The 55,627-nt window shown below is 39.4% G+C and overlaps 6 protein-coding genes, 1 long non-coding RNA gene and 1 other non-coding gene across 14 annotated transcripts; 2 read left to right on the top strand and 6 right to left on the bottom strand.

The window, feature by feature from the left end:
* Positions 1–2,703: 2,703 nt before the first annotated feature.
* Positions 2,704–5,018, bottom strand: LOC116249051 (pentatricopeptide repeat-containing protein At1g06143). Its single transcript, XM_031622166.2, has one exon. It carries the CDS (start codon positions 4,975–4,977, stop codon positions 3,214–3,216), a length of 1,764 nt encoding a protein of 587 aa, XP_031478026.1. The 5' UTR covers positions 4,978–5,018; the 3' UTR covers positions 2,704–3,213.
* A 1,296-nt stretch (positions 5,019–6,314) lies between these two features.
* Positions 6,315–6,468, bottom strand: LOC116246507 (U4 spliceosomal RNA). The gene has a single exon (XR_004170695.1). It is a non-coding gene; the product is annotated as a U4 spliceosomal RNA (small nuclear RNA).
* Positions 6,469–9,331: 2,863 nt separating this feature from the next.
* LOC116250254 (monooxygenase 3-like) lies at positions 9,332–14,586 on the bottom strand. Its single transcript, XM_031623851.2, has 5 exons — positions 14,305–14,586; positions 13,380–13,445; positions 11,663–11,834; positions 11,119–11,347; positions 9,332–10,120 (listed from the first exon to the last, which is right to left on the bottom strand). The coding sequence occupies exons 1-5, from the start codon at positions 14,529–14,531 to the stop codon at positions 9,579–9,581; spliced, it is 1,236 nt and encodes a 411-aa protein (XP_031479711.1). The 5' UTR covers positions 14,532–14,586; the 3' UTR covers positions 9,332–9,578.
* Positions 14,587–21,929: 7,343 nt separating this feature from the next.
* Positions 21,930–30,553, top strand: LOC116256070 (uncharacterized). The gene is made up of 5 exons (XM_031632228.2): positions 21,930–23,189; positions 24,043–24,114; positions 25,548–25,577; positions 29,515–30,054; positions 30,180–30,553. Exons 1-5 carry the CDS (start codon positions 22,623–22,625, stop codon positions 30,246–30,248), a joined length of 1,278 nt encoding a protein of 425 aa, XP_031488088.1. The 5' UTR covers positions 21,930–22,622; the 3' UTR covers positions 30,249–30,553.
* A 1,355-nt stretch (positions 30,554–31,908) lies between these two features.
* Positions 31,909–37,347, top strand: LOC116246085 (pentatricopeptide repeat-containing protein At4g33990). 7 transcript variants are annotated; one of them, XM_031617781.2, is made up of 4 exons: positions 31,909–34,566; positions 34,815–35,057; positions 36,087–36,274; positions 37,054–37,347. In XM_031617781.2, exon 1 carries the CDS (start codon positions 32,089–32,091, stop codon positions 34,519–34,521), a length of 2,433 nt encoding a protein of 810 aa, XP_031473641.1. In that variant the 5' UTR covers positions 31,909–32,088; the 3' UTR covers positions 34,522–34,566; positions 34,815–35,057; positions 36,087–36,274; positions 37,054–37,347. The 7 variants fall into 7 exon arrangements, with proteins under 7 accessions (XP_031473641.1, XP_031473637.1, XP_031473642.1 ...); XM_031617777.2 differs by having other exon boundaries at positions 31,909–34,711; XM_031617782.2 differs by having other exon boundaries at positions 31,909–34,711; positions 34,810–34,912.
* Positions 37,348–39,054: 1,707 nt separating this feature from the next.
* LOC126410568 (uncharacterized) lies at positions 39,055–40,612 on the bottom strand. Its single transcript, XR_007574799.1, has 2 exons — positions 40,186–40,612; positions 39,055–39,452 (listed from the first exon to the last, which is right to left on the bottom strand). It is a non-coding gene; the product is annotated as an uncharacterized LOC126410568 (long non-coding RNA).
* A 3,887-nt stretch (positions 40,613–44,499) lies between these two features.
* Positions 44,500–45,456, bottom strand: LOC116258135 (AP2/ERF and B3 domain-containing transcription repressor RAV2-like). The gene has a single exon (XM_031635308.1). It carries the CDS (start codon positions 45,454–45,456, stop codon positions 44,500–44,502), a length of 957 nt encoding a protein of 318 aa, XP_031491168.1.
* Positions 45,457–54,065: 8,609 nt separating this feature from the next.
* On the bottom strand, positions 54,066–55,315 carry LOC116267135 (AP2/ERF and B3 domain-containing transcription factor RAV1-like). Its single transcript, XM_031648723.2, has one exon. It carries the CDS (start codon positions 55,238–55,240, stop codon positions 54,077–54,079), a length of 1,164 nt encoding a protein of 387 aa, XP_031504583.1. The 5' UTR covers positions 55,241–55,315; the 3' UTR covers positions 54,066–54,076.
* Positions 55,316–55,627: the final 312 nt, after the last annotated feature.

Genomic DNA, 55,627 nt, shown 5'->3' with positions numbered 1-55,627 from the left:
CGCCTCACCATAGACAGGAGTACAATTGTCAAACCCTTTTATATTTTGCTAAAAAGTTATCTTAAATAAAAGATAAACATCCTAATATATTTATGAAAATTATTTTGATATAAAGCATGTTTTGAATCTAGTTGTTTTTACGAAATTTTTTTTTGCCAAAATTTTGATGCTTTGAGAGCCATTCATTTTTTCTTATTATAAAACACTATTAAAACCAAAAAAATAATCGATGTACTATATGTTGTACATCAACCTATCTTTAAGATCACATTGCTTAGGTTATATTTCAAAAAACACTTTAAATATAATATTTAAAGGGAGAATGGAGTAGATCTATGAATGAATGCCCAAAGAAGCTTGGGATTCTTTAACATCCCCACAAATAGTGGTGGCGCCTGAGGTGGATTTTCCATTTTATATATGTATTACCAGCTTCTTGAATTTCAATTGTCAATAAGATTTCTTTCCTAAATGAAATATTAATAAATTATTTTTTAATCCTATATTTTTTATTTCCGAGTTGTAATAAGTTTTTTTTCCTAAATGAAAAGATTCATAAATTATATTCTATTCTTACCCTTTCATTTCTAATTTTAAAAAGATTTCATTCCTAAATGAAAAATATTCATAAATTATCTTTTAGTTTTACATTGTCCTAAAGGGCTTAACTTAGTTGTTTAAGCTTTTGGTGAAGGAGGTCTTTCATTATTAGCCAGCATAATATCTCTTTGGTGTATGAGTAGGAATGTCAATTGATCGGATTCAACTCTAATTTACCCTTAACCGTATTCGCTTTTGTGGATATTCACAAACGTGCATTCTAATAAGAACTAAGAAAAGTCGCATCTGAATTCGATGCCAAAATCCAATTTCATACTTCGAGTCCGAAATATACACTTATATCTAAATCTGAATTTTGAATCGAATTTGACCAACTTTAAAAATGTAAGAGTATAGAATATGGGATACATGTTTAAAAATAAATAATTTGATATGAATCCATATCTATAGGATATTTATTTATATTTGAATCCAATCAGATGTCATTTTTTAAATCCAAATATGATACATTTTTTAATCAGATATTAAATTTTCCTTCATATCTAATTTTTTCGGAATAGTTCTATTGGACATTTAATCCAAATCAAATACAATACATTGACAGCCCTACTTATGAGGTGAAGTGAGGTACCTAATTAAGAGTGTTGTCGCTACGTCAAACACAGATGCAACTTTGTGCCTTATTGGCGAGGGAAAAGAGAGGGGTTTTAGTTCTTATTCAATTAGATTTGTGAATAGTAGCACAAGTTGTGCTGTGGACGGCCTACCTAGGTAAGATAAAAGTGAATCTCATTAAAGTTTAATTATACACACACACAAAAGGAAGTAGTCTCTAAGTTAGCCTCCAAAGTTTTATGGTAAGAAAAAGATTATATATATATATATATATGTGTGTGTGTGTGTGTGTACGCTCTCAAGGTGGTGACAAACAATTTAACTGATTTTATGCTAAATAAATTTCTCATAATTTTTTTATTGGAAATCATGTCCACCTTGATCATGCCTTTTGAAAATAATTACTATCCCAATTTCTCTGTGCAATATTATTTGTTGATCTTTGATGTCCTTAATCTAGAGATGTCAACAGATCGGATTCGAATGCGATATATAGCCTTGATAGTATCCATTTTATTGGATGTTAACATACTCAGATTCAAATTCAGATCCAAATACGAACAAAGAAAAATCATATCCGAATTCAAAATCCGATTTGACAATCCTAATCCAATTTTTTATGTAAACACCCCAATCCAAATTTGTAGCCGAATTTGGCCTACATTCAAGAATTAGATATATGATATTGGTTTAAAAATAAATCTAATCCAAATCCATATCTAAATCCCATCATATAATCATGTATGTCTGAATTCAATCAGATGTCACTGCTCAAATCCGAATCCGATCCGACTCTTTAATCAGATATTAAATTTTTTAATCCGTAATTAGCATTGCCAAAATGTCACGTCATTGTATAATGTGCACTAGCTCCTATTAGTTCTTATTGTTTCGGCCAATAAGAAACGTGAGGGAGACAAATTCTTCCATTCGTATGGTTCAACACTTATCAGCGTTTTGTCACGTGTAAACTAAACTTTTTAAATCGACCCAAGCAACAAATTTTATAAATTATAATATGTAGACAAGTTTTATAGTCTTCATATTTTCAGGCAAGCGTATTCGACGAACCTCAATTATTGAAGAAAACAATCTTTTCTTTTTGAGGTATACTTTTTTTACTTATAATTAAAACTATTTAAAATTTTTCCTAATGAAAGATACCTTTCGAGAACGGGCACCATTCAATTGTGATACTACCGCTTTACAATGACGACTTTAATATTTTAATTTGTTAATTTTTTGATTTATTGATCATGAAAAATAATTTGACGAGTTCTAGCGTTGTGTATCTAACTATAAGCTTAACCGATACATGTTAAGTTACACCTTTTTCAACATTGTACAGTATCTTTCATCACCTTTCCACTTGTGGTATGAGATTGCTGATGTAGTATTCAAAATAACTGAAGAGTTAAAATTGATCCTCTCAATGATGCTCTGTGTATGGATAATTTACTTTAGGACACCAAGGTCATATGAAGTTTCCATCCAGACAAAGAAAAATATTGCAGAGCTCGCAACTGATTAGTAATGAAATAAATAATTTCACATATATCCAACAGAACCACCTCGTCAAGAATGTAAATTTTGGCATGTTATCATGCCGCAGCGAGTAAGATGTAAGCAGCAAGCCACCTTCCCAGTACCCCAAAGCAATACGTTACTCCGGTTATAGAACAATCTCTCCTGACTTGCCAAAACCCTATATGCCCGCGGCACTTCCATATGGAGGCCGAGTACTTGGAATCTCTAATCATGCTTAAAACCATCTTCTTCCAAAAAATACAGTACACTTCATGTCGCTACATCTCCATTGTTAAACAAATGAATTCCTGCCATCTCTTTCTTCACGTCCATAGTTTCCATGTCACTATTATCAGCAAACTTCCAGCATAAGGTTGGTCAGCGTCAGGTATGTGCATTGCATGTCACCTTCCTGGAAAAGCTTTGAGATTCTACAATGCCATCTCTCCGGAAAGCAGTTCTTCCCCTGCCATAGAAATAAAAACGAACAGGTACTGTTCTCCTCAAATGTCACGTGAGACCAAGATCAGGTACATATCCAGCAAGCCGCAATTGCAGTCCCAATTCTTCCAGTAACTCATAGATCTCCTCACACTTTGGGTGCACATCATCAAAGGAAAGAAACTCATGAGCCACCCCATTCACCATAATTGAACTGTATCCAGGACTCTTCTGAACTCCTTTCCCTTTCATCATCCCCCTCACTTTTGCTACATCAGTCCACCTGTTGGTTTTGGCATACATATTAGCCAACAAGACATGGTAGCCGCTGTTAAGAGGTTCCAATATGATCAGGTTCTTCACAGCAACTTCACCAAGTTCAACATTTCCATGAGTCCTGCATCCACCCAGCAAAGCTCCCCAGATCACTGCATTTGGCTTCATATTCATGTCATTTATCAAAGCCATTGCATCTTCTAGGTAACCAGCACGACTAAGAAGATCAACCATGCAACCGTGGTGCTCAATCTCTGGTTTGATGGCATAGATGCGAGTCATCCTTGAGAAAACTTCACGACCAACGTCCACTAATCCAGCATGAGCACAAGCACTAAGGACGCTAACAAAGGTAACTCCATTTGGTATCACCTTCTTCTCCATCTCCATCCTTCTAAACAAAGCTATTGCTTCAACAGCATACCCATGCATGGCAAGGCCCTCAACCAAAGAGTTCCAACAAAAGAGATTCTTCTCGTGTAATTTGAAGAAAACCAACAAAGCTCTCTCAATGCTCCCACACTTTGCATACATGTCGATCAATGCAGACCCTATATAAACATCTAAAAAAATTTGTTCATGCTGCGATATGAAAAAATGTATTTTCTTCCCTATTTCAAGAGCTCCCAGGTGAGCGCAAGCTGATATCACAGTCGACAGTGTGACTTCATCAGGATCGACACCAGCCATCTGCATCCTCTCAAATTCCATTACAGCCTTCTTAAAACACCTGTTCTGAGCATAGCAGTAAATCATGGAGGTCCAAGAAACCAAATCCTTGTTAGTCATTGAATCGAACAAGGATGCAGCAGCATCTACATCACCCGACCTAGCATATGCAGCAATCATGGTGTTCCATGAAACCGTGCTCTTCTCCGACATCAGTTCAAAGAGCTTCCTTGCCGATTCCACGTCTCCGGCCTTCGCGTGACCTGCAATCATGGCAGTCCAAGCAACCGCATCTCTCAGAGTCATTTCATCAAACACCTTACGTGCACGGTTAATCTCCCCCAAATTCGAGTAGAAATCAACCAAAGAGGTCTGGACAAATACCTCCGAACCAAAACCTCCTTTGAAAACATGCCCATGAATCTCCTCTCCCAATCTCAACGACGACGACCGGCTACACGCCTTGATCACCGAAGAGAACGTGAAACTCGTCGGCCGAACGCCGGACTTCAACATATCACCGTAGAAGCGAACGGCATCCCCCGGCAAAGCGCAACGATCGAACCCTCTGATCATCACATTCCAGGCATAGACTTCAGGTTTCCTGATATGGGCAAAGATCAAAACCGCATAATCCATCATCCCAACTGAAGAACAAGCACCAAGAAGCTGGGTTGCAACACGTCCATCGTTGCAGAGATCGCCTTTGACGACGGTTGCATGAACCGCTTTCAATTCTGATAACCTCGAACATCTTTGCAAATGGGAAACTACACGATGATGAATGATCATCGAATCCTGAATACATCTCTGGCTTGCAGATAGAAAATTAGCAAGACTCATCCACAAGAGCCCGATCAAAAAAAAAAACTCTTTGACTTTATACATTTTCTGCAATTGGTATCCGACGAAAAACTATAAAAAGAATGAGATGAAAACAAACATCTAATAACGAAAAGAAGGTTGTGAATTGAATTTAACATTAACCATGATTCGTAAAACATGTACTCGGTCCAAACTATTTTTTGAACAATACTCCAAAATTGGATTGGAACCATATCCAACTCAGAAGAATTTGGATCTAATGGAAGTTTTCAAAAGAAATATTTAAGCGGGGGCCATAGTGTCCGATGATTACAATGTGGCACTGAGAATAGCTAAATAAATTTTCACGTCCTGCTAAAGATGCAAAATTTCAGCATAAGAAAAGCAGAAAAGGAATTTCTTTCGTTCGATATGAAGCGTGACCGGGTCAATATATCTTGTTGGTTGGATCCAATCCAGGACATCTGAACGGTTGCTATATCTGAATTCAACCGAATCATGCAAATCTAATCTATTGGTACTAATATATTCATGTCCTGAAAAGGTTCATATAATTGGCATAATAATAATAATTGATTTTCAATCGGAAAGATTAAAAGTTTAAGTTAGCCAAAAGTTTAGAATATAGAAATAAGAAAAATTAAATAGTTGAGATTATTTATGGAAGTGAAGTGACTGGTAAATACAAAGACGCAATCGTATTTCTTCTGATCAGTGTGGTGTACCTCTTAATTGCCATGTAATTGGATTCATATTTCTGATCAGTGTGGTGTACCTCTTAATTGCCATGTTATTGGATTACATTATTTCATACTTCTGATCAGTGTGATGTACCTCAGATACAGATCTGAAGTAGAAACGACACTGAGTCCGATGGATGATTCCCTTAGGAGTCAGGGTCGATTCAAAACAATATCCCCAAGACATAACCTTTATTTGGTACAGTAAGCTAAAGTTTGAACATGAAGCCATTATAGAGTTAATCCTTACAAAGGAACCTTTTAAGACATTCTGCGGCGCTTCGGTTTAACCTCCCAAGCAGAGTCATTGAACAAGCGCAATGATGCTTATCCTCAACTCCTTGGTTCTCCATTTTATAGAGGGCCCGACTCTCCAAGTTCCACGCGCTGATCGATACAGGACTAAAATGCCGACATACCGAAAGTATTTAAGCCTCGTGTGTACCTTTGATCTGAGAAATTGAAATACACCAGATCCAGATCCAAAAATTTAAATTACACATGGACTAAATGTTATTTTCCCTTCGAGTTTGGACAGGACATGAAAGTATCTTTAACCTTCCCCAGAAATTGAAGGGTCTCACGGAGCTTCCTACAAATTTCACAAAAGCAACCAACCCTGACTTCGTACAGTAACTTATGTTTGAGTTTGAGATTGTAGGGCTTACCCTTAGAGAAGGGGACCCTTCCAGAAATTCTCCAAGGCCAGGGTCTGGCCCAGGCCTTGGAGGGGGTTTGGAAATAGTTTTCAACCAGCAATTGACGCGCCTCGGTAAAACCTCATGAGCTGCGTCATTGCCCCAAGCGCAAAGATAAATTCACACAGTACCCTTAGTCTCTATTTTATAGCGGGCAGTGGCACTCCGAATTGCACGCGCTGATCGATACAGGACTAAAATACTGAAACTACGGTCACTACTCTCGCTTATTGCCTTCCCGTCTTCGAATATACTTTTGCTCTCCAAACTTTGCTGTGATGATAACGAAAATGTCTTTGGATATTATCTGATGGAACGACTCGAATCTGAACCCCCGATTCACTTGGGTTTGAAGTCATTTTCAAAACAAGTTTTCGTCTTAACTTTTTGAAAATGACATCAATTCAGTATAATTGGCCAAATTATTTCGTCTCGTGGGTCGTATTGATTGAGACGCATATGGCCGGGCTCGGCTAGCATACTTGTTTAATCCGTGTTGATAGGTCCTGTTCAACTGCAAGCCATGAATGCTGTGACCCTCATGAAGATTAACATGATTGTGGAAATCAATCATTGTGAAGTAACATCACTTAGTACAAAAAGTTTACCGGAAGGACTTGTATTGCAATGAGAAGTCAAGTAATGGAGATTTTTAAACGAGTCTATTTACTTGCGTCTCATGTTCTCATTTATCCAAAAATTTGCAACATTTTATGAATTCAATTATAAGATTGATTAGGATTCATCAAGAAGTTGCTACCATTATATCTGCATGCATGGATGCATGTGGCCAAAGAGAGATGATAAATTGATAATGTTCATGGATGTCATTCTTGCACCTGTATTGTAAACTGTTGTAATCCATGATAAGTAAAAAAAACGTTAAGTGGAAAGAGCTAGACAATTTCAAACGAAGAAAACGATGGGCGTGAGAAGGACGGACCAAGTTGGCTGGCCAGGGAAGGAGTCCATGACCCACCGTGGGCTAATCCATCGTGTGTTGATTTCTCTCATACCGGCTACCGGCAATAATTGGTCCGAGCCAGTTGATGGCCGGCTGCATGTGGTGGCTGTGCTTCCAAGTAATTGCAGTTGGTGAACAGCCAGCTTCACTTGAATGAATGGTGCACGCGTTATAAATACTGAGTTGAGCTGCACGGTGCCCGGAGCGCCGGAAGTCAGCCATGGCAACTCCTCCTCACGGCTAACAATTAAGTACTGGTCGTATCCAACTGTACACAGATCTCTATGATTGTTTTTAAACTAATATATTTTCATTTTTTACTCTAAATGAGTGAAACATGAAGACCATTTTAAATTAATTGTTTTAGGAAATTTGAATCGAAGCATGGATTAATCAAAATCTTTAATATGCTTCAAATTCATGGAATTCAAGTAGGGGGAAGGAGGGTCTGACTTGAAAATCTTTCAAGCAAAATATTGGATACGAAATCTTAGGACCCGAGATTTTAAGACCTCAAATTTAATGTATGTGAGGAGAAGCCCAGATTGCAGAATGACAGAATTTCATCCCAACCTTTTTTTTTCTTATTTTTTTTTAAATTTGCTAGTGTGGAAAATATCAAAGTCCGGCGGCATTTATTATAAAAGCAGCAGGATCCGCACACGCCCATTTTCCTCATCAGGAATTTAATATTTGGGACGGGTTAATTATTTTTAAAAAATTAAAAAATATTTTTAAATAATTAAAAAATATTTTCCCTCTGTCACAGTCTTAAATAATGCATGTTGCAATGTTCTGATCGCTTGGTCAGGTGGGTCACTTTAGGCCGACGATTTTAAGTGACAACGTGCATTGCCGGAAGACTGATAAAATGTGAGCAGAAGTGAAGTCGTTATATATGCATTAATTCATGAAGAACTGGTTGTCGTTTCCTTTTCCCTTTCAAAATAAATTCCCAACCAAAACAGATATATATATATATATATATATATATATATATATTAAATATTGAATTTGACATGCCATAAAAGTGGGCATGCACGACCTAACTTCTGCGCCTAACTTTTTCATTTCATAAATGTTCAATAATAAATATTCAATAATGAGAAATAAACTGAACCGTTAGAATCTCAACAATCTATTTGTATATAATAAAGAGCAAGATTCACAAAAATCGCATTCGATGCTTATTCTAATTTGAAATGCTTGTAATTTGGCGATTCTGAGATATAGACTAATGACTAGCTGCGTATTATTCGCTGGCCCAACCTATTGATATATTAATACATCTACAAGTTGAACCTTACTCGACAACTCGTTAATCCGATCGAGTCACGAATTCAAATAGGACCGTTCATTTATATATTAAAGTTCGTTATTTTTTGAATTGTGAAACATCACAAACTTTATATATATAATTCAATTTTAGTTGAGAAAAAAATCAAACATCAAGTCTTCTGGCATCTATTTATTGAAAAAATGCACTACAAAAACTATGTCCTAGCTCAAGAGTCACCAAGTCAAATCCCTGACCCAATGACCCAGTCTTCAATCAATCCGAGTCCAAGTCATGGTTTGCCAACCATTAATGGATCTAAGTGCGGCAGACGGGGCAGCCACAGAAAACATACTTGTGCATATTTGAACACCTTTGCTAGAAAAAATTAACCTCTCACTTTTCCGCCTTTGCCATGAAAAACTCGAAATCTCTTTCACCTTTGCTGCAAAAACTTAAACTCTCTCTTCTTCAAATGCAGAAGAACACTTTGAGGCACTTTCTTTCTACGTGTTGTATGAAACTATCTCAAATATTAAAGCAATACTAATACTAAGACTAGGTATCTATGAAATTCATGTAACACTAACAAAGTATTCTATTATTTGCTTAAGTAGACTCAAAGGCACATAGTTGGAACCCCTTCATGATAGGAAAGGAAGTGCCATTGGCGGTAGGCTCATGTCATGCTGGGAGAGGGCCAAACATCGCCCTCGAGCATCCATATCACCCCAACACATGCATGCTAAAATTGAGTAGTTTATCAAGTAATATTGAAAACAAGACCACAACTCAAGAAAGCACTACTTTACATATTTAACACTTGAAACCGGAAAGAAAATGGAAACCGAGAAAAGAAGCAACTCAAACCGATCAAACGTTCCTAACTTCTTTTGAAGCAACGAAGAAGTCCGGACTTAATTTAGTGGTGCAAACCAAGCCGGACCGGCGTAGCTTAACACTAGTGTTCCACATCTCCGTCGGCTTCAGGCCAGCTTAAAACTCGGCAACTCACCAGAGTTATAGTCCACGAGATCCACGAACCTATTGAACATGAGGCCGTAGCAGATCTTGTCCCTGAACATCTTGACCAACCTCCACGGCTGGCTCTGCACCCAGCCGGACAGGTAGGCGTAGGCGATCAGCGCCGCCGATCTCCATCTCCTCTCGTTCCCGTACTTCCTCAGCCCTTCCTCGATGGCCTTATGGTCGAACTCGATCTTGCCGTTCTTCCGCAGAGCTAGGCTGAGGTTCCTGGCCAGCACCACCGCGTCCTCAAGGGCCGTGCACCCGCCCTGGCCGATGTCGGAGGTCATCGGGTGCAACGCGTCGCCGGCAACCGTGACGCTTCCCCTCGACAGATTCCCAAACAGCAGACTCAGTGGACTCCTGAAGAAGAGTGGAGCTTGCGTCAACGTGTCGAGATCAGAATGCTCCACCACCTCACGATACTCCTTTGGCCAGTCCTTTGCTACTCTATCGGTTACATCTTGCTTGATCAGCTTTGGGCTCTTCCATATTTCCTCATCTGAATAGAAACCAGTGCAAGTTTAGATGTGATGTTCATTTTTCCCATTATATTTTTGAGAGAACTCCAAAGTTTTGCTTGCATATACAGCCCATGTGCATGATGAATATCCTTATAAAATAGGTTAAAAGGACACATGTATTATACTGGGAACTCTGCATGGTACACTTGGGTACATATAACCATTTCTCTCCAAACTTAAACTTGGTTATATATACAAACCTTTGCACAATTACATTGTGTACAGGATCCTGTTACTGTGCATGCCAAGTACCTCTAAAAAGTGGTACAAGTGGGTTAGGAGTACACTTAGCCATTTCTTAAAGGTTGTGCACCGTGCACAGCGCCTAACCCATTCTCCTCCAAAGTCATTCCTATTTTGGTGTTGCCACTGAGATTTGAGCCAATGACCGAAACCTACTGCGCAACCAGAGTGGTGCGCCTTATAGTTTAAGTAGATGGCAAAAAGTAAAAAGTGTTCAGGTGCTTGATTTAAAATTGGATGTGGAGATCTAAAAAAAATTTTAAAAGAGAGAAATCTGATAAAATCCTCAAACCATATCCTAATAATTGGTATTCTCAGCAGATCAGATTAAAAAATTGTAAAGAAGTAGAGTTTCTCAAAATAGGTGAACTCAATTAATAAGTGTGAGCATGGGGTGACCAATTTTCTGTTTATGGTTGCACACCTTTCGTTCTTATCTATGCTACGATTTCTAAATCTTTTTTTTTTCCCATCTTTCCTTTTCATCATATTAAATGGTCCTCTCGTGACGGAGAGAGAGAGAGAGAAGAAAGCAGAAATATATAAATCTAAATCTTCGGGTGCATGTGGACGGGGGCCAGTCCAATATTAATTATAAGGAATCCTGATCAAGATTTTTTTTATTTTTTTTGAGCACAAATGAATAAATATCTGATCAATATTAGCTATCACCCGAAGACTGGCAGATGTATTACTTTTTCGTTAGAATAAGGATGATTCAATATATAATTACCAACGGGATGTGCCGTTCTGATGACAAACCAATAAACATGCTTCTTATTGATAGGAATATAGCCTGCCCGAACCCCATCACCAAGAAACTGAACCATTTCATGGTCAATGTCGTGGCCGTCCGGGTAAACCGATAGGCCCCGAATCGCCGACCGGCCGGAGTTGATCGGTTCCGACATCCCCATCCATTGAGCCACCAAAGACCTGTTCCCGTCGCATCCGATCAAAACCTGTTACGGGAGCATAGCATATCGTCAATCTAGTTGCTAATCTAGGCTGAACATATAGTTATTTATCAATTTGGGACACATCAATCGCTTTTATGATAAGATCATGAAAATTGTGAACATATCTCCCAATCCATCTTAAACTCTTTAACAGCATGTCAATTTCAATACAAAAAACAGCTGATTACTTGACTTGTGTATATAGCAGAGCCACAAATATTGTTCTTGTGCATATGGGTTTACATCAGAGATGGTTTTTTCTTTGTTGTTAAAACAAAGAAAGTCCTAGAATTTGAGGGCAATTAAGCATGGTACTACCTTTGTCTTAACTCTGGTTCCATCCTCCAAATGAAGAGTGATCAGGGACTCGCCGGGAGACTGTTCTATGGACGACAGCCGGGAGCCCAGCCGGATAGTGGAGGGCGGAAGTTCCTCTGCTAGGGCCTCAAGCAGTGCCTTCCTATGAACAGACCTCAGTCCAAGTTTCTCACTGCAATAGACAGTAGATACCCAAAACCAAATTGTTATCATCCATGAAGAATGAGCATATGTAATGTACCTTCATCATATGATAGCCAATTCTAACACCCATCCATCTCGCCTTAATTCTAGCTACTGCTTTAAACAGCTTCAGTATGGCAATGGGTGATAGGTTTGCATCAAATTCAAAAGGACACAACTTATTTATTACGATGTGCAGTGATATAATGGCAGAGTAGGCGTCAACAAATTTTTATAGATGATGGGTATGGAATTTACTGGCGCCAGCTGCTTCACTAAATGAATATGCCAGTATCAATTAATTTTTAAAACACTTATGGCATATCTTTGAAATAACGACGCTGTCATTTCATCAGAAGGTGCAAGTGAAAGTGTTGCGTTGCTTCAGTGGCGACAACAAGTTGCGTTGGTGCAAGTGAATGTTCTAAGTCTAATGTTTTTGTTTTTAAACTTTTTAACTTCCTGCGATTCAATTGTAAGTTGAAGCATAAAGGAATGTTCAAAGGAATGTTATCTTGAATTCCGACACTCAAAGTAGGTCTGCACTTCTGGGGTATAAGGGAAAAGGTGAAAGCTCTTGCTTTTTACTGGGCGGTAAAATGAAATACTCATCTTTTTCACCCAAAAGGTTTTTAAGTCCAACTTACAAGGAATTCAGATTAAGTCGTATGACTATGATCAATCACAATCCTCTCCTTTCTCTTTTTAAACTTGGATAATTAGGCTCATCTAGGGATGAACAATGAGTCGAGCTACTCGAGCTCAACTCGTTAAAGCTCGACTTGTGAACGAGTTTGAGACAAATCATTTACTTAACAAGTCAAGCTCGAGTTCATGAGTCGACTCGTTCACATAATCGAGTTGAGTTCGAGCTCAACACGTAACTGCCGAGTTGAGGTGGAGCTTTAATAGAGTTTGTCGAGTCTTAATCAAGTCAATATATTCAAATGAGTTTACGAGTTTGTTGAGCTCAACATGTAACTGCCGAATGGGGTTGCTTTTGTCGAGTTGTTCTTGAGCTCGAGCCAAGTCAAGCTCAAGGTTTCATTAGTCAAGCCAAGCTCGAGCTGACTGAACTCGAGCTTGACTAGGCTCATGTTCACCCCTAGGTGGATCTAGGCTTGTTCACATTGAAGATGGTCATGTCGGACCGTCGGGTCAGGTCAGGCATTGAAACTGCGGGTGTAAATTATTTTCAACAAAACTCAAGTGGAGTTGGGGGAGACTTTACTAGTGGGTCAAAGAGGGTTGGAGAGGTCTAGTTTTGGTGAATATATATATATATATATAAAGCAAAAAAAAATATTATATTTAGATGTTGCTTATTTAATTAAGATAGTTGAATGAAAGAATCTGTTATTCCACCAAAAAATGATCACGGCTTTCCTAAAATTACCAACTTTTCTTCGTGCAGTGGTTGCAGCGAGGTTGTACTTTGGACTCGTGTCTAATTTACTCTTTTAATAGTGAAAGCTAGCAGCTTCACAAGCGCCAATCGTCGCAATATACCACAAAAGCAGGAAGTCTGATATACCTGACGGTGATTCCGAGGAGAGGGACCTTTTGGGTTCGACGAGCACTAAGCGACGTAAAGCTTGCCCTGGAATTATATAAGAGAGATGGTAAGAATGATGGAGAAGCAAATGATAGATGAAAACACAAAAGAAGCAGCAGAAGAATATGCAGAAGTGATAATGGCGATACATCAACGAGGCCGAGGCCCATCCTGTGTGTGTGTGTGTGTCTTTGATCATTCAATTTTCCTATATGCATATATAATTTAAGAAAAAGAGTGATAAAATGTTACCAGAAGTTGCAAACAATCTGCAAACAAACAAGAAACAAACTAAAATTCTATGTTTATGCTTTAACACTGACACGGATATATCCGAGATTCCGAGTCCCTTATGATGACAAGGAGGGCCCCTTCATCTGTTTACACAATAAATTTTAGCATGTTCAGTGAGGACAAATATAGTGTCCCCATTAGATTTCAGAGACGGTTGTAACTCCAACAGCGTCGTCCATTTGTTGGTTCGTTGGCATTTATTATTTTTCCTCTTTAAATCTTTCCGCCCCGACAAAATCGACATCAAGATGATCTATTGAGCAACATCCTTTTCCTCTCTCTCTCTGTGTTTCTTCCTAAAATAAAGTTCCTGTTAAGAATGATACGAATTCGAATCCAGAAATTCCAAACTTCAAGCCTCCTACTCCCGTAAAAAGTTTGGAAATACCATGAATTTCAGAAAAAGAAGAAAAGGTTTGTGTTTGGCATCACCTATTATTATACGGCCAAGCTCATGATAAACTATACTGGATTTCATGACCAGGGACAAGGCCCATGGATGCTGCCAAACTCACGCAAGGTTTGGATCAAAGTAGTAGAGAACTTCAAAACCAAACCAAGCACACAAGAGATCATGAAGACAAAGAAGAAGGACTGTGTGAGCATTTACGTCTTGAAAGGAGCATAGAAAGGAGTGAGCTTGTGAGCGACGTTGAGAGTCTCCAGGGCACGCCAAGCATTGGGGAAGAGCATGAGTGCGGCGCCAGTGGTTCGAAGCTCCTGAGCGCGCTCAAGAACCCGGCAACCGAGCCCAACTCGATGAAGCCCCACCGCGGTGGCAAGCCCGGCGATGCCTGCGCCCACTATCACTATGTCTTCAGTCATCTCCGTCACCATTTTCTATCACACTAAACTAAGCAGCACCACCACCACCTCCGGAAACTAGAGAGCTAAGCTGAGTTTGGGAGAGTAGATGGGGTAAGTCGGTCTATTTATAGAGGCTCCCCTCCCCAGTTAGGAAAACGCGCAAGAGGAGGAAGCAAGCTGCCCCTGCATTTGACAGTTGCAGACAGAGACTGATCGTATCCTTCCAATGAGGATGACAATGACCAGTTGACCTTCACTTATGGCATGGCAGCATTTTGCCTCCGTAAGGTGATTGATGGTTATCAAGATCTAGCTGTAGGGGCTCCTATATGGGTCCGGACCAACCATTTATTGCATGCAACCAACTCGGTATAGTTTAATCAGTCACAGACTACGATGTGGATTTGAATGAAGAAAAGCTAAACGCAAGTGTCATTGTGCTGAGATCCGACCGGTTGATAATCTGGTTCAGTTGTCTGAGTATTCCACAAGAATTCTTTTTTTTTTTTGAAGCTCTGATGGTTTTTCACCGTCAGTAAATGGAGCAGTGACTGTAAAAAACCTTCAATGAAGGGGTCAGCGATGCACGTGTTTTCTGACGTTTTATCTCACAGTCAGTAATGTGACCCTACAGTAGCGCCAAACCCGAATCAGGGGTTGGTAAATGGCAAAATTTGATCCCTCCGATTCAGGTATTAAGGGGATGTTTGGCAACGGTACTCACTAACCCATCTCAAAAAATGGCGCACAACATAAAACACTTTATAACAAGCGTTCCTTAAAGCAGCAGATTCATGAGATATTAACAATGTGTTACTATTGTCAAACGAGTCCAGTCGTAATGGACATGGTTGGAACCATACCCATCAATTCCTTTCCATTTTTGGTGAAGTGACTAACCATATATGCTCTGTACCTGAGTACATCAACTCCGCAATTGATATGACTGTTACGGATCCGACCCGACCTAACATCTGAGCATCAGACCGTATTCAAACTGGGAACCATATAAAAGTTTGATACCAAATCTAGTAAGAAGTTGGACATAAGGGTCCGTATGGTAAGCCCCTTCCCATTTATCATGAAAGCAAACTCCTACCTGTTTACAATGAAGACATTTACTGCCTTCACCAACAATGAAATACAGAAAAAAGATCACATCTGTATGGCTTTTTCCGCCGGTCTGTGTTCCAGTGATATAAAGAAGTGAAAATTAACTTCATATACGAAAGTGGAGAAGAGAGGAGGAGGAGCTTTTAATTGTAGGGGTGGTTGACCAGTTATGACACTGTGAAGGCATTGAATGTGGGTCAATGGGGCCGCTTCTGATTGACCTCAGCCTTAATTAACTGCACTGCGACTGGGCCTTTGTCAAACCATGGGCGTTGCTGACTTTGATCCTCCATAGCTTGCGATGCGATAAGATATTTTGACTAATTATGAACGGTCAAGAACTGATGGGCCAATGAATAAATGTTTCCTGTTTATGAACATGTATCATATCTTGGTAGATACGACTTTGGTCGCCAAATTCTTGTCTATGGTTAAAGAATTGCATGATGTTTTGTAATGTTTGGTAATAATTTGTGTAGCATGAACAAGAATCTTGGTAAAATTGTGATGTATGTGCTGTAGATATATGAGTTTATTTGCTGCCGAGCTTTCTTATTTGCATCCATTCAGTTTTGTGCCATAATCTAATAATAATAATATATGTACGTACGTGAATATACATAAATGATAGACATATAAGAGAAGGTTTTGAAAGGTTTGAATTTCAAATATGCATCGTACAAAATCGACAAGCGATAACTCGAAAAGAAAACTTATTTTTGATAGCGAACTCACTTTATATATCAAGAAAAAGGAACTCGTATGTATATAAAAGCAAAAACAAAAACGAAAAGTATACGTCACAAACACTAAAATCTAAACCATCATTATCAGTAAGGAATAAAACGACAAAATTTCAGTCATTAGATTGTAACTCGTCAGTGCATACTTGAAAATATCGCATTGCTTAAAACCGTACTATTCGACGGTATCTTTTCAATGGACAAAGTGTCTGACGATATTTTCAATATCTTTAGATATAGCGACTGCTCAATTAGACGGCGATGACCACGCAAAAGGGTCACTCTCATGACAACGTTAATTTGGAGGCAGTACCCCGTGTATATTTCTAAGCAAATTTTTAAATGAATTTATTCTATTTTCTTGCTCCATTAAATTCACTTCTCTTGTCTAAAATTTGTTTTCTTCCTAATTAATTTGCTTTAGGGGAGAGACAGGCTCCATCAAGTAATCTGAGCCATTAGAAATAATATTCTTTTGCTGTTTTATTTCATGATTATTAATATAGATTGCGGCGTGCATGTTCACTTAAACTGCATTACTATATCATTATTGAGTCATTACTTACAGGGGCAGGGTCAAAAAATTTTCAAGAGATGGGCCAAATTATATCTCAATATTTTTTGACAGAAGCTTAAGGATCATTTTTCAAAATTTTTATCTAGGATAATTTTTTTTCCTAAAATTTATGTGTAATTTTTTTTTTTTCAGTGGCGAGGGGTAGGGCTCTTGCCGACCCCACTTTACTCCGCCCCTGACAGGTCATAGGTTGGCTTTCAACTTCTAAGTTGAAGGTCAAACATGATGCATATAATTTGAGCTTATAAACCTTTCTTTTATTAAATGGTTCAACTGTGATCCATTAATTTTTTTATTGTAGAGGCTTCACACTCCATATGAAATATCTCATCCATTAAAGTTTTTATTTTTGGGTGGCCAGGGGAGGGTTACTGACCAGTAGAGAGTCGAAACTTCCACCTAACTCCTTGTCCCCTTAAAGTACAAGACAATCTTTAGATGTCACTTGATGCCAAAATGAAAACTGACTGTCTACCAGTTCGCACCTTATACTGTTCATTAATTTGCCTATAAAGTCCCAATGCTAATTACATGAGCTGAAAAAAATGTAATGTACAGGATTTATCTTTGAGAAATTCAATTATCATTATTTTCGATTGTGCATTCATTTATAAAATTATGAATTGCATAGAAACTTGCATTTCTATGGATTTGGTAATATGCACCGATGGGAAAATCGGTCGTGTTTGAATGGGGGAACAAGATTAGGACAGAACGTGTTCCTCAAAACGCTTCATCTGAGAATTTATTGACCCTTGATGTCTATATGGCATGGCGCATCCACGCAAAAATAGTTAACTCGTGTAAGATTAATCGTTTTTGCCAAGTAGCATGACGACTTCTTGTTGATCAAACTTCAGTCTGAGACAAACCGTCTTCTGTTCGAGGCCAGACTTGGCATGCACAAGACAAATTGTCTATGAATAGCAAGCACACTTCAAGTGATCAAAGAATTGCATCAATTGAAAAAGAAAACTGATATTTTCTTTCTCCTTTTCGTGTTCTTATAGTAGCACGAACTTCAATTGATCAAATAATTGGTTCAATAAAAAACTTGACATTATTAAGCTGCTGCAGATCCATCCCCCAAATTAGGGTAGGGGCCCATGAAGCCAGCGAACCTTTAGTTAAATATCTCCCGTCCTAACAATATAGACCAAATTCGTCCCTTTTAAGGGAGAAACCTATTTTAAGATCTTACGCTTCCAAAAATTTCTCTACGCATAAGACGTCAGACCTTACGTCTATGTCACGTTGAGGAGTCAAAAATTTTTCATGAAAATGCTGAATTATAATTTCAAAATTTTGACAGTAGCCAAAATATTATTTGTGCAAAGTTTTTATATTTGATACACCAATTTTTTAATTAAATATTTTTTTGAATATAACATATATTTTTAATAATAAAATCTATATTATTAATTAAAAAATAATATTTGAAATTTCCTGTCAGCCGCGTACCGGGTACCCATTGCCGGCTGCCCACCTCTAGCTCCGCCCGTTCGTGCTCCTTTATCAAATCCAATCTAGTGGGAGCCTATGTAATCAGATTCAGAGCTTATTTTTCTCCACTGAAGTTGTGTTCAACATGGATGACAAGATGAGGTCCGAAATTTATACGTTGGAGTAGGATCGATCTTTGTTGAACCTCAATAGGACTTGGCCTCAGATTCAGTATCTAAGCAGAAAACTGTGTGCAAATCTGACCGGTAATCAGATCCGAATTGGATCAAGTCGGACTAGTCCAAATGATAGCCAAGAAGAAATTTTCGTTTCTAACATTTTTAATGCAGAAATACCTGACAACTATTGGCATCCCTACTATGGTAACTTCACATCTTACAAACTTCTGTGGACATATGAATGGTCATCATGGAATATGAACACCACGAAATATGAATACTTGTTTGTAAATTCATGAAGCTATATATATATTACTCCTATGTTTGTGTGTGTGTGTGTATATATATATATATATATACATACATACACACACACAAACATATGAGTAACCGTAGTTGACAGTTACCATGGAATTAATTACCCTATAAGCAGGTCTGAGTTTGTCTTGGGTTCTAGATGCAGCTCAATGGCAGCAATGACCCATAGAGTGCAAGTATTGGCGGATTTGGTCTATTGGAGGTCAATGACATTGGATTCAAATTGGATGTAGACAATATCAGAACCATTGGCATCCTCAGATTCTGTTTGAATAGTCAGATTTTGGTTTGAGATTCAGATCTGGACGTAAAACAGCTTTGCTTGAAAAGAGATATTAAACCTCCCCACATATCTTCCTCACTGGATGCTTGAAAAGCGACGTCGGCTGAGCTTTTTTCTGCGAGCCTGCTGGGGGAAGAAGCAACCGTTACTTGAGAGACGAATCAATATTTGAAGAAGAAGAAGATGATGATGATGATGAAGAAGATAAAAGAACTTTATGTTAGTATCCTATGAATCTGTTCTAATATTTGAAACAAATTCATGAAATACTAACACAATATTCTGATTACCAACACTCCCACAAGGAATTGAAGATCAATAACTTACTAGCTTTCCTGAAGAGGGGAAGGTTTCAATATATCGTATGCTCGGGTACTCCCGCACAATCGGGCCGTGTGTTCCATGCCCATGGTGGAAAGTATTGGTGGTCTTGGAACACACGAAAAGCGTGGTCTCTTTATTTGATAGGGTGCCTGCGGGAACATTCGGAGATATCCAATTGGACTATCAACAAATTGGATAGGATTCAGATTTAAGAAGTGATGTCCAACAGGATTCTGATTTGGATTCAAATCCAGTCTTAAATAAAATATCTTATATCCAATGTCCATACATTTTCAAAGTCCGTCATTAACATATCACAATGCAATTCCAACTCAGTTGTATGTTTTAAAAATTCAGATTCACATCTATATGCGAATATAGAAGTTGGATTGGGATCGGATTCAGGTTGTGAATTCAAATCCATCCTATTGTGTTTAGACACCAAAACGGCTTTAAAAACTGTTCAAACTTCTTTACAAGTGTATGCCAAGTGCTATGGGTCCTTGTGAGAACATTGAAAGAGGCGTTTGATTGCTGGGTGAAATCTTTTTTTAATGAAACTTTTTCATCTCATGTCAGAAATTGTCATGGCAACGAAGTTAAATTTCTCTCTTTACTAGCTGGTAAAAGCTTCTGTGTTTGACAAAGGTTTTACTAAAATTGGTTATCTGCCACTCTCTTTTACCTCCTCTCTCAAACAACACAAAATTCTCGTTGTTTATGTAAATTCCAAGTCTGATGGATCCACATCCGATCCGACCCGACCCGAGGGAATAGTAGCAGCACGGATGACAAGTAGCGTGAAAAGCATGAAGTGTGAGTTGTCAGGGCACGTCCCTCGCCGTGGGACCCAAGTCCTCTTCGCCTATTGGATCACCCCGTATCGGATCAAAACTCGATATCCAGGTCCATGGCCCAAACGACATTGAAATTTGGTGCTCGAGAAAAGTCTTTCGTGAATAACACGTTAATATTAGAATTTAGAATGACAAGGAAGAAAAAGAAGTCTTGGAATTTTGTTTTCCTGGCTTTAATTTCCCCAGTTCTTCTTTTCCCTCAACGGGCATAGAACAAGTGAAATTTCGCCGGTTTTATTATAGTGGGCAGATGCTTAGGTAGGTTGGAGCACGACAACTAAGTTATAGATGCATTAACGGTGGAATCCATTTTTTTTTTATATAGCACTAAATATATAGTTAACAACTAAGTCTACTCGATTTCATAAAGCATTGACCCGGATCTAGTAGGGTTGTCTTGCATAATTTAGACTTAGAGCTATAAATTTAAGGTTTTATAGTAGCTTCACTTATTTTCGTCCCCTTAGGTGCATCACATTCATTCCTTTCATTGATGTAACTGGAGTTCTAAAGGCAGGAGGACCAAGACCTTTGAGGTGGTGGTTTTGGCGGTGAGTCGTTATCCTCTCACTTACATGGGAATTGAAAAAAACTGTACCAATATATATATATATATATATATATATATAATGAAAAAAAATAATGGATTTCTTTAAAGTTTTTTTTATAATTAGTACTGTCAATATTGGTCATATCACCCTAGCCGTATCGGCCATATATTGACAAAGAACTCTAATGGAATTCGTTTTAGTTTTTAAACCAGTTTTTGTGACGTCAATTTTTCTTAGTGTGTCATTCATATGCTACCTACAAGTTAATTAAAAAGATTTTAAAAATTGATACATGGCACACTGAATTGGTTCTGCCTCCAATTTGACTCCGTTGATTCTGATGACACAGACTCCAGCTCCTTTAATCTAAGCTTCTTATAATTTTCTCTTTCAGTCTTTCTTTAACTATTGAATTACATCATGAAGCTTTATCTTCAAGTGCTAAGCTCTCTTTTATTTCCTGCAGATTTCATGAAGGCAAAGTTCAAGAAGTTGAACTAAAGCAAATTCCCCAAACAATCAAGTGTTGAAAACTACTACTGAAAAATACTAAAGCAAGTTTCAGTTTTAAGCTTGTGTTGAATATTTTTTTTTGACTTCGTTCTCGAATTAGAAGCAATTGGTAAATCGATGGGCACCTTATTGCTGTTCACAGATCGATCTATGTTTTTTAGTTAACGTTTTAAAACTAGCGTTTGAAGAACAGTTTGTCAACTAACGCCACCACTTCACTTGTATTGACGTAAGGAATGAGTTAGGAGTATGGGAATCTAAACTCACTTTCTTAAGTATTAAGCGATTAACAATGGTTAAAGTTATGAATTTGCTTCAAGAATGTAAATGTCAAATATCTATGGAGTGGTTGATTGGCAGGAGAAAAGTTTCAGAGTGTATTGGGCAGGTGAAATTGCATTGCACCTACCAGTCTACCCAGGAAATAAACATCCACTAATGTTTGTAAAATTTCACCTGCTCTCAACTGCGTTTCAACCATGCTTTGAGATGTTTAAAGAGCAGACTCGACTTCGGTTTTCTGAAAAAATTGCAGTGGCCAAGTGGTAGAAGGGGGTGAGACTTTTCAGTGTTTGTTGAAGAGAGACTGAAGTGTAGGAGGAGAAGGTGAAGTTTCACTTCAATTTGGAGATGAAAAAACTTTCCCCTTGGAAAACTCGGGAAATCTTCTCGTCAATGTCTAGAAATGAAAAAAATAAAGAAGAAAAGGAAAAGGAAGGCGTGATGAAGTGAGCAGAAACCACAGATTCAAAAAGAAGCGTGCACCGAGGGAGAGTGTTCCAGAGATTTCCATTTTCAGGAACTCTCAAAGATGCGAACTTCTCATAAAGGGGACCAACCAAAAACCACCCTTCACCCCTGAAAACCACCTCGCTCTCTCTTTCTCTGTGTCTCTGTCTCTCTATCTCCTTCCCTCCCTTTTCGAGCAAAAAACCACTCTCTTTCTGTGTTTGCCCCTTACAGACCAAAACCACCCTCTCTCTCACACACTCTGTCTTAATAAGCATAATAAGCAAAAACCACTTTCTTTCTCTCTCTGCCCAAGGACTGCCCAAAACCACCGAAGCCTCTTTCTCTTCCAAATTTCAAACCCCACCCAACCCCCTTTCTCTAATGGGATAAAGCTATAAACCAAAGAACCTACAATACCACCCTCCACAATCAAAGCCCTAACCGAAAAACCGCCATAAAATCAGAGAGTGAGAGAGAGAGAGAGAGGGATGGCATCTAAAGTCATGGCGTCGTCGTCGCCTGCAGCCTCGGATCTCAACCGTCCGTCCATAGCCATCGCAGAATTGCAGACGCCGGACGCTTCCCGGGCCACCATGAACATGGAGGACCTCATCAAGGGCTTCTGGCCGGCGGACCCCACCCCGGCCGCGGCCCCGGTCTTTGCAGCCGAGGCGCCGAAGACGGTGGAGCAGGTGTGGAAGGAGATCGACGAGCGGAGGGGTTGCGATGGCGGAGAGAGGGTAGGGGAGATGACCCTCGAGGATTTCCTGGCTAAGGCCGGCCTCGTGAGGGACGAGGATGTGGCCGGAGGCGGTGGGAGTGGTGGGTTTGGCTCCGCTGCTCCTGGTGCCTTTGGTGGTGCCACTAGCGGCGATGAGTCGTTCCGGAAGAGGTTTGGCTTCGGTGAGGAAGCCGAGGGAGCAGCGAGGGCGAAGCGGAAGGCGGCTGCGGCTGCAGCGGCCTTGTCGGAGCCGGTGGATCGGGCAGCGCAGCAGCGCCAGAGGAGGATGATAAAAAACCGCGAGTCCGCTGCGAGGTCGAGGGAGCGGAAATTGGTGGGTGGTTCTTTCTTTTAGGATTCCTGGTGTTTGGGATTCGTACATGTTTCTTTTTCTTCGTTGGTGGTGGCGATCGGATTTATTTGTGGAAGATCGCATCAAAGGACTTCGTCCTCATTCGGTTTGGAGACTTTGTGGGTTTGCTTTTTCCTCTCAAGATCCTGCTTCTCTTTAGTTGATGCTGTTGATTCTGCAAAACTTAATTTCCTCTTTTTCTTTTTAACTCTTTTCGCTGTGACATTCTTCAAGCGATATTCACGGAAGATTTTGAGTTCTTATTTGGGCTAGGAATTATTAAGATCCTGTTTGTTTTGCTTTCTTTCTCACTTACGTATTTACTGATTGTTAATCTTGGAAAAACAATTATAGTTTTCGTGGCCAAGTCACTTGGAATGCTACTATACAGAAAACCTTCTCAGAACTTTATCTTGCTAGTCTTTGCTCTGTGACTTCGCTGAAAAAATAGTGTGTCAATTGGGAAATGGGATCAGGTCACCTGGTGCTTAATGGAACATGCACCAGGGAACATGTATATGTACTGGGCTGGCTCCGCAGTGTGCCAAGGATGGTACGCAACCAGGATATGTGTATGGTCTTGTTGGTGTTTACATTGGCATGCTACACCACTGGTCAGATGATATTCATGGTGATTGTGAGAATTGGTAATTGTAGATTTTCTTTTACTTGGAGAGGATGTGTCTGTGTGTGTGCATGCGTGTGAGCATGCATGTATCGTTGTTTTATCTACTTAGTTCTTTTCAGATGTTGATATTTGAGCGGCTTTATATTGATGCATTCCTTGGAATATTTGGAAATGTGCTCTTTTATAATTCCTCCACTGTGTTTGTAGGCCTATACCATGGATTTGCAATCGACAGTATCACAGCTTGAAGAGGAGAACGCACAGCTAGTTAGAGAGCAGGTGTGTGAGTGTTCTTCCTGTTTTTGTTCTGCATCTGCTATTCCATCTTCCAGCCACCAGAGAAGAGGCTTCAAAATATTGCAGTTTATACGTTATTTTGATATTCAAGTCCAGTTGACAACTTCTACCGGAAAATGAGTTTGCTAGTAAAATGGTCGCCATATGTTAGCTCTTATGGTGAAGAAAAAACATAGACATTCCTGTTAAAGCTAACCACCCTAATGCAAGGTTCTGTGTGGGGCTGGTGTACATTTGAAAGAACAATTCGCTATATGCGTGCCAGTTTGCACGGATTAAGTTGGCATGGAGACTAATTAGTTGTTGTCTGAATTTTAGAATGAGTGGGAACTGGGAAGATTTTATGGTGTAATCATGCATCAGAAAACATGTTCATGACAATGATGCTCATCATGAAAAACAAAGGGGTGCACCTAAGCATATGCATTTGTACGGTGAAGTTTAGTTGATCCAGAAAGAAAGCCTACAGAATATGGAAAAGTAAACGTTTTACTTGAAAAACCTGCAGCATGCAAGTCGGAAGAGGACTTGTAATGAGCTGTGTCTCTTTGCTGCGTTTGGTAGTATACTAGGTTAAATTCCCAGTCGAAGATAATTATGTTAGTAGATTGTGTGGTTAGACAGCGAAAGCAGTAGTTTTTGTTGGTTTTAACGTGTTTTTATTTGGAAAAGGAGTTAAATGCAAACCTAGTAAGAACATTTTTATGTAACGTAACATTTTAATAAATCAAAACCATAGAAAATAAGTAATAATTAATGTCTCACTCACTTCTGTTTTTTTTGAATACTCATCACATTAACTCCCATCCTTTGATAAGAGGCACGGCTGCCACTTTTCATTTCCTTGCTGAGCAAGGTTAAGTATTTGCAATTGCATATTTGTTGGTAAAAGGAACGATGACTTTGTGAGACTAAGAAGTTGAGGAACAGTGTCAATTGTCCATCTGTTGGAGGAACTGTGAAGTGAAGAGTTGTCTATGTAGAAATTTGGCTCTTGTATTGATCCTTTTGTCTTTCTTATTCTAGATGGTCATCTGTAGTGTGTATCTTCTAAGCATGGTTATTTTTTAGCTAAAGGAACATCTGAAAAGTACCATTATTTGAAGACCAAGTCTCACCAAATGTCCTGGCCTTATAAAGGTGAGCCTTTTCTTGGTACAAGTCTACATGCCGCTGTGAACAACTTCAGACCTTCCCTCCTTAAATTTACTTTCCTGCATAGAAAAACATGGAGGGTGTAAAGGGTGAAGAAATAACAGTATGGCCATCATAAAGTGTTGAGCATTGGACAGAACAATTCCTGCTCCCTGCACATTCTGCCCCCTTTTTTTTTTTGGTCACTGCTATATGCTTGTTATATTTTGGCATTTTCCTAGATAATGTCCAGTGGAAACTAATCCCTGACCTTAATGCAGACGGAACAAAAGAGGAGGAGGTATAAACAGGTAAATCACCCTCTCTCTCTCTCTCTCTCTCTCTCTCTCTCTCTCTCTCTCTTTTTATACATAGAAAATAGTGCACCAACATTACCATAATGCTAATATGTTCGATATGCTAATCTTTTCTTGTACAAATTCAGTCCTCAAACTAGTGCGGGAATGCAGTATTCCTATTACGTTTTTGAGTCACAGCAGTTTTTTGGTGCACCTATGATTGCTGATACTGTGATGGCATATGCTGCTATTTTTCTGATTGAAATGCTGTTAGGAATGAACATAGTCTTCCAATCTCTACTCGTTTATTCCTGCTTTTAAATCCTTTACGTAATGTTAACTTCTGAATTTTACCATGAACATGGGATTTACTTACTTTAATGTGCAATGTGGTGATAACTTGTTGGTAGTTTCATTTCTGGAACTTTATCTGTCCTTGCCTCCTTGGCTTAGTTTTGTAACTTTGTTTAGTGATCATTATCATCAACTTGCCTTTGTGTGCCATGGCATCATGGAGTTGATTGTTTGGTTTCACTTTTTGATATTTCATTAGTAGAAAACATGTGCTTTAAGATGTCTAGCACGTTTGTTTAACCACCTTGGATCTGGGTATAGAAGTGTCTTGAGACAACTTTCTGGACTGTCAGAAGCCTCCAAACCATATCATTTGGATGATCTTGATTTGTCTGAGTTTGCTCCATCTTATTGATAAGAATAAACAAATATCAATGAAATGGAAGGGACCTAAACCATTGTTAATTATCTTTCAGATAAGGTTTTTTTTTGTTTTGTTTTGTTTTTTTTTTCCTTGTAAATGGTTCCTCTCATGTCTTCTACCACATCTTTATTTTTGAATTTTGAAACTTGACTACAGGATGTGGAGTCAGTTCCTTCGCTTTCTTCACAAGGTTCTTAATTTTGATTTTACTTCTCTTCATTTTTATCAGGAAGCATTTTGAATGCGTGGTATTTAGTAGCTTGTTGTCCAAGTCATGATTGATTTTGGAGCATTTGTTCAACTTCCTAAGTAGCTTTCTGTGTCATGTGCTCTGCATCTGTTGTTCATAAGTACACCATATTCCAACCTAAGCCAGTGATACGCTTGATAAGATGTGCATTCCTGTTAGTGGTCAGTGCAACGTTAAGGGAGGTCTAGGTGAGACCTTGAAAGATAATCCTGACCCACCATTCTGTGCAAACCTTCAGGGCATAAGCTGCTTGTTTGACAGAATTGTTTTATAGGGTGTCCTCATAACATAGGCGTGACATAAAACTCTGTGAAACAGGGACGACTTGGTGTGTATGAATCTTTTATTTTGGACAATACCAAGTATCCATGTGGTAAACCGTGCTAGTGGGCACCCTTTGTAGGACGACTATTCCATTACTCTGTCCTGGCCGTGACTGGAACTCAATGAATCTTAATCTGAGATGTGAATAGTTTCAGGGAGCATGTTACTGAAGCCTTGTGTAATGATTAGGGCTCTCCATCAGGCGATTCTTTCCACTAACACTTGGAGCGTGTTTGATTGCACGAAATGCCTCCTGGAAATTTCGGTGTTCCTTGTAGCGCACGAAACATACATCCCACACAAGCAAAGAAAGCTGAAGCAGCCTTCCAAATCACTTAAATTTAGCGCTTGGGAAAACTGAAGTGCCTTGTTTCTTAACAACGTAGTGTTTAGTTTGTACACCAGAATCCAGACCTGCTGAATGTGAAGCTTTTATGAATTTTGTTGCATAAACATGGTAAACTAACAAAACAATTGCTGCAGCTCATGGAGAATGTTGTACCTGTTGTTGAGGGCCGGAAACCGAGACGTGCGCTTAGAAGAACTCATTCCATGCAGTGGTAGATACATTCCCCCTGATCAGCTATGCTGACTTCCTCTCAAGGTCTTGGCCTTCGCATCATCCCAGAGAGTCTCTCCTATGAGCTTCCAAATTCCAATGAGCTTCTTGTGGATGGTGAAGACTCAGAACACTGGATAGATTGAGGGCTTCATTACCTTAAGATTCAACTTTGAGATTCTGGAAGTCCATCCAGATGGATCGGAGTTTTGATCTTGTGGGAGGGAGGTTGGTGGATAACTTAAGAAACCTGTTTAGCCCTTGTGATCCTCCATGCCTCCTTTTGGTTGGTGGAATGTGGGAATACAATAAAAAGCCCTGGAGGGAGGAAAGGGTACATTATGTATCATTCTGCATATTTATCAGAAATAATTCAAAATTTATTTGCTGTCTTCAGCAGGAAACTTGTGTTGTACTGTAGTTTGAATTAGCTGCCCATAGGCTGAGTGATCTCTGTTTTATATCAGCAGCATCGTGTACTTGTTTGCTAGTATGGTTTCAGAATCGCAAGCTTTGAGCCGCAGAGAGAGAAAGAGAGAGAGAGAGAGAGAGAGAGAGAGAGAGAGAGAGAGAAAGCTCAAATGAACATCTTGATAAAGAATCATGCCATGCCCGTTTGAGAATCTCTACCGTTAGCACGTCCCGTATCTTAAATAGTAGTATTGGTCTGTCACTCTCGAGGCAAGGCCACGAGCAGCTGCCAATTTAGCTTCGGCTCTGGGGCAGGCTGAGTCTCTCGGAAAATTACAAACGGGATATATGCTAGTGACGGGATGTAAGTGTTTTTCCTGCTGCTTTTGTTCTAAAACTACACAGTGGGTGTCGCGAGTGAGAGAGAGTCCTTTTTCTGTTAATTAGTATATGTTTGTTATACTCTCTACGTTTCACGTGATCTGTTATCAAGAGGGGACAGCAGGAGAGGTGCTCTGTTTCGTGGTCACAATTAATGGTGCACGCGGAATAACCTTCATTCTTAATAGGATCTACGAGTTCTCCCCTTCTCCCCCCCCCCCATTTGGCAAGCACCATTTTTCATTCATTTGGAACGCATACTAAGGAAAGTGTTACACGTCAAATTTTTTTGCTCGCAGTTCTGCGTGGTGACCACCGAGTAAACTATACTGTCGCCTTTTACTAACGAAGAAAGTTTAGGAGCTTAGTACATCTATCCTGCTTTTGCGGTTTTTGTCATTCTCTCCGTTTCACTTTGCTTTTTTATCCGTGGTTCACAGCATATACCAATCACGTCTTTGTCACTGCGCGCCCCACATTGCAGACAATTCTTCCATCTCTCCATCTCTATAAATGATCCTCTGTTGCCGTTCATAGACTAGCAGATTTCCTTCCTTTTTCTGTTTCATTCATGGCTACCACCAACCCTATCTTTCTCATTTTCTATTTCTTGATGTTCTTCCTTCGTTCTAACTCATCGTCTGCCGCTACATACATCGTTCGAGAAGGCGCATATGGAGCTACTGTGACCAACTTGTCTGCTTGGGCAACTTCACATCCTGTGCATGTCGGCGACACTCTTCGTAATCTCTCTCTCTCTCTCCGAATCATACATACAAACACACAAAAATACACGTACACACACGGGGCTTGATGGTGTGCGTCTTGTTTGGTGAAGTTTTCAGGCTCAGCCCTCAAAGGCAAAATGTGTACATCTTCCACCGTAGAAAAGCTCTCGAGAGTTGCAACTTCACAGAGGCAACACTGTTGGAGAGAGATAACAACGGCTACTTTAAGGTGGTGCCATTTCTCCCTTCACGTGAGTGCGTGTATATGCGTGCCTTCCACATCCTGTGTCGCAGACCTAGCTATGCTTTTCTTTACCCGTCTTACGTACAGCCATTGGCAGCAGAGAAACTCTGAACTGTCTCCTCAATCCATATAGAGGCTTTCGCTTTGTCTTTGTCCATATGGGGTCTGGGAACAATTTAAATGAAGAAGAAAGTACCGTCAATACCCATGAGCTTGATACCATTTGGGGAGCCTCTTAAGAGTCGTCCCACAGATTACATTCTATTCCTTCTGCTTTTCCTTTATCTGCGCTTCTCTTTGGGAACGTGGTACTGACTGGCTCTGCTGTTCGCAGTGGCTGGCCACTCGGGTCGGAGTTTTCTATTTCTCCTACAACAAGGCCGTTAATGGCAGCACCTCTCATTGCTCAATGGCGCGGAAGATCGCCGTGATTGTTCGCCGGCAGATACATTCAAAATTTCACAGCAGATCGCCGAAGCTTCCGCCCTTCTATGCGCCATCTCCGCGCCACCATGGACCAGAACCTTCAAACCATGCCAGCTCCTTAGCTAGAGCACCAAGCATTCCTCCAAGCAGTCCTCCAAATTTCTCTCCACGCAGAGATGGGTTCTGCAGGAGCGCATCTTTGGCACCAACACCGCAGGTTGTCATGTCGGACTCTGTTGCAGGACTTCCTCCACTTCCAGTGCCGCTGCCAGTCGTGCCGGATTCTGCTGGTGGAATTCCACCGTCTCTGGTGCCAATGCCGCCAGTGATGCAGGATCCATATGCAGGAGTTCCTTTCGTCATCAGCAATCCAGCATTGCCTTTGCCAAAAGGAGAAACCGACTCTGCTGCAATTCGACCGTTGCCTACGTCCGATGCAGAAGGCCAGGTATGCTACAAATCCCTCTGTTTCCGTCAAATTAGAAAAAATTGACAAACCCATCTTTTCTTTTAAGATCTGGTTTTGAATGACATACCAATTTCTAAGAGATTTTGTGTACCAAAAATAAACAGGTAGTGGGTTGGAGTGGAACTCAAATGCTGCTGATGGTGCTGATGCTTTGCTTCTCCTTTACACTTTGATGATGACCATTTCTTTTTCTTCTTTCCTTTTGGGGTGCAAATATTTTACGCTTGGTTGCTAAGGAAAGATTTCTGGGTATTGTTACATTACATAGCTTAGGTTGGTTGGGTTCAGGGTGCTTTCAGAACCATGTGCGTTGTCTGTAACTGGAAGACATTTGCTTCTTAGCAATCATATGGTGTTATTGTACAACAGCCGTGTGCTCCTCTATCGCCTTCCACATTTTTCGGTTCTGTTGGGTCACTCAGGCTCTGTTCCGTTACTCGAACGTGAAAATTACGGACTACCGGTGTTTCTCCGGCTTCCTTCGCTCAGGACCTCCTTGTGGGGCCATCTTTCTCTTCTAAGGTAAGAGTATTGTGTGAAGGAAGTTGTGACGGGCATGGATTTTCCTCCTTTTAGTGAGGGCTCATGGATGCATCGCAATGATAATCGCTACAGGGCAGCCCACACAGACGCTCAGCCGCTTCACAATTGTGTCTGTCGAGGCATAATTCCACCCGATACAGGCCCTCGTTACACAGGCTTCATTTTCTTTAATTCTTTTTGTAATAATGTTTTAACTTAATCATCTCTCTTTCTCTCTCTCATTTTGTTCGTGGGTGATGGTGTCGTTTCGTTCTTTCCACTTCTCTTATTTCGTTTTCTTTTATTTCGTTTTCTCTTGTTTCGTTTTTTTTGTGAGTGTATATTTTATTTTTTGCTTCTTTTTTACGATTTGTTACTGTAACTAAGGGAATTCTTGTCCTCAATTTTTGTATATAGGAAATTGTCTCTAAATTTTGAGCTCTTTTTCTCTAGTCAAAACGTGTGTCGCTGGCTGGTTGTGCCCGTTGTACGTTGACATGCATGTTGCGGTTCGATTGCCTTAGGCGCTCGTTAAACCACTGTACCTCCTCTTCTCTTTCTCTCTCTCTCTAAAAAAGAGAAAAAGATATATTTTCAACGTTTCTAAACAAAGCACCTCCACCAAGAAGTTGGAGGGGAAACATCAAGCCGATGAAACATCCGAGCAGAACCAATCAGGTAGAAATAATTGAACAAAAAATCAAAAAAGCATTCTTCGCATGTTGAGACGAGCTCCTCTAGAGACAAGGTCATTGCTGGAATAATCAGTATCACCAAAATCCTGTATTGTAGCCCTTTTCTTGTTTCTTAACTTGATCGGCCCTCTATGTGGAAAAGGACATTGGGGATTTATACTGAAATGAGAATGGATTGCAGATTTCGAGGACATCAGGAATTTCTCACGAGCTGCCCATAATTCTGCCAAAGAAAACTTTATATCTTTTGGTTTTAACCTCTCAAAATTTTACAAAACGGCTCTCAAGTTTGGTAATAGAGAAAAGACACTTAAGTTTGAAGTATGGTGCGGCTGGCTACTCAAATGGATCGAGCATTATCTGATATTTGGTCCAAATTCAAATTAGCGTAATCTGATTCGAAAAAAAAAATTTCCATAATCAGATTCTATTTTGGTGTGAAACTTCTCATCAAATTCCATAGACATTGGATTTTGACGACAGTACATTCACTTGCAAATGAAAAGTTGGATATAATTTTGTATTCTGTAAATTGAAATTTCACTCCGACGCCAAGTCCTGAATGCAATATATAACTGATTCGACATGGTACTAGCTGGATTCGCATCTGGTGAGGTCTAATAGGAAGTTCCATTGTTAATGCAGTTTTGATGTTCACGGTTCATCGCTTTTTAAGAACTATTTGTCCGATGAAATCTCCGCCCCGTCTTCTTGACACGAATGGTCGGCGACGGCGGCAGCGACTAGTTGCATGGCCATGGTGCGAACTGAGAAGACCTTGTAGAAGCTCAGTCGCATGTTCAAGCACGTCGTCTGGTTCAGGCTGCTTCTTCCCCAATGCCTACAAGCGCAGTCATGCGCCACTTTCGCGTGCACCGCCTTCACCAACGCCAACATCGCCAAGAGCGGGAACTTTGGCTCGTTGGCCCAGTTGTGCACCACCGCCCGACTTGTCAAGCAGCTCCACGCCGTCCTCGTCATCTCAGGTCACTCCAAGGACGTCCTCTGGTCGACCAAGCTGGTTAATCTCTATGCCAATAATGGAGAGTTGTCGTTTTCGCGCCTCACCTTTCGGAATATGCATAAGAAGAATGTGTTCTCTTGGAATTCAATAATTTCTGCGTGTGTGAAGAATGGGTTCTTTCTTGAAGCCATGGAGATCTTCTCCGAAATGCTGCTGGAAGCAGTTCGTCCTGATAGGTTCACGTTTCCGGTCTTATTGAAGGCTGCTGCAGCTCTCTTGCTACTCAGGAAGGGCAGAAGCATTCATTGTTGGGTTGCGAAGTTGGGTGTTGATTCGGATGTTTATGTGGCTTCTTCTCTGATCAATTTGTACGGGAAATGTGGGGCTGCTTGGGACGCGCACAAAGTGTTTGATAAAATGTTTTACAGAGATGTTGGCTCTTGGAATTCCATGATTTCTGGGTTTTGTCAGAATGGCCTTGCTTCCGAGGCTGTTGTTGTCTTCGAACAGATGATCATAAGGAACAAGCCTCTGGATTCTATTACAGTAGCTAGCATACTTCCGGCGATTGCACCTCTTGGATATCTTGTCAAGGGCAGATTAATCCATGTTTACGTCATTAAACACGGGTTAGATTTTGATACTTTTGTTTCAAATGCTTTGATTGATATGTACGCGAAGTCAGGCTGCATCCTCGATGCACGACGAGTGTTTGATGAGCTGCGAACGAAAGATTTGGTGTCGTGGAACGCAGTAATTGCTGCTTATGAGCAGGAGGGCGACCCTGTTTCAGCTATCCAGTTCTTGTACGAGATGAAAGCTACATCTTTTTCCCCCGACATGCTAACGATGGTAAGCCTGGCATCAATCTGTGCTCAACTAGGCGATGGTCGATTTGGTAGGTCGGTGCATAATTATGTTGTCAGAAAAGAATATGGTTGCCTGACTTTTGTAAGTAATGCTATAGTTGACATGTACGCAAAGTTGGGGATGGTGGCTAATGCGTCTCGTGTTTTTGATAATATGAATACCAAGGACGTGATATCATGGAACAGCTTGATCACGGGGAACACCCAAAATGGACTTTCAAATGAAGCAATTGCATTGTATCACAAAATGCAAGAAGAGGGAATTCAATTTGATCAAGGAACATTGGTCAGCATTCTTCCAGCTTGCTCACATTTGGGTGCAGTTAGGGAGGGAACTTGTATTCATTGTCATTCCATTAAAATGGGTTTACACTCTGATCTATTCGTGACAACCTGCTTAATTGATATGTATGCAAAATGCGGTAAGCTAGAAGAATCTCTGCATTTGTTTGAGGAAGTCCCCAAAAGAAGTTCAGTTCCATGGAATGCCATCATATGTGGCCTTGGTATTCACGGCCATGGGGAGAAAAGTCTTGATCTCTTCGAGGAAATGCAGAAACAGGAAGTGGAGCCTGATCAAGTCACTTTTGTTTCTCTTTTGTCTTCTTGCAGCCACGCTGGTTTGGTTGATCAAGGCAAAAAATTTTTCAACTTGATGTATTGTGAGTATGGTATTGTGCCTAACTTGAGGCACTATGCTTGTATGGTGGATCTTCTTGGAAGATCAGGGAAGTTGGATCTCGCACATGATTTCATAACGAAGATGCCGATAAAACCTGATGCAAGTGTGTGGGGCGCTTTGCTTGGAGCATGTAGAATTCATGGCAACTTGGAATTGGGAAAAGTAGCTTCGGCTCATGTGTTTGAACTTGATCCAGAGAATGTTGGTTACTATGTTCTGATGTCAAACATGTATGCAACAGAAAGGAGGTGGGAAGGTGTAAACAATTTGAGGTCTCTGGCAATAGATATGGGACTAAGAAAGACACCTGGATGGAGCTCCATTGAGGTGAACAACAATGTTCATGTTTTCTACACAGGAAACCGAAGTCACCCGCAGATTGAAGGGATCTATGCAGAGATGGCATCATTGTTGGGAAAGATTAAGAGCATAGGCTATACTCCAGATTTCAGCTGTGTCTTGCAAGATGTGGAGGAAGATGAGAAGGAGCATATCTTATCGAGTCACAGTGAGCGGCTGGCCATTGTTTTTGGGCTTATTCAGACAAAGGCTCAAACTTCCCTTCATATTTTCAAGAACTTGAGGGTGTGTGGAGATTGCCACAGTGCCACGAAGTTCATCTCAACAGTAACACAGAGAGAGATCATTGTGAGAGACTCAAACCGTTTCCATTGTTTCAAAGAGGGGACATGCTCCTGTGGTGATTATTGGTAGTTCTGAAGGAATGCCTTTGTATTGGATATCTTTCTCCATATAAGAGTACGTGCTTGTCTTTCTTCATAACTTGTGGGATCGTTGTATGCGTGAACCATGACATTATGAGGCTGAAAATTTGGACATTGAAATGGAACATACTTTAGCTACCCATGCTGCGGCAGTGCTACGGCCTTTTTAAATTTAGCCTGTAGGTGAAGATTTTTCAAGCTCTTGGCTTCTCTAGTGTTTTCCTTCCTAGGAAAGAAATCAGTTGTTGCGCCCTGAAGTGATGATCTCTTTCTGTAGTGCAGGTGCAGTCTATTCTTGTCTGGCAAAGTGAAACCTATTTCTTGACAAATGGTGCTAGAAAGATGGAAGTCTCATGCATTTCACAGTGAGCCACCTGATGGTAAAACTCTCTTCGAGATTTGATCACATGGTGCTTGGTGCATATGTAGGCGGTGTATTCTTGTCTGGCAAAGTGAAATCTATTTCTTGACAAATGGTGCTAGAAAGATGGAAGTCTCATGCATTTCACAGTGAGCCACCTGATGGTAAAACTCTCTTCGAGATTTGATCACATGGTGCTTGGTCATCACGCACATCCCTTGTTTCTTTCGTGGGGTACAAACATGGGCTAATGACAAATCAGGCTTGTTCTATTGTGTAACATAATGACAACAATCAACTGTAGTTTGGAAAAGAGAATCATCTTCTCTAATACTTACATTTCTCTGCAATAAGCTATTTCAGCATAGAAGGTCTGAATTCATAAGCTATTGAACATATCCTAAGAAGGGGTGCTTTGAATATGTGCACCTAGTAAATACGAGAATTATGTAGATGTATTTCTTGATTTATGATTCACAAGAAGCTTAGTGTAAAGTTATTTTGCCAGAGTCAAATACAAGTTCTTATGCTCCTTTTTGAAAAAAAAGTAACATTTACACGTTACATATTGTAAACTGTAGATCAAGTTGATCTGATGGCTCATAATATGTCCACATCGTCCTTATATTTACTCAATCCATATTTTTTGCAAACCCTCCTAAGAGGCATGTAATTAGATTACGAATAAGGGCACTTGTTTTAATAGGTTGGCTACTGTTCATTTGTGTGTGTGTTTTTGGCACTTGCATGTATGGATTTCTTTTGTATACATTAATCAACTGTAGTGACTGAGTAGGAGGCTAGCATTAGGATTATTATAGTATTAAGTACATGTTTTTTGCACTAACATGTATGGATTTCTTTATTATACATTAATCAACTGTAGTGACCGAGTAGGAGGCTAGCATTAGGATTGTTATAGTGTTAACGTTCAATTGATCAAGAACAAATGGAAACTATTAGATGGAAAATGGCTTTTTTTAGGATTTTCCAAGTGGCTATGTTTCTAGAGCTCCAATACCTTGTAGCCCTTAAAGGCTTGATGCGATGCATATACGTGGATTATCCTACTCTTTTTCCTATTTTGTTCATCACGACAAAGTAGTCTTCTGAAGCTGATCCATATTTATTTTGATTAATACTCCATATCATTCTTAAAGATAAATGCTTTTGTTTCTGTTTTATTTTTGTAGATAAACTTGAGATGCTTGGAATTGGTTTTGCAAGACATGAGCACATGATCATTTCCTTGGGTTGTGGCTTATATAGTAGAAATCCAGTTTGTACTTGAGCGAAGGCAGATTTTGTCCTCAGTTGGGTTTGGATATTATATTATTATTAGTGCGGTCATATGTGGAGTAGGATTGACATGGCTATTGCGGTATGGCATTTTCCTGCTTTTAATGCCTGTGCGGTATTTTTTGTTCTCTAAAACATAATAGATTGGAGTTTAGATCAGATAAGTAAGATTTATTGTTCAGTACATATGCATAATATTCCAGTTAGAAACCTCTATTGAAGATCTTGAACTTCCCTAGACAAACCTTAGATGGTCACAATGAACTGGCTAGTAACCTCTCATTATTATACTGCTTGCTTCAATTTCTGGTGGACAGCATGAAGAGTCTGAAAGCATCATTTTGCTCCCTATTGAATATCTATCAGCTTGGATTAGAAAATGGAGCATGAGATACTAAAATTTGAAGTCTGAATCGTGATATTGAATTTTATTGCAATGTCTCCTGTCACTGGTATATGCTTTACTTTAGCTCAGCATTAAATCTCTTGTGAGCATGTCTTTGCTGTCCAGTTTGTTTCGTATAATCCTGATTTGACATTTTGTCTTCTAATAGTTGAGAAACCATTTTTTTTCCTTTAGACGTTAGGGGGAGTGAGGGACCATTCTTAGGGTGGGAGTCTTTTGTCTGCACCTGCCCAAATTGTCCACCCTTACCTTACAATCACCTCCCTCTGGATCTTTCACCCGGCCAAGCACAGCAAAGCTAATGGAGTCTGAATCTATGATAGCCATCTACTAGCTCAAGCCCCTCCCCACTTGCATTTGACCTCTTTTGGCTTATAGATTGGATCCCACCTAGAAGCACTTCATTGTTATACTTTGTTCTATTATTGATTTACTGATGGATGCCTTTATTTCAGATATAAAGAACTAAGGAGGGAGTACACGCATTGTCACATGGGAGGGCATGTTTGGGCAGCAATAGAGGCATCAATTTACAAGCTATATTTTGGAGCGGCGCTATAGAGAATTATCTGGAATAGTAGTATATGTGCTAGATTTTCAAATTAGCCAGTCTTTGTTATTGATATATCATTGCCACACATAATCTTGTTTCTGAATGTATGGATAACTTGTTATGAAGTTGCTTGTATATTCCAAAAGTAATGTTGTCTCCTTATGTGGAAGTTGTACTAAAAGTAACGGAAAAATGACACCCCTTTATCTTCGAATAATGTTTACGTAATGAATGAATAGATTAAGAAAGAACTCGATCAGTGGATCAATCGGTCTATTCTTGGGGTTTCTTGGGTGTGGTGTTTTTACCCGCACGTTAGAAATTTCACAAAAATCTCTTATCATCTCCCTGATCCTCGAACCATGTCTATGTACTAAAAGTTTCATCAGGAATTACTATTATAACCCTTAAACCACGTCCATGTGGCACAGTTTGCTCTTCCTTGATATATAGTCAAGTGATAAACATTTAGCTGTCTTTCCAGTCCGAAACTTCTTTTTGCTTTTATTTAGCAAACCGTGAAGTCACACCCACAAAAAACTTTTTGCCACTGGTTGACTTGATCAGATGGTATGGGGATGTTGGGCATAAGGCTCCAATGTTATATACTGAATTGGGGTCCTCAAGTTTTATATGTCCATGTGTCTCTAAACCCTTTAGATCAAGTGATTGGATGTTTGAAGCTATTTGGTTGACGTTCATTACATAGTTTGTATAATAAATAAGAAGTTTTCAATCACAATATTCCAAATTGTAATTTGAAAAAAAAAAGAAAAGAAACCAAAGTCATAAAAATCAACATTTCTCGGTGCGATGAAACTATATAGGTTAAAAAGATCATGCTTTTATCCAAAAAATGATATTTATACTGTATTAGACTAACTGAAACACTTGTTCTTTAATCTGGCTCTACAGGACACACCAAAACTTTAGGACAAGCATTTACTTTCTCATGTATGTGATTGGTGAATGGTGATTGTAGCTGGTGGTCGCGAAACATCACTCGAACTACTTACCTCTTGGCCAGTGTAACATCATTAGCCTGCAATACTGTCATTAGACTAATGGTGCAGAGAATACATATGGTCTGCTCTGCGTGTTTGATGGTTGATCATAAATGAATTTAGCGTTAGCTGAGCCGGACCAAGCCGCAGCCTCTCTCGTTCGTAAATGGCACTATTACTGGAAAACAAGAACCCAAATAGGAACAGTGTCTTGTTATAGATTTTGATCTTCATCATGGAGCTCACCTAGGTATGTGGCTGAGAAACGAGTTTGCATATGTCTGCGCTATGGGCCGCACCACCCTAAGTCTAAACCACAAGAATATCCTTTCAACTCAGGATAAGATAGAGTACAAGTTATTATAATACTACAAGAAGGGTAGGGCCCCATTTAGATATCTTTTGAGGGGTTGAAGATTTCAGGGTTAGGTTTGATGGGCCAGCCATAGATCCATGCACCTGGTCAGGCTGTTGGACTTATGACCTTCAAGTAGGGATGTCAACGGATCGGATTCGGATCGGATATACTCTTTATCATATCCGATTTTTCGGATATACATATTTTCGGATTCGAATTCGGATTCGAATTCGGATGAAAAAAAATCTAAATAATATCCGAATCCGATTTTCAAAACCATATCCGAATCCGATCCGAATCCGACTTTTAAATTTAAATCTGATTCCGAATCCGGATCCGCATCCGATTTTCAAAACCATATCCGAATCCGATCCGACTTTTAAATTTAAATCTGATTCCGAATCCGGATCCGCATCCGACTTTAAAACCAAATCCGGTTCCTATCCGAAATTCAAATCAAAATCCGCTTAAAATCCGAATCCGACTTTTAAATTCAATATCCGATTAAAATCCGAATCCGACTTTTTAATTCAATATCCGATTAAAATCCGAATCCGACTTTTTAATTCAATATCCGATTTCAATCCCAATCCAAATTTTATATTGAAAGATCTCATTCTGATCTAACTTTCTGATTTGACATTCAAAACTAACTTTTAAATTGCTAACAAGCCTGGCTAGCAAGATAATCCAAGCCTCCAAGGACATTATTTACCAATGGTTTTTTTTTTCTAAAAAAAAAACGCCCAAAGCATAAGGGCGAGCCACCCATAGACTGTCCAATAAGTCTCCACAAAATATCAAGGCATCTACAAAGAACTGTATAGTCTCAAGCCTTCAACGCCTCAATTCTTCTACTTCATAAGCACAAAATTTACTGAATCTTCAATCACTTGATGGAATCTCTATAGAAGAACTCAAGACTGTCATACACTTGAACTGTTAAAACATGCAAATGAAAGTAATTGGTGAGAAATGAACAAAACCTTAAATTCTCAAAACAAAACTTTGATAGGAAACAAAAGTCTACCTTCTGCTTTGTATTTTCCCATCAGGGCTAGTAAGGTCGACTACTTTTTCCTCAATTACATTCCTCAATTGCAGGTCGTGTATAATATGGACACAATTCTTACGTTCAGTTGGTTTATATCAGTTGTCATTATGCAAAACCATTGCCCCAAAGTGTGCAAACAAACAAGATAATATACTCATGAAAGTATCCATATTTAAATCCTAACCAAGAAACCTTTCAGCCTTGAAACCTTAAAACTAGTTAGCATTATCACAAACAATTTGTTGATAATAAGAATGAAACATCAAAACAAGAGGGAAACCTGCTTATACATGGTGGCCTCTTATAGCTGAACTACTGAATCACTGCGGAATCGCTCAAACCACGTGCAACATCTCTACCATCGAAAGAAATTGATGCTAGCAACTTGGCATTGTCACAAAAGACTGGTATGTCCAACATCAATATAAAAATTGTTCACAGTTGTTCCATGAAAGAGAACCAATTAGCAGTCTGAATTCTGTTGAGCAATTATTAAACCACGACAGAAGGAAAATATAGCATAATAAAATAACACTAAATTTGATGAACCAAGTATGGTGTCGCCCAACAGCAAAATGCACTACTAGCGTAAGAATAAAAAGCGAGACAGGGGCAAACCTATGAGGAGGATGCCTCCCTCCTGGTCCCGGACTTCTCGCCCTTGTGTGATGTTCGGAAATGGAAGGATGCCATCTGCCAAAGACTGGCCGACGGCACCGCTGTGCATGAGGTGAACACCCATTACGTGGTTCCTGTTTGGGTGGAGTCGCAGAAGCTAGAGTACAGTGCCAAAACTCTCAGAAGCAAGATACACAATCTGCTACCCGAGTATGTCGTCGAGTTCGCTTCGTTGAGCAAGATACGCAAGTTTTGGAAGATGCATCCACAGGTTATCTGCCTGCAACCTTGCTAGAGCTCTCTCCCTTTCTCACTCTTTCATTTTGTTGCTCCATCTCCCTATCTTTGACTCTGGTTCTCTCCATCGCACTCTCTTCCTGCAGCGGCGCTGCGTTTTTGCCCCTTGTGAAACTTCAAAAGAGAGCAAACGAAAGGAAAATAGGGCAAACGAAGGGGCGGGTTGGGTTTTGTGGGTTGGATTTGAGTGGAGTGAAACTAAACTCAAATCCAAATGGTTCATCTAAAACGTTATTAAATCAAACATACTTTGACGTTTTGTATTATTTTCACGTATTTTTTCTGATCAAATTTTTTTAATACTTATCTAAAACCACCTTTTATTTCAAAATATGGTTGTCTTGGATTGAAGGATAGCCAATTTTTTTTCTTTTATAAATACTTTATTAAAAGTTGGACTATTGCTTTCTGCATGTGATTTCATATAGTTTTGTACTGAAATTCTTATGAAGGAATTCAATCTTGTATCAGAGTTTTAAATCTAATATTAAATTTTATGTCCAAATAAAATTTTTAGTTTGTATTTATTTATTTTGATATTTTTAAGTGATATTTTAATTTTACAAGTTAAAATATATTGTCGAGTTTTATTCCTAATTTATTTGGATAAATAATTTTATTGTGATCTTTTAGATTTTCATACTTTCTATGTACAAATATTTATTATTTAATTTTGACGTAATTGGTCAAGATGTTTTAACCGTTAGCTTATCAATTTCCTCAGTAAGTTATTCATATTCATAATTTATCATATTTGATTTATGTGTGTTTAAGTCATTTAAAGATGTGTTACATTATTTCGTGTACATTCTTTGATCAAGTTTAAATACTTATCTAAAACAACTAGCATATCAACTAAATAAAATTTTTATGAGGTTTCATATTTGAGCAAATAATATGTTTGACTAGTTAGATAAATAGTTTTTTCAATGAACAAGTTTATCATCTAATTTTCATATTTTTTTCATAAGTCTTTCATATTATATAATAACATATTTTGATGGAGTAAACTATTGTTTCATGATGATCACTTATTGAAAATTATTAAATCATGTGACCCCTATTACTTATCATTTAATAAATACATTGTTTAGTGTTTTTTTCTAATTTCATTGAGTTAATTAAAAGAATTTGTGTTATATTCGTAAAAAAAAGTGTTCAATAATGCTAAACCTTCATTCCCTCCACATTATCACTAAATTTTTAGGTAAAAACTATTATTTAATGATAATAACTTATTGAGAATTATTAAATCAAGTGACTCATATTATTTCTTATTTAAGAAAGACATTATTTAATGGTTTTTTCTAATTTCATTGAGTTAATTAAAAGACTTTTGTTTTATATCTATAAAAAGATGATGTCAAACCTTCATTCTTCCACATCCTCACTAACTATTTGCTCTTAGTTTTATTGCAATAAGTGTTTTTTTTACATTTGTATTATTTAACCAAATCATATAATTTATTAAATCAAACAATTTGTTTTTTCCTACTAGCTAAATGTTTTTGTTTTTAAATTTATGAATTATGTGTTATATATCATGTACCTAAGACTTTTGGACATATTATATGATTATACAAAATTATTTACTTGATTGATTAAATAAATAATTGATAATTTGATAAATAAAACTTTTTTATGAGTCAACAGCTATTTCATATTAAATATATTTATTTGCGATTAATTTTCATATTTTTAAAAATACTCATTTTATTGAAATTTCTCGATACAAGTATTAATACATTATTTAAGATATCCTCTTTAGTTGATGCCATAACTATAATAGTTCGTTTATTTACACTAAAACGTTTAATTAAATACAATACGAATTATTAATTAATTAGTTTTATATGATGTAGTTTTAAATAATTTAAGTTAAATGGTGTATATGGTAAGTATTTGACTATTATTGTATATGTCACTTTATTAAAACCATTACCTCTTAATCATATTATACTTATATATACAATTTCTATTCCTTTAAAATCATAACTTTAAGTTGGTGCGCTTGGCTAGACCTTTTGCCTAACAATTCATAGGTCTCAACTTCAAAACTTGGGACACCAACTCAAGGTTCGGATTCGGATAGCATCGGATTCGGATGTATTCGGATATCAAGCTGTAATTCGGATTCGGATATGAACTCAAGATTCGGATATACATGGTTAAGTATCCGATCGGATATTTACTTAAATCCGAATTCGAATCCGTATCCGATCGGATAAGATGGTTAAGTATCCGATCGGATATTTACTTAAAACCGAATCCGAATCCGAATCCGATCGGATGTTATTTCTTAAATCCGAATCCGATTCGATTTTCTTATTTGGATGTTAAATTGCTTACCATATCCGAATTTTTAAAGGTAATTCGGACGGATATCCGATCCGAATCCGATCCGTTGACATCCCTACCTTCAAGTCGAAAAGCTTAGGTCCTAAGTATGTGAGATGAAACCTCTGTACTTGGCATGATCTGGTAGCATTCTACCTAACTGCGATTCGTCTTATTTTCTTCTTCATTTAATGCCTACTATTTGATGCAGGCCTTGTTCTACACATACGCTTAATACAACTAGGCTTTCTATATCATAACAACAAAATTACATACTTGCATTATGTGTCTGGAAATGGACCCATTCATCATGATCGAGCTTAACATATTGAAGGGCGCAGGATTATGGTAATTGGGACTCTGGAATTCTTACCTAGTTCGTGAACTTGATCAATCTAATTACCTATTAATTGGAATTTTGAGTTATATTCTTGCCTGTCTAGTTTTACCTGTATGGCTGTATCTGAAATCTGAATTTGGTGTTAGCCGGATTTCAGGACTTTGTTGAACTTGGATTCGAGTTTGTATATATTGCCATAACTTCTTGTTCTCCAAAAAGCAAACTGCAGTTCGGCAGGCCAGCTCCTATCAAATTGTGGTAATTAATATTGTAGTCATTCCAGCAATAAGTTCTTGACTTACTTAAGCATGAATAATTAAGATCTTAAATTAACTTGCTACCAGGTGGACGGAGATTTCGATAGCATACAACAAGTGACTTCGTTTGCGCAATCTTTTGAACGTACAGCTCTGCGTCCGGTATTCAACAATCGTGAAGTGTGAATTTGTATTGTGGACAAGCTTAGGGTTAAGCTTAGTTTAGAAAGAATATCATTCCTATTACTTTCCGTAGTAAAAATGATTAATCTAGTTGCATCGGTAAACGTGATTTTTCTGGTCATGTCATACTTCTCCTATGCTTTATCATGTGTAAGTTACGTAAGATATAGCTACAGATAATTCTCTTGGAACCCCAAACTTTAAAATATCAATGTTAGACTTTCATTTCGAGTAAAACCAATGAGAGCACTGTTCCAATTTATAGGCCTATATACAAATAATATGAATAGAACGGCTGCACCAGGTACAGGAATAGCTAGATAGGTCGACATTGATTTGTTTGCACATGCTTAACAGTTTGGCACGTTTTGAGCTGATGCCAGATGCTAGTCTTGCTTCAATAATTTCACCACTCCAAAAGCTGCAACGCAGTAGAAATGTTTTCTCACAACTATGTATGGGAATCCAAATCACTTTTTAAGAAAAAAGAATTAAGAGCGTCTCCTTGGGACAACCCAGTATTTAACTGGACAAATTATACATGAGGAAAAAGGGGAGAGAAGATCCCAATATACATAAATTTGGTGCGTGTATATATATATATAACCATGCACTACTCAATTCAAGCACTGGAGAAAGACCACACTGAAGTTTCGACCTTTCAATATTAACTCGTCACAACAATCGTAAAAAATCTTATCTTTTCTCAACTTTCTCAACTCCCTAGTCCCTAGAAATTATCATCGTAGCAGTTGAACAATGTACGGTCACATCGAATTAAATTCCATACGAAAACTTCTGCCAGAGGGAAAAAGACCAAAGCAAGAACAAAACCCTAGAACCTTTCTTTTCTCTCTGTCGCTGTTTCTTTTGAAAGATACTATAGAGATGAAAAATTTGCTAACAGCTTTGGTCGTGGTAGCGGCTACTTCTCACCATCTCTAAACCCACGATGCTCTCACCACAGCCACCTCCAGGAGCATCGGTTGTTCTTGGCAGGTCGACGCCAAAGAGCCGGACCAACTTGGCCGGCCGTTGAGGCGGCCGGATGGTGCAGTCCCACGGTGGCTGTGCAGGATGCGCGTTGGCTCGCATCACGCCGTGCCTCCACCCTACGAAATTGATCCTCTCCGGACCTTTTGACTTACCAAAGGTCACAACGTCCCCCGCCTTCAGGTTCTTCTCCTTCACGAACCTGCACCATCCCTTCGTCAGCACGTAGCTCTGGCTGCTGTTCCAGTAGGAGTACCTGAACCTCCAAACCCGGCCACCTTCATCCTCGAAGTTCAGCAGCATGGCCTCGTGCCTCCGGCCGGCGGACGCCGAAAAATACTTCTCGGCGTGCTGCTTCGGCACGACCAGCCTGTTCAGCTTGCCCACGTCGCTGGGAGTCAGCACCTTCTCGAACAGCTCCTCCCTCTCCCCGTTCATCGCCAACCCGTCCCGTCTCGCCCGGGACGGCGTCCGGCCATCGACGCGGCTCGCCTTCGCCATGGACAGCTCGTCGTCGTATGTGTTCTTCCGGAGCATGTCGACGATCACCGCCTTGGAGTGCGAGTCGAGGAACCAGGCCTCCGTCTCATTCTGCCCCGATACGCTTAGAATGTTGACCGCCGCGTCCTTGCCTCTGAACTTGAGTGCAGCTATGTCGTAGGTCCTTGCCGCCTCCGTCTCGGTCTGGAAGGTTCCCAGCCAGATCCTCTGGTGCCTCTCGTATATCTGCGCTCCCCACCTGCCATTGGGCTGCGGAACGACCCCTTTGTACCGAGAGGATGGCAGCTTTCCTGTTGCGCTACATAACGCCGCCGAGTCAGGTTCCGATACGGCAAGCTTACGGGGTTTCTTCGGCCCCCTCATGGCCGAGTCGGCAAGCTTAGTGGTGTATATATTAATATATACATATATATATATATATCTCCCTCTTTGCGGTGCTCTCTGAATATATATGTATATGTAAGCAGGGGAAGGAAGGGAGAAATGGGCAGAAGGAAAGATCCAAGGAGGAGGAGATATGTCACAAAAAATAGGTGAGAGGGAGTGTCCATATATGGTAAAGGTGGGCATTTATTAATAATTCTTGGCTATTATTTTCTAATTTGGGGCATGTTATGAGGGGTGGGACCTTTGAAGCAAGTTGATCATCCTCTCATGAGAGTGAGTGGCCCTTTGGACACTCTAGATTCATCCCCCCTATGCTACCCCCTCTTAATTTGAGGAATCCAGATAAGAGAGAGAAAGTGTGAGTTTGTGTGTGAAAGTGAGAGAGAGATAGATTAGGTGGCAGATCGCCATTGGCCGGACGAGCCGCCTAGATCGAAGCCAATGGTTTTCGTGCCGAGGCCAATTGACCGGGTCGGTAGCGGATTTGACTCGATTTGGTTGCTTGGCTAAGCTCAGCAAGTGTTTGTAGGCTTGGTTAGGTTTTATGATAGCTAGGTTGTTTTAGGATTTAGGAAGAGCTCCAGGAGCACCTGGCCATGCAGATGAGTCAGTTTAACATAGTCAAGATGAAGGATGTGTGAGTTTTGACATACAAAATATAATTTAATTTCCTTACTACTAGGCTGAAGCAAGTGTAGAATTCTTCTTCCTGCAATACATATAGATATATATAGTTGAAAATTTTCTGTTTCCATGAACTCTCTAGGCCAACACCTTTTTCTTCACAAATTAAGAAAATTCCAAGGGTATTTTCAAATGAAAGAATAAAGTGGGCCTAGAACCAATGAAAGGTGAAGAATACTTAACAAGATCATCATTGATGCTTAGATTTTTTTTTCTCCCTTCTCCTCTGAATTTCAAAGCGAAAATGCCAATCTGTCACGTCTTCTCATTCAGCAACAACGTGCCAATTTGTCGTCATCATGTTTCACATTAGGTATGTACACATAATTTAAATGCAATATGATAATAAAGCAAGTGTGATCTGCGAGAAAATATAACTCTCGCAATATTTTAATATGACATTAAATATTGTTATTGCTATTACATCATTGCTCTCCTTTTCGTGGTGGCTTCTGCTACTGCTGCAGTCCACTAGTTTATATACTCTGAGATCTTTAAATCTTTGAAGATGGGGTCGCCATTTGAATGCAGTTTCCTGTTTTTCAACTGTGCGTGCACGAAAATGAAACGTAATATCTCAGAGGAATATATATACTTCTAGCTGCAATGATCAAAACACTTTTCTTATTTTCGCTACCATCATCAGTGATCTTCATTAACGAACCTAGTTGCGATTGGGATTCCGATATTGCTGCCATTCATCTGATACAGGACGCGGAACTTTTTTTTTTTTGGTTTGGTTATAAATTCTGTGAGCCCAAGTGATTTCTTTCTTTCTTTCTATGGTTTTATCTACAGGATGATGTCCTTTGCCAAACGTATAAATATGTAACACGATCAGAAGTTATAAGAGAATACGTCTCTGTTCTGTGCCATGGTAACGTATGATCGCGAGGATGATGCTTCGTGGGCAGCCATGCATCCGTCTTTCCTCCATGAAATCCAGCCATGCATGCACGGCCATGGCATCACAAAAATGAAACATGTATCTTCTTCAAGGCTCATCAAGCATGTTTCAACCCCTGGGACGCCAAAGAGTGGCTTCCTTAGCTTATGAGGATGATGGTAAAGATAAATGATGATGATGGTGCTGGTGGTGGTGGATAAGAAAAAAGGTAATATTTGTTCCTTTATGATGTCCACGTGATGTGTATATATACATATATTGGCATTATTCATTGTGATTTGACCATGCATGGGTATGATGGCATGCTGGAATTTATGGATGGCATGGTGACCATTCAAGAGGGCAGATCCACGGACGATTTGATCTCCACAGACCACAAGATAAGGGGGAGCCGGGTTTTGTCATTTTCGTTCAATTTGACGTCTTCAATTGTGTTTGACAAACACCTCTTTTTGTCCAAGGGAATATACGCCAAATCTGGGAAACTTCCACCGCGCAGCTCGTCCTTTTCTCGGTAAAGTAGTTCTCGAAATGGGAAATGTTTTCCACCACATGTACTAAAGCAAGTACGTGTTTGGATGGCGAGAAGAGAGCGCCCGTCACTCACCTTCCCTTTCTCAGCCCGTCTTTTCAAGGGAATTCCAGTTCTCGATTCATGGACATCACTCATTGTTTCAGGAATTCTTAGTGCTTAACAACACCACCAGATGTGAATAAACGAATAATTGAAGGCACTCACGTGGAAATTTTAAAAGGTTATGAGGCTGGTTGCGGACAAATAATTGGGGGCACTCAAGTCACGTGCCTTTGACAACCGACCTACAAAGTGAAATCGGATCAGTAGCCAGGCTTGATTAAGAGACCATTTCTAATTGGGTCGGGCTGGAATTGGACCTAAGCCTAAGGTAATTGGTATTAATCTCACAATGTTTGTAGCGGCCAAACTTAGTACTTAAAATCTTGAAAACTACCCAATCTGATATCAAGTCACAGATCCAAATCCAGATCCCATTAAGTGATCCGAAGAGAGCTGATTTGGTCCAAGATACACATGGATCCAAAATAAGTCTCTCTAATCTGTTGCTGTTGCTATAAATTTGCATTATTTATGTACTAATATTTTCTCTTTTTTTTAACATTTTTTAAAACATGCGAGAGCATCTTAATGTTTGAAATTTAAATATTAATGCTCCTTAATAAAAAAAATTTTTTAGCTCTGCCACTGTTTGGAGGATGTCAGCAGGTCAATAAGATCCAATCAAGGAGCCAGCTTAAAAAATATAGTCAGCCCCTTTAAGAAAATTTTCACAGTTTTTAAAATTTTGAAAAAAACCAATCTTTGCTTCGCCCCGAGACCAACCCATTTATATTCATGGTTGCTGTAGATTTTTGGGCTTTAGGTCGTCGCCTTAATGCAGATTCTGTTGAGGGATGTTAATGGATCAGATCAAGCCAGACGGACCCTTTACCGTATCTAAGTTATGGGATGATCACATATTCGGATTCAAATAAGAACGGGAAAAAAGTCTGTATCATATCCAAGTCTCATTCTTTAAACTCATAATCTGAATTTGATTTTCGAATTCACATCCAAATCCAAATCTAACTTTTGAGTACACAACTAACCAAACCTGAATTGCATGCGTACTGATACGTTAAGAACCGACTATCAAAATGTATTGGTATTCGATATGGAATATATGTTCTTCTAAAACTGTATTCATGTCCGTTGTCCAATCAGATATTTATTTAAAACCGGATTCAAAGCCGAATGCATGTCATTTCTTACAAACTTTTAAAAACAGTTTGGTCGGAGATTAGTTCCGAATCGGATCCACTGAAATCCTTAGTTCAGCTTGCATCACAACTTCACCTTTTCCTGAGGCAGCCAGGTATAAATATGACTAGCAGGGGGTGCAAATTAATTGGATTCAGACTCCATTCTATTACAAAATGGATCCATACTACGATATCTCTGTTTGATCCTAATTTGGATCTAAACGCAAACAGATCCAGTCAATTTGAATTGACCTTCCTGAACACATAACCATAAAAAATACCAAATATTAACTGCTGATTAAAACTGAGTGGCGATATACGCTACCGTATGATAATAAAGGCATGTGGCCTATCCCCAAGCAGCCAGTTTTATTTTGTAACATAAGCTAGCGTATATAATATTTAAAAGTATCAAGAAGCCTTTTTTCATGGAACATTTTATTGCAACACTTGATCTCAAGCCATAAATTAAAAATAAACTTTTGTTTCACGTTGTTCATACATATATCGTTGATCATATTTGCAATATCCCATTTCTCTTTTCTCCGTTGCATTTTGATCGATCAATATTAGTTGCTGCCAAATGTTATAAGATTTATTGCAATAGTCAGAGTTTAGATTAGTTGCTGATATAAAGTCACAAAGTCAGCAGAAATGAATCGAATCAGAAATTTTTTAATTATTAGAGAGATTAAATAAGTGCGTTAGCAAAACATAACAGTGATTTATGACGATTATTAAATAGTAATAACAAACATGAAAAATTATAAGTTAAAAATATTTGACCAACGGCACCTGGACTTTGATGATCCTTTTTAAATTCCATTCAAATTTATATACCAAAATGGCTGACGTTTTAAAAGAATTTATGATAGGAAAAGAAAAAGGGAAATGGGCCTACAGAAACCAGGCTGTTTCGCCAGGATTAGGCCTAGCAGATCGGTCCTTACAAAGCATTGGGTTCTTTTAGTAACCGGGCCCAGTCCTGACCCTGGCTATTACAGGACGACCGGCTCAATGGGGTCGGTCTGTCGGACCTGAGCCCAGCAGTAGGCCCTCCGTGTTCATTCGGACCATATTCTATCTAGCCCACTTGGTTAACCTAGACCTCTCCAAGTTCATTTTCTGTGAACCCGTCAATCTTTCAGTAGAAGGGCATGCCAAGCATGGTCCACTTTTTTTTATTAGGGAAAGAGTCACATCATCAATATTATTATATCATATCCTTATCTTTTCTTTCATGGCGATAAATTAATCTCGGGAGAGCACATTATATTTGCTCACAATCTTGTGGGATGGTTATTTATGAGAAAAAGTGTTCCAAGTGTTTTACAAAACATTAAAAAAAAAAAAAAAACTTTTTTTCCCTTTTTTTTTTTTTGCCTTTAATAGGGTCTCTTCGATTTAACCCAGGGGCTTCTTGGTCATTTGATCACTGAACATCCCCTTCTTCCTTATATGGGGAGGTGATTATTTGTTATGGGTCTTACTCTTCATAGGAGAGCATAAAAAGAGTGCCCCCTCCCACATGCACTTATTAGGAAATTATTGCAAAATATGACAAGATTCAATTATTACCAATTGTACATCTTCTTACTGTTTGATGGCAGCTCAAATAATTTCTCGCCATACCATGTATCGAGTCTCAGTGGCAGCTAAAGCGAAGTTAGCAACTTGTGTTTCCTTGATTTCCCATTTCAATTGCACCAGTCATCCCTGTTACTACTTTGTGACATATCAATCCAATTAAATTGGACTCTCTCTCTCTCTCTCTCTCTACATATATATATATATATATATGATAACCTAAATTATATAGAGGAAGCCATGTTTAAACAAAAGAAATTATGTGGGCCTGACTGTAGGCTCCATTGGCTCTTGTAAAACTGTAATTGCTGGACGCCCCTGTGGGGAGCAGGAGATATTTGGAGCAACCCTTTACCCTGCCTTTTTCGTACAACAAAACTGTCTATGGGCTTGTCTTGGCCCGAGGCAAGGCGGCCCCGCCCCGTGTAGACAGGTTCATTTTAGGGTAGGTGGTATCAGGGGCAGAAATAGATTTTTTTTCTTTTTTTTTTACAAAGAGTGAATCCCATTTTCATATTTTGTATAGGGCCGAACAATACTTTTTGAAATATCTACAATGATCAAATAATATTTTTTTTTTAATTATAAGTGTAATTTTTCTTTTTTTTCCAAAACCTAAGAAGAGGCCATGGCCCCGGGCTTACCAAATATTGGTCTGGTCATTTAACATGTACTCCTCATGATTAAAAAAAAAAAAAAGGATGCATGACTATTTGTAAAGTATGAAACATGTTTTACTTGAAGTATATAGTAAAACCTTTTGTACAACTTGTTGAAAAAATAGTGACATTGGTTCTAATAGGAAAATTCCGACAGTAGTACGCTGGCTAGGCACAAGAAACATAAAGGCAGACCGAATACAAATGATACAGAAAACTCGAGGTAAGAGATGTCCAGAACATGTTTTGGAGTATTGGCACCTCGATGATTGTCGTAAGAAAGCTATGATGGATCGTTTGACATAGCGAGGATGAACATAATATAATAATAACCAGTTAGGATGTTCTAGCGTTTGGCTAAGGGGAAAATGATAGTGCATCTAGGTAGTAAATTTTGTTTTCCCAAGGCTCTTTTCCCTCCCAAATAAAGATATGTCACGCCAATTCATTTTATGCACATAATTACAAACTGCACAACATTTTGTAGAGTTTTATAAAACGCCAAATACTGGGGTCCAACCCAAACACCTCAGTTTTAGAATTTAGCCATTTCGCCTTTGTGTAGGCACGACGTTATGCATGTGCTCGCACCAACACGAACATGTGCATGCACTCACACACACACATGCATCTGCATGCATGTGATAAACAGAGAAGGAAATCATCAATCAATTGGAGATTGAGTAATGAGAACAGTTTCTTCCTGTTCCGTGAATCTGTCTTAAGAATATGACATAATATCTTATGAATATTCCTCAAAGGTATGGTAGATTCACACTGTTAGAGACATACATTATGTAAGTGTCTCATAAATCTACTTCAAAAATTAATCATATTTATTGCCCATGAGAGACGCTTTACCGTTTGGCAAAACTCTTCAACCTTCTCTCTCGGTCGAGTTCCTTCGTATGCACGCGGAAACGACGGCTCACATGATGTGATAGTTTGATTAATGAAATACGACTTGCGGCTGAAGCTTGTGGAGTACCGCTCATTGTCAATTATCCATGGATTGTTAACCAGAAGTAAGAAATCGTTGCTCAAATAGGAAATGATTTTCCAAGACTAGTGCATTTATGAAATCTCAGAGCCTCTAGATTTCAAACTTCTATATAAACCAATCTCATTTTCCGACCTTTCTACTTTTCTTTTCTTACTCATTCACCTGCTTTTATCCCTCTGAAATATTTTCCTTCAACGACAATTTCTTTTACTCAAAAATTGATGAAGTCTCAAAAGAAAAAAGAAGAAGAAGAAGAAGAAGAAGTGAACATTCGGTCTCATTTTCAAACTAATTGTACCAGTGGTCAAACCAAGTTTTGTGTACCGTTGTGCCAAAGCTCGTCCCCAACCGCAGGTTTTAGTCAGGGGTGTGGTGCATAATGATCAAAATAACTATATTAAAATAAAAAATTAAAAAAGTGTCTAAAATATCTATTACTTTATAAAAAAAAAATCATGTACCTGATAATGGATCTCCCAATTCCAGATCTGATTGTACCCAAAAAAAGATAAAAAAAGGAATTTGATGGCACCAGATCTGATTAGAGTACAAGTCCCCCACATGGTAGACAAATATTGTCATGCAAAAAACCGCGTCCCCATGAGAGACGTAATCTACAGTTCGTCTTGTCTACCACATGAAACATGATTTCCAATAACTTTTCATGTCCCAACTAATTATTGTTTGGCGCTCACATATTTTTCGTCTTAATTTTTCCTAAGAAAATTAATCATTGGGACGAAGCAGCGACTTTATTTGCGCATTATTTGGTTGAAATCATGCATCCGATAATGCAGATTCATTGAAAAGCTCAGATCCGAGTTTTCAATTTATTTTGAAAAGAGAATATGGCTTCGTGATGTATGCAACAACCCATGTGTTGGATCTGCTACAGCAGGTACAAAGCCTGGACAGCTCTTGCAAGTTGCTACTGAAAAAGATTTTATATTGGCCCCTGCAGCGCACACCTAACTTGTTTCTTTTGTGTGTTTACCATGTCTTCTTATTTAAGGCCTTGTGTATCTTTTTCACTTTTTTTGGAACTTGCCCATGTTTCAAATCTCTCTCTCTCTCTCTCTCTCTCTCTATATATATATATATATATATATATATATATATATATATATATATATATATATATATATATATATATATATATATATATATAGACACACACACACACACTAAGAACATGAAACAATTTGATCTCTCATCTAGTTCAGTACTCAAAGTTTGAAGTAGATAGAAAAGAGAGTTATTTGAGTGCGGCAAAGACAAATGATTAAGATAAAGATCCGGGCGCCGCTATATATTCAACCTAATTTTTGTTGAACATGAAAATTTTGACTAGTGTTTATCTCATTATGCGGTTATTACAATGTATTACTGTAAAAGCGAGGATGTAAATGGATATATGTCATCAGCCATGAATTATTTTTCTTTATAAAGTATGGGGTATAGTGGTGATCAGTTTCTGTGAAAGGAAAGAAATGTGAGCAGTAAGCATAATAATACACCATTCTAGTGGTGTGAAGAGAAGTACTTTTTCTTTTCTTGAATGTACATAGTTATGCACTTCCTCTCTTTACCTTCTCATCAAATACTCAACCAATATGATTATTTAATAAGAAGATATATATGAATTATCTGTCTCTCTGTCTTTATACATGTAAAGCTAAAAGTTTTTCAAGCACACTGATTTTCAATGGAAAACTGACTATGATGACAAGATGTCAATGCCAAAAAGCTAAGGATCGACAGAGTGACACATGACCTTGTTGTATCTCAAATTTTACAAAAAATTAAAGTTAATAGTGCTCGACTTTATAGGAGCACGGCTTTAACGTCAATTCACAACTTCTTTGGGCATTGGAATTACTGTACTCTTGTAATATATATATATATATATATATATATATAGAAAGCAATCGAGCAAGAAAATTGAAAATCATGTGCACCCATTTTATTACAAATAATTCAACATGAGACATAAAAACCTAGGACCCTTTGCTTGTTAGGGCGCCCACCCTTTGTCAACTCCAACTCACCCGCCCTTTTGTTGTTTCTGTTGAGAAGATGAACCTCTGGAGTCTTGGCCAGCTCGACCCCAAAGAGCCTGACCAACTTCTGCTGCGGCTGCTGGAGCGGCACCGGCACGGTCGGTGGCGGTGGTGGCTGCAGCGCCGGCGGCGGCGGCGGCGGTGAAGACTCTCTTTCGGGGAAGAGCTGCCACATTAAGTAGTTATCGTGTAATGTCATGTGGTGGAACTTGTGCGCAGCTGGGTTCGCGGTGCAACTGATGTAGTTCAGCTTGTCTGCGCCGGTGGACCTAGCGAAGGTCACCACGTCCCCCGCCCTGAGGTTCTTCTCCTTCACATATTTGCTCCACCCTCTAGTGAAGACATAGCTATGGCTGCTCTTCCAGTATGAGTACCTGAACCTCCACACTCGCCCGCCTTCGTCTTCGAACGCCAGCAGCACCCCTTCCCGCTTTGCCGCCGGCAGGTACTTCTCGGCGTGCTGCTTCAGAATCACCAGCCTGTTCAGTCGGCCCACGTCGCTCGGCGTCATGACTTTGCTGAAGAGCTCCTCTCGCCCTAGGAGCTCTCCGTCGCACATGGCCGTCACGCCCAGGGCCGTCATGTTTCTCTTCCTATTCTGCTTCGCGATCACGAACTCGTCCTGATAAGTGTGCCGCCGGAGCATGTCGACGATCTCGGCCTTGGAATGCCAACCGAGGAACCACGTCTGAACCTCGTCCTCCGACGACTCCTTGAAGTTGGTAATGGCGTCTCTGCCCCTGAACTTGAGCGCCGCGACGTCGTAGGTCCTCGCCGCCTCGGCCTCGGTGGCGAACGTGCCGAGCCAGACGCGGTGGTGCTTCTCGTATATTTGAGCGCCCCACCGGCCGTTGGGCTGCGGCACGACTCCTTTGTACTTGGAGGACGAGATCTTCCTCGTTGGTGGCCATGACTCGCCTGTGTCAGAGTCCACCACCAGGTTGGTGGCCGTGGCGGTGGTGGTAGTGGTGGCGGTGGTGATGCCGCTGCCGAGCCTTTCGAGCCTGGACATGGATTCGACGGGCTCGAAGCAATTGCTCGACAGTTGGCTGCATATTTCCATGCTAGTGTTGCAGGCCATGTAGAAGCTAGCAGAAAACCTGCCAGGAAATGGTGAAATGACGTTGAAAAGTGTTTCGAGAAAAGAAGAAATTGTGGATTGAGCGATAGATGAGGAGGGGAGATTGACATCTATATAAGGCAAAGGAATAGGAAGGTGCGTATTAATTGAAAATTATTGGGCATTCGCTTTCTTTCCTGGGGAAATAGTGTGTAGGAGGGGTCCATATATAACAAGTTGATACCTATCAGATGCCAGTGGCCCTCAAGTGGTTGCGGGTGCATCCCCCTTGAGCTAGCCTCTTAATTCCAAGAGAGGGAAGAGAAAGAGAGAGAGAGAGTGCAGATGATGATTGGCTATGGACCAAAATCTGGCAATGGCAGTTTTGGATTGAGAAGTTCCTGCTTG

Source organism: Nymphaea colorata, chromosome 1, assembly GCF_008831285.2.
Source record: "Nymphaea colorata isolate Beijing-Zhang1983 chromosome 1, ASM883128v2, whole genome shotgun sequence".
NCBI classification, from domain to species: Eukaryota; Viridiplantae; Streptophyta; class Magnoliopsida; order Nymphaeales; family Nymphaeaceae; genus Nymphaea; species Nymphaea colorata.
Note: the sequence above shows the minus strand (reverse complement) of the source record. Positions and strands in the feature narration are given on the sequence as shown.

Bases quoted from the DNA above. Each gene is read 5' to 3' on its own strand.
- LOC116246085 (XM_031617781.2), top strand. From the start codon at position 32,089: ATGTTCAAGCACGTCGTCTGGTTCAGGCTGCTTCTTCCCCAATGCCTA.
- LOC116250254 (XM_031623851.2), bottom strand. From the start codon at position 14,531: ATGGTGACGGAGATGACTGAAGACATAGTGATAGTGGGCGCAGGCATC. The intron at 11,835-13,379 runs GTATATCAGACT...TGTCTATTGCAG, and splicing joins CTCCTCGGAATCACCGTCAG to TGAGAAACTTGGACTGAGGT. The intron at 11,348-11,662 runs GTAGTACCATGC...CTCCCGTAACAG, and splicing joins GAACCAGAGTTAAGACAAAG to GTTTTGATCGGATGCGACGG.
- LOC116258135 (XM_031635308.1), bottom strand. From the start codon at position 45,456: ATGAGGGGGCCGAAGAAACCCCGTAAGCTTGCCGTATCGGAACCTGAC.
- LOC116256070 (XM_031632228.2), top strand. From the start codon at position 22,623: ATGGCATCTAAAGTCATGGCGTCGTCGTCGCCTGCAGCCTCGGATCTC. The intron at 23,190-24,042 runs GTGGGTGGTTCT...CTGTGTTTGTAG, and splicing joins GGTCGAGGGAGCGGAAATTG to GCCTATACCATGGATTTGCA. The intron at 24,115-25,547 runs GTGTGTGAGTGT...ACCTTAATGCAG, and splicing joins CACAGCTAGTTAGAGAGCAG to ACGGAACAAAAGAGGAGGAG.
- LOC116267135 (XM_031648723.2), bottom strand. From the start codon at position 55,240: ATGGCCTGCAACACTAGCATGGAAATATGCAGCCAACTGTCGAGCAAT.
- LOC116249051 (XM_031622166.2), bottom strand. From the start codon at position 4,977: ATGTATAAAGTCAAAGAGTTTTTTTTTTTGATCGGGCTCTTGTGGATG.